At 36.2% G+C, this 69,476-nt stretch overlaps 1 protein-coding gene and 1 long non-coding RNA gene across 3 annotated transcripts; one reads left to right on the top strand and one right to left on the bottom strand.

Moving 5' to 3' along the window:
* Positions 1-27,488: 27,488 nt before the first annotated feature.
* On the top strand, positions 27,489-40,140 carry LOC136225080 (uncharacterized). 2 transcript variants are annotated; one of them, XR_010686827.1, is made up of 8 exons: positions 27,489-27,736; positions 29,227-29,432; positions 30,145-30,252; positions 30,431-30,674; positions 30,767-30,868; positions 32,852-38,742; positions 39,568-39,773; positions 39,879-40,140. It is a non-coding gene; the product is annotated as an uncharacterized lncRNA (long non-coding RNA). The 2 variants fall into 2 exon arrangements; XR_010686821.1 differs by lacking the exon at positions 32,852-38,742 and having other exon boundaries at positions 27,514-27,736.
* Positions 40,141-41,223: 1,083 nt separating this feature from the next.
* LOC136225064 (mitogen-activated protein kinase kinase kinase YODA-like) lies at positions 41,224-47,940 on the bottom strand. The gene is made up of 12 exons (XM_066013404.1): positions 47,646-47,940; positions 46,037-46,609; positions 45,200-45,940; positions 44,830-44,917; positions 44,650-44,712; positions 44,305-44,465; positions 44,143-44,218; positions 43,765-43,824; positions 43,566-43,673; positions 43,155-43,394; positions 42,590-42,681; positions 41,224-42,505 (listed from the first exon to the last, which is right to left on the bottom strand). The coding sequence occupies exons 2-12, from the start codon at positions 46,561-46,563 to the stop codon at positions 42,001-42,003; spliced, it is 2,661 nt and encodes an 886-aa protein (XP_065869476.1). The 5' UTR covers positions 46,564-46,609; positions 47,646-47,940; the 3' UTR covers positions 41,224-42,000.
* Between the last annotated feature and the right edge of the window lie 21,536 nt (positions 47,941-69,476).

Raw genomic sequence — 69,476 nt, 5'->3', positions numbered from 1 at the left:
CCTTATTATCAGAGATAATTTTAACCGCTTCAAGGTTGTCAGATTCCACCAGAAGATTTTTTAAGCCCAGACTTTTGGCGAGTCTAAGCTAGGGATGGCAACGGGTAGGGTACCCGCGGGTAATGTCATTCCCAAACCCTTACCCTTTTATTTTTTAATTACCCATACCCGTCCCATTACCCTAACGGGTATACTTTTTGCATCCCATACCCTTCCCATTTAATTCGCGGGTACCCGCGGGTACCCTTACCCGTTAAGAATCAATAAATAAAAAAAATAGTACAAATTTAATAAACTATAAATTTTTAAATCATCAATCAAAAAATTAAATAAATTGAACCTTAATTAATAAGAATAAAGTAGCTTAGTGGTATCACTCAACTGTTGAAAAATAAATGGTTGAGGTTTAAATTTCACGTCTTACATCTAAAAATAATGATATTTATTAATATAAATTTTTTTTATGACGGGTAACGGGTACCGGGTACCCTAGGGGGTATTCCCATACCCGTCCCATTACCCTAATGGGTAATGGTTTTGATCTCATACCCGTCCCATACCCTTTTATACTGGGTACGGATAGTCCCATTAGGGTCGGGTAGTGCCGGGTACCCGCGGGTACACTACCCGTTGCCATCCCTAGTCTAAGCCCGGAGAAGATTCCCTAGAGCTCCGCAGTGAAGGAAGATCCCACTCCTAGGTTCTGAGCAAAGCCAGACACCCAAGCACCTCCTGTGTCTCTCAAGACTCCCCCTGCTGCAATTCTGCCATCCGAAAAACAAGAGCCATCAGTATTCAATTTTACAGTCCCTTCTCCAGGTCTGCTCCACCCCACCAAATGGGTCACATTCCTCTGGAAAGAATTAGATAAGCAGTCCTCTTTAAAGCTCTTAATAATGGTATCAATTTTCCTAGAGAAAAAAGCAAGTAAATTAGGAAAGATGATTGCTCCTTCTCCAAAAATATCAACATTTCTCCACTGCCAAAGTTGGTGACACACAACAGCAAAGAGGATATTGTCATGCTCCAGCTCAGGTAACAACAAACCCTTAACCCCATCTTTAAACCAATCATTACCCGGATAGGCCAAGAAACTCGGAAGTAAATGGCTCGGGAGAATTTCCTTCCACATATTTTTACTCTTCTCACAATCTCTGAGAGAGTGGCAGGTAGTTTCAGCCTGAACTCTACATCTACTACAAGTATCAACCTCCACTAAATGGCGCCTTTTTCTTTCAACGTTCATGAGCAACCTATCTTTAGTACCCAACCACAGGAAGCTCCTAATGCGATAGGGAACTTTCAGGGCCCAAATGTTCTTCCAAGTGACAGAAGGAGGAGATTCCAAGTTTATAAAGAAAGCCTCAAACGCAGATTTACAAGAATAGGCCCCCATTGTTCGTAAGGGACCAACATCGAAAATCCCCATCATCCTTATCACTACTCACCTTAACTCCCCGAATTTTCAGGAGAGTTTCCAGATTCAGGTAAGCCTCAAAGTTGGACCAAATCCAATCCCCCTCTGAGTTCACCATATCAGCAATCCTCCAATCACGAACCTCCAGGGGCGGGAGAGAAGAACACTCCTCTAATAAAGGCTTCGGCCCCAGCCAGGCATCTTTCCAAAATCTAATGGATCTGCCATTTCCCACCGACCAACCAATCGCAGAGCAAAACTCTGAGAACACAGCATTCACCCTTTTCCATAAGAAGGAACTATTCAGAGCTCTCTCTCATGGGGCCCCAAAGACTTTATCCTTTCTGTATTTACCACATAATAACCGAACCCAAAGAGCCGACGGGGATTGCCATATTCTCCAAAGAAGTTTCATTAACAAAACCTTATTATTGTCCCTGGCCTGTCTAATCCCTAAACCTCCCCTCTCTTTAGGCTGGCAGACTTTCTTCCAAGGAACCAGATCGATTTTATTTCCTTCTTCAGAGGTCCCCCAAAGGAAACGACGATTGATTTTATCCAGGCCATTAAGCACAGGTTTTGACAATTTACAAGCTTGCATAAGTTGATTAGGAGCAGCATAGTTCACAGATTGGATCAAGGTAAGCCGGCCTAGCACACTTCTTATTAATTTTATCAAAGATCTCCTTAAAAGAGGCCTTAGAAACCCTTCCACTATGAAGAGGAACCCCCAGATAGTTTCCCAAAATCTTGGTAAGAGGGATACCTGAAATCTTACGCAGGTTCTTACAGACCCTTTGGTTAATATTCTTGGAGCACAACATCCTAGACTTTTGGATGTTAAGCTTTTGACCAGAAGCAGAACAAAAGTTATTAAGGATATCCATGATCACACCCATTTGATCCTCACTACCTTCCATAAAGATCATCACATCATCCACAAAGAACAAATGAGTGATCGGGGGACAAAATTTATTAATGGAAACCGGGTGAAGCCTTCCAGAACTAACAGCATCTTGGATAAGATGAGCAAGCCTTTCTATAGCGATAACAAACAAGAACGGGCTCATAGGATCCCCTTGACGTATACCCCGGGAAGGAGTAAACTCCTCAGACAAATCCCCATTAATCATCACTTGAAAGACAGGAGAAGAAATACAAGCTTCAATTAAATTCCTCCAATTATCCGGAATCCCAGCTCTCCTCAAGCTATCCAAGAGAAAAATCCAGTTGATCCGATCATAAGCCTTCTCAAGATCCAGCTTCAGATCCACAATACCACGCTTCCCCTTCTTGATCTTCATCGAATGGACCATCTCCTGAGCAATAACAATATTGTCCATCATCTGTCTTCCCGGGACAAAACTGCCTTGATTCTGGCTAATAATCTCAGGGAGAATACACCGAAGCCTATTAGCCACGATTTTGGTGACCACTTTGTAAATCACATTACAAAGACTAATAGGTCTCATCTGCAAGAAAGAGGAAGGTTTCTCTACTTTGGGAACCAGGACCAGAAGAGTTTTATTCATGAGTCTAATATCCTCAGAGCCTTCAAAAATCCCTTTAATAAAACTGTAAATTCCCTCCTTTACAGTTTCCCAATGCTTATGATAAAAGCCAGCCGGGAGCCCATCAACCCCAGGGGCTTTAGTAGCACCAATGCTAAACACAACCTGGCCAATCTCTTTCTGGTCAATAGGACGAAAAGCTTCAGAAACCTTATCCTCACAAACCGTCAGAAAAGTAGACCTAGTCCGGGCATTATCCAAATCCACCGGCTCTTCTCTGAATAACTCTTTGTAGAAATTGTGGGCCAAAAGATGGATCTCCTCATCCTCATAAATCCAATTACCATTCGGATCTTTGATGGCATCAATCTGATTCCTTTGCCTTATAATGACCGTAGAAAGATGAAAAAACCTTGTATTACGATCTCCATTCTTAATCCAGGATTTCCTAGACTTCTGAAACTAGAGTAACTCTTCTTGCTTCAGCACAGCTTCCAACTCATTCTAAAGGGATCTGAGAAGACAACTTAGACTATGATCAAATCTACTCTCCAAGATACGTTGGATACCTTCCATCCTTCTTAGAATTTTTTGCTTCCTTCTAATAATATGGCCAAAAGTGTTCTTATTCCAGCTCACCACATTACTTCTAAAACCCTCAGCAGCCAGTAAGACATTAGAGTGAGGTTTCCAATTATCATTCACAAAGTTCTTAAACTCAGGGTGAGACTCCCAAGCCACAAGATACCTAGAAGGTCTCTCCCCCCTTGGACAAGGAGCTCTCACTAATCTGACAAGGACAGGACAATGATCTGAATGCCGAAAGGGGAGATTTAACACAGCCGCATACGGAAACCTGCTCTGGGCCACAATATTAGCATAGACGTTGTCCAGACGAACAAAGGTACTATTACGTTTCCAAGTAAACTTATGGCCAGCTGCACCAAGATCAGTTAGACAATAAAAATCCATATCCTTCTTATGATTAAGACACCTATTTATATAGTGGTGCCCACCCCCTTTTTTATCACTCATAACTGCAATATCATTAAAATCCCCGGCAACGAACCAGGCCTCCACCATACTCGAACTCAAAGAAAACAAAGCCTCCAAAAAACGTTTACGGTTGGCCATAATAGGATCCGCATACACAATAGTGATAAATAGGGGCTTATTACCAGGGAAAGTAATTTTGCTATGAATAAATTGCTTATCCATACTAACAATATCAATCTGAACCAGATCAGGTTTCCAAAATAACCAAATACCACCAGCTCGGCCACAAGCCTCAGACCTGGCACAATTCCAACTTCTAAATAATTTAACCACCTCATCAGCTTTAGCTCCACTAATCTTAGTTTCCAGTAAAGCAAAACACCACGGGTTGAACTGTTTAATTAGATCTTTGACATGGATACGGGCCGCCTTGCTTGCCGCTCCTCTAACATTCCATACAAACAAATCCATCAACAGAGGATAGCAAACACAGACCCTGCCCACCTAAACCAGATATTTGTTAGGGGCTCCTACGAGCCTAGAAGAGGTGCCCGCGGCCCCCCTTTTTTCCATGAAACTGAAAGCAGTTTGGCTAGCCTTAAGACTACCTTTAAGTTTTTTCATCTTTATCTTGTTAACCCCCATGATATTCCCATTCCTAGTCTCAATACTGGGATTAGAAAGACTAACATCATTATTTGACTCTGAAACATGAGGAACTTGATCTTGAGGGCAATTCTGGGAGGCTCCATTGGATTCAAAAAGAGGGTTAACAGTTTCCACTTTATTCTCAGTTGGATCTGCAGGTTCTAAGTCTGGCATCTCCTGTTGAAACACCTTTCCACATGATTTTGATTTGACAAAATTATTTAAGTAAAAATATTCTAACACATTAAATTTAATAAGCTTTGATTTATTACACTAATGTGTTTGTTCAATGTTGAGTTTAATTGTGTATAAGACATTGAGAATAAAAAGACCAAAGGCCCATTAAGTGGAAGTCAAGCCCAAGTCAACACATCAACACCATTCGGCTTAGAAGTTCAAAACGAAGCCGTATCAACCAAAACGACGACTCAGCAAGAGAAGGATCGAGAAGCCTTCGTGGCAAAAGCTTCAAGATGAAGCTGCTGAGTTGGACAACAAAGCAGTCAGGACAGCGGCAGGAAATGTTCAACTTCTAGACAAAGTATTTCTACTTTGGGTAAAGTTTAGAAGGCGCGGAAAGCTGTCTCGTGGACTTTTCCATAAATGGCGAAACATTCTACCGAAGACTGACGAAGACAGAAGATGCAAGAATTCTATTGGCCAACGACGCTGAGCACGCACATAGTGACAACGACAGGAAGCCGTTTCCCTCCAACGGTTATTTCGAAATTCGAAATGACCAGGTGCCTCAAGTGTCACTATATAAAGGCCATCCATTTGCTTCATTCGATGCAGATCTTCAACTAGCAATCACGCTGACCAAATTCATACTCGAAGAATCTATGAGAAAAGCAAAGCCAATACCTTACACCAATTTCCATACTTTTGTGTAAAAGTATAGAGTGATTTCCAATCATCTAAAGTGTCTTGGCAACTATTGTTTAGGACAATCTCATTATCATTTCTAGAAGTATAGAAAGGAGAGGCTGAGTACTCGGTTATAGTACTCAACGATAGAATAGGAGTGAGTAGAGGTATAGAGGAAGGTACTCTTATTATACTCAGCTTCTAGTTGTAAAAGGTTTGGTGCTCTACCTTTAAAGAGCTCGGTAGAGAATTCGAAAGCTCGGAACGTGTTCCGGGGACAGGACGTAGGCATAGAGGCCGAACCTGGATAAATCTGCTGAGTAACATCTCTTTAACCTTAAACTCCTTTGATATATATTTTGCTTGCTTGAAAACTGACTAAGTAAAGAGGTCACGCTGAGTTGTGTGCATTGAGTATCTGAGTTCAGGAATAGACTCAAGTGCTATCTCCTGACTCAATGAAAGAAGCTGACTTAGTCACCAGTTGACTAAGCTAGTGTCTTAAACTCACTCAGTGCGTTGTGTAATTCTTTTCATAAAGAAAAAGAAGTCAGCCTAAACGAACAAATTTTAAAATAGTTCCTATCCCCCCCCTTGGAACTATACCTGTTTCGTTATAAGGGAACAACATCTCCAACTCTGATTGATCACCAGTAGGATCAGGGTCTTAATCCCAATCAACCGGAAGAACCCCAAATCTGGAACCAGAACAAACCTCCAAAGGGGTGTTTGATTCCACACCTTTTTTTAAACCAGTCCCCACTTTACTACCCTGACTATCCTGGAGCAAGACCTGTTTATTATTAATATCAGGAGGAAGATTATGGGCCACAGGAGCATGAGTCCTTCTTCTCCCAGAACGTTTTGCAACCATCCAGGGCCCGAAACTCCTCCCATCTCCTTAGATGTTCTCTTCCCTGGCAATGACAGTTTCAACAACATTTTCCTTGACCATCCTCTTCTTAGGACAACCTTCATAAGTATGCCTAAATAACCCACATTCATAGCAGATATTATGGATCCCTTCATACTCAATGAAATAAATTGTATTCTGCAAACAGTATTTAGAAAGAAGAGGTTTAGCTAGGTCAATGTTTATACAAACCCTAGCAAACTTTCCTCTTTCAGCTCCAATAGTCGTTTTATCCACATGGTGGACTCTACCCACAAGACCAGTAATTTTCCTTAGAAAATTCTCATTATAATACTCAATTGGGAGCCCCGAAAATCTCACCCAAGTCAGGATCCTATTCACTGAACAATCCTTAGGGTTAAAATTCGGGACCCAAGGCCTTAAGGCCAAAACATGATTTGATATAATATATGGAGCCTCGTTAATCACAGTTTGATAATCTTCAGCCTGTGTAAATTTAATCACATAATAATCGTTCTCTAAATCAGTAATAGTAATTTTTTATTTTTTCGCCCATTGAGCACGGATCCTCTGGGCAAAGTAACTAAACCCAATCTTTTTCCCTAGGACAGTTACAATAAGAGATAACTTCCATTTAGAGCGTAGTGACCGTTTATCAGCCGATGTCAAACGAATCACCGGACACAGTGGATCATCTTGTTCTTCATCCTCCACATCTGAATCAGACAGAAATTCGTCTAGGTCCTCTTCTCCCATCTCTTCGTTAGGGGATAGGTCTTACTCCACAATTCCCATTACAGTATCTTTCCAAGACAGTTTTATAAAACCCGGGCGCAAGGAGGAATTAAATGCCTCCGAAAGAGCCCCCATGGTATCCTCATGGTCGTTCCCCAATAATCCAGCAGCCCTTACACTCATCTCTAGCCCACATGGGACCACCGACACAGACACACCACCGACAAGGCCCTCCTGGCCGACCTTGCACCCTTCCCCTTCCTTTGTTCTAATAGAACATCCCCCTCCTTCAACGCTACCCAAAACGACATCGCCCATCCCTTCACCAACCCTAGCTGACACCGACGCCGACCCAACCACAACCGGTGCCCCGCCCATCCCTCCCTCCTATCCGATAGAAACAGTCAATGCCGCTGCCAGACATGGCCTGACGAACAACCGCGGCGACACGGATCTCCTTAGATCTCCGCCCCTCCCACTTTCTACCACCCCCAAATCAATCTCCTCCTCCCTGGCGCCGCGACCTCCACCCAACGCCAACCCCAACCTAGCCGATGCCGCCTGCGCCGGCCCTCCGCCTGACCGAGACCGGTCCCTGGTTTTCATCGAACGCGCCTCCAGCAAACAATCGCAGCGAAACCGACGAGAGAGAGAGAAGAGAGAAAGTTGGATCGCACAGAGAGAGAAAGTCGGACAAAATGAATAAATTTATTTTAAATATTAGAAATTAGTTTTTTATTTTAATAAATTTGTTGGACAAAATGAATAAAATTATGAATAGTCATGTTCGTTCGTGAATAGTCAGGTTCGTTCGTGAACAGTCGTGTCTGTCCGTGAACAGTCATATGTTGAAACACCTTTCCACATAATTTTGATTTGACAAAATTGTTTAAGTATAAATTAAAATACATATTCTAAACACACTAAGTTTAAATGCTTTATTTATTCTACTAATGTGTTTGTTCAATGTTGAGTATAAATGTTATAAGTCATAAGGATTGGAAGGCCCAAGCCCAATACGGAAGCCAAGGCCCAAGTCAAACAACTCAGTACACTCGGCCCACGTATGTCAAGAGGTTGCCGTTTTGAACAAAACGCAACTCAGCAAACGGAAGGATCTAGAAGACCTTCGGGAACAACTTCAAGATGAAGCTGCTGAGTAGTCTCGACAAACGTACAAGACAGCAGCTGGCAAAGGAAAACTTCCAGACAAAGTGTTTCCTCTTTTGGCAAAGTTCAGACGACACAGTATGCTGTCCAGTTGACTTTACCATAAAAGGAGAGACCATCTGCTGAGCTGACCGAGGACAGAAGATACACGATTGTGATTGGCCGAGAGCTCTGAGCAAGTCAGGATGACAACGACATATAGCCGTTTCCCTCCAACGGTTATTTCGAAATTCGAAATGACCGATGCCCAAACGTCTCTATAAATAGTGCCATCACAAGCTTCATTATACACAGAACTTGATCAAGCCATTACGCTGACCAAATCTCTACAAGTTCTGCAAGCAAGAAGCAAAACAAAAATTCTTACACTACATTTCTCATATCTGTGTAAAAGTCTAGAGTGATTGTAAATCGTCTAAAGTGTCTTAGCACATCTTTGTATTAGGACAAAACACTTATCATTTCTAGAGATAGAAAGGAGAGGCTGAGTACTCGGTTTTAAGTACTCAGTGGAGAGATTAGGATTGAGTAGAAGTATAGAGGAAGGTACTCTTGTCATACTCAATTGCTGATATTGTAAAAGGTTTGAGGCTCTACCTTTAAAGAGCTCAGTAGAGTATTTGAAATCTCGGAACGTGTTCCGGGGACAGGACGTAGGCTTAGAAGAAGCCGAACCTGGATAAATCTGCTGAGTGAAGTGTTTCTTACCTTAACTCCTTATTTATATTGCTTGCTTTAAATAATCAAAACTGACCAAGTAAAGAGGTCAAGTTGAGTTGTGCGCGTTGAACGTCTGAGCTCAGGAATAGACTCTAAGTGCTATTTCCTGACTCAAGCTAAGAAACTGACCTAGTCACCTTTTGACTAAGCCAGTATCTTATTGTTTACTCAGCGCCGTTGTTCAAATCTTTTTCTTTAGAAAAAGAAGTCTGCCTAAATTGCAAAAAGTTTAAATAGTTCCTAACCCCCCCCCCCCCTTGGAACTATACTTGCAACTAAACAAGGGACCAACATCATATTCGATCATGAACATACACATCCTTTCAAGTTTATTTATACAAAATGGAACTGTTAAACTCAGAGACTAGAAAAAATAAAAAAAAATACTCTCTAAAATTCTATGCTCTATGTACGTTTACATTTTTCTTATTTTCCTACTTCGATGGTAACGAATTTATATACAGTAGGAGTTAACTTGTGTAATCTGTTGTATTCTGGGAGACGATCATGTCTTAAGAAAACTATTAATATTGACCTCAGAGTTATCTAACTTTGTTCTTTTGATTCGAGTTTTATCGTTCTTACGCTTCTCCTTATTTTTACTAGCTAAATAAATATACTCTAATATTTTTTTCTTGTAAAACATAGGGTACACGCAGTATTATAGTTGACATTACCGGTTTATTTATTGCATTTTGTACGAGTTGGACAAAAAAAATACTAAACGTGAAATTTTTTAAACTAGTTGGCATTACCGATTTATATTAAACATGAAAATATTTAATTTTTTAAAAATATACAATAGTTTGTACAAGTTGGATAAAAAAAAATTCAAATATTTCACCGAATAAAAAATATTAATTCTCAATTCTATTATTAAATCACAAAAAAATATGATTTTTTTTAAGAATCAACTTCCGTGCAATTGGAGCAAAATAAGAAACAAAATATTTATGTTTTATAATAATGTCTGAAGTTGACCCAATTTGTTAATGTTCGGAGTAAAATTGTTTTTGGTTAACAACGTTAGGTGTAAAATTACACAATTTTAGATGTTAAAGATAAAATTAGTCCTACTTGCAAACGTTATGAGTATTTTTTGCATTTTATCCCTTACTTTTAAAAATAAAAAAATGATTATTGTAATATTAGAAGATCATCATTATTTGAAAAATTAGAAAAAAAATGCAAATTATAAAAGAATATGTGATATTATGTGTTGTGGAATTTATTAAAATGCTGCTAGTAAAATAAAATTCTTTAAAAAAAAAAGAAAAGAAAGTGGCTTAATACATTACGGAAGAACAAAATAAAAAATTGGCTTACCATTACCGCAGCTTAGGCGCCGTAATGGTAAGGAGCTCTGCAAAATGGCAGAGTTCAATAACACCAAATTGGTGTTTAATCCATTTTTGCAAGAGTAAGAAAAAGTTTGACGTTTAAAAGATCCTAATCTCATGCTTCGATTTCTTACAAACAAATTGCTGATGAAAGGAATCAGTGTTCCTCTCTCCACAACAAGCTTTTTTTTTTTTTTCTATTTTTTTTCTTTAAAATGAATCTCACTTCACTTCAGAGTTATATCAATAACCGCGTGTGTTTGCATTTCTTCCTGATGGAACGAGTCAGTAAACATTTCCTTTGAGATGCAATGTTGAATAGCCTTAAGCTCGTGAGAAGTGATGTTGATACTATCATGTAACCATTCGAAAGAAGTTTTGTTCCAAATTTTAAAGACACATTTCAGCGTTCGAAGCTTGAAACTAAGTTTATGCTATGCATAGTGAGACATAAAGCAAATTTGTAGACAAAGAATCATCCACAACTTCCCGTAGACTTGGATGAGTTATTTACGTGGTTTGAAACCGAAACCGAGTGAGGAAATGAACCACAAAAGATAGCGAAAACAATAAATGAGTATGATCAGAAGCATGTTTAGGAGGGGTGGCACAACTGATCAAGCTTTTAGCTTGAAAAAATTTAAGCTATACATTGCTCTATCAAAATTACACTCGACACTATTTCTCCCTCCTTTGTCATTAATCTAAGGAGGCGTTTGTTTGGGTTAAAAAACACTATTTCTCTCTCCTCTGTCATTAGGGTGTTTGTTTGGGTTAAAAAACACTATGGAATGGGAATAGGAATGGGAATAGGATAATCCTATTCCTAATGTTTTAATTATGGAACAGGAATTGATTCCAATAAATCATGGAATCACCCATTCTCCCACTCATTCATAGTAATCAAACTAATTTCTACAGTTATTTTATATTTATTGGTTTCTTTTCTCTCTTTTTTCTTTCCATGTTTTATGAACCATATTTTCTTATTTTATTTTTTTTGGCATTTTATCTTCCTATGTTAATGCTAGTAGATATTAATTATATATTTTTAATTGATTTATATATTAGAATTTTTTAATGGTACAGATGATTAAATTAATTCTTATTTTTGTTTTCTTTATTATAGATGGTATTTCTAAATTTTTATGTGTTAAATATATTATTATTACTCTAATAAATTTTAATTTCGTTCCATTCCGATTCCGATTCCGGATTAAACCAAACAAAAGAATTAAATAGTCATTCCGATTTCGATTCCATAATATTCCGATTCTAATTCCAATTCCCATTCCGAAGTTTAAACCAAACGTCTCCTAAATATAAAAAGCGCTTTGAGTAGCCACATAAGGTAAACACAACAATTCAAAAATCAATTAAACTCATGACAAGCACTACCAAGAGGAAGAATACTCATCTTTTCATGAGCTCCTCTAATAACATTGACCAAGGACTCGTAAAGGAGCTCGAACTATGAGTTAAATTTAACTAAAGGTTCCGACAACCAATATAGGCAAGGCAACACTCCCCATAAATAAAATTGAATCGATGAAGTGCAAATTTAATTAAAATACTGAGCACCATAGGAATAATAGAAGCTAACCCACATTAAAATTAGCTAAAACCCAAATGGAAAGAAGAAAAATGTTATTAGAGGCAATTAAAGTGAGGTTCAATTGTTATGTGTCCGCAAATAGGATCTCGTCATAGGTCTGTTCATCGGAAAATTCTTTTGATTTCCTTTGTTGCTCATGTTCTTCGTAGAACCTATTTTGAAAACTCGGTAGCGATTTGTCAGAGACCGCTTAGCTTCCTGTATTGGTTTTTAATTTAAAATTCTAGATGAAATTAATAGATAGAAAATCCCCTTTTATAAAGAGGTACAATGATTCCTAAACACCTAAGGTATCCTTAGCCAAAAGGATCCTACCACAATTAGGATTCTACCACAACTAGGATTCTGCCAAAATTAAAAAGTCTAACAAATACTACCAGCAGAAAGAAAACGAAAACTAACCTAATTAAATAAGAAATACTGAACATAAATTAATAAATATTAAATAATAAAAGACTCCTAAATATTAAAGACTCTTAAATAATAAGAAACCTAAATAATATAAGCTAAAATAAGATGGCCGTAACATCAATCTACGCCAAAAGGAAGAACTAATGGAAGAGAAAGATACCGTAGGTTCAAGAATACAAATAATGCTCGGTTTATACTGAATACAAAATTTAAACAACCTTCATTGAGCAGAGGCATTTCTAATTCCTCTGCAATTCCAGAATAGAACAATCATCGATAATGTGCTCGAAGATGGGTTCCTCTTTTCGTAGTTAGAGCCTCGACGAGCTTAGCCTTTCTTTTATTTTTCTTCTTTTTGCTGGAGACATTTGTACATTCATCGTCGCCTTTATCACAGTAATCAGCCCACGACTCATTATTTCCATCATGAGAAAATGTTTCTCTGATAATAATACCTTTTGGAATAGTACAGAGAGGAGTAACATTCTCTACTCATCCGAACATAAGGGTGATGAGTGTTATGGCTAACCGAGTCTTTTAGACTTGTTATCTCCAATTAGGACATGAAGGAAAGAGGATGAGGGGTTCAAACCAATAATCAAATTATTCATGGAAAGTTTATTTAAAGTGACCGACGTGATCCAGAATAGTGGCTAGAGAAAGGAACTTGTGGAAGAAGGAAATTTTAGGAGGAAAAAAGGTTCAAACTTTAAGGTTGCAAATGGAATTGCCGATCTATTGAATTTATTAATTATGCATAATTAGCATAAATAATTAACCATCGATCTATCTTGTTATTAGTTAAATTAAATTAAATATGATCGATGAGCTATTTAATATCATTTAATAAATTAAAATTTAAATACGATATATAATATCCATTCAGTCACGTCTTAGTCTAATGATAGAAGAAAAAAAATTAACTCTTCAAAAAAACAAAAAATTTAAGAAATATAGATAGAAAAAAAATAACTACTAAATTTTGACATACATATATTTTAAAATGCTTTATTTATTTTTTATTATTAGCAAATAGTTTGTTTCAATTTTATATTTTATTTATTTTTAATTACTACCAAATAGGATGAAAGAGTAAAGGTGTAAAAAAGCATGTAAGATAAAATCCAATCTTTAAATTTTGGTAATTTATTTTTAATTAAATTTTAATTTTATTATTATATAAACTTTTGGATTTAAGGGAGCTATATTAAAAAAAATAGTTAGAACAAAAGAATAAAATATAAACAAAGTCTTCAAGTTTTAACCATTTTTAAGGAAAAATAAATAATTATTAAATAATTATTAATAATGTTAAAGTAAACAATTATAAAGTCGGTGTGTTTTCACCTAACACACTTATAAGTTCATCATGTTACTATAAGATCATTAAGTTTTATCGTAATTAACATTTTATCCCTTCATTTTTTATATATGAAAATACATAATTACCCCTAATTATATAAACAAATAAAACTTACCTTTTATATTCTAATTTAATAAAAAAAAATCATGAAGTTTGTATTGTATATATACGCTAAAATATCTATATTTCAGTATTAATTATATTAAAAAAATTCTATTATTTACACTCTTTAGCTTCTTATCATCATTTGTGCTTATTCTTTAATATAATATATTTAAACTAACATTATGGATTTTTTAAAATTTAAAAAAAAAAAAATTTATTCATTTTATCGGTAAAGTTTATCAGAGTTAAAAAAATCACATTTTACAATTTTATATAATTCTACTTTTATTTTAGTAATTCTTAAAATATCTTTTATTCATTTTTTAATGAATAAATTTTACACTAGTAAATTAAAGTTATATAATTATATGAAAATTGATAAATAAATTATTTAATATTTGGGACATTATAATTATGTAAGAAAAAAAAGCAAAAAAATATAAAATTGAAAATGTAGATGTTTTATTATTAAAACATAAAGTAAAGGGTAATATTAGATTCTTGTTTGATCATTGACTCAAACATAAGGATTAAAGGATTGACGAAACAAAAATTGAAGGACTCTATAATTATTTCTAAAAATATAGGGATTAAATAGTGTATTAAGTAAAAATATAGATACCTTATAATTATTTACCCATAATTTTATCATCCAATAAAGAAACTCTGTTCAAAACAAACAAAAAATCTCACAATTATAATATATATATATATATATATATATTATAATTGTGAGATTTAAAATGTATTATGGACTAATTGGGTGAATGAAACAAGAAATGAAAGAGTTGATTATGGAGACGTTTAGGTGAATTGTCTAAGCAAAAAATTAAGTTTTTTTTCTTTAAAAGTCATGTGTAATGCACTTACATTAAACAAAGGAAAATTACATTAAAGAGAAAGTAAAACTCTCAACCCACCCCACCCATGTGATTCGAACTCATGACCTTTAGGATTATAGGTAAACTCTCAACTAACAGGCTAAAAGCTTCACCACAAGCAAAAAAAATTAAGTTATGATTATAGAAAAATGAGTGAATATTAAGTGAACTGAATTTCATATTAAAAAAATTTATTAGATTATACAAGTATATTGTGTCTTAAAAATATATGAATGTGTATATTATGAAAATGACATTTATGATCTCTTTGAATTAAGTGCATAAAGAGTTATTAAAGGAAAAGAATGAAAAAGTTTATTGATTAACAAAATTTAAAAACTATAAATTAATAATAACATTATTAAATTACCTTCCAATAAAATTAGTTTTTTCAATTTTTTTAAAAACTTAATGTTTATAAATTTTAAAATATTAAAGTAATGAAATATTAAATGATATATATGGTAGTAAATTTGGTGAAATTTTGATGAATCTGTAAATATGGAAGCCGTATCCGTAATAGATTTAGAGAGGACCGAGACTTTCGTTGTTGATTCTATGTAGGTTTTAATTCGGGTATACTTTTGCCTTTCAATGGAAATGTACTTCTGAATATTTAGTTATGTGTTTCTTGAAGAATGAAAACATGCATTTCAAATATGAAGTGTTTGTCTGATTTCAGTGTTATATTCATACTTTTTCCATTAGTTTAGACAACCCAAAATCAGATATCTTCTCGTTCAACTTGTCGTCTAACAGAATGTTTTGAGGTTTGATATCTAAATGGATGATCTTTTGGGCACAATCTTCATAAAGATAGTTTAGTCCCTTTGCTATATAAAAAATGATCTTCTTTCTTTGCTTCCAATCAAGACTAAACTCAGGGATTTGATGGAATATCCATTTATCCAAAGATCCATTACACATGAATTCATAAACTAGAAGATGAGCCTTGATCTGTAGTTCATGGTCGTTCTTGTTTTCCTTGTTTGTCCCTTTCCACGTGTCTATCGCTCATTTGTCGATATTCTGCATTCTGTTTTCATTTGTCGATACATTAGCTTTCTATTATGAATTTCAGATCTTCAGACATTTAAGTTCCAGGCTAAATGTAGGATGATTTTAGAGATGTTATATTATGATGAAAATAATCTAATCTTGAGTGTTATCGGATGAATGTAAGTAGTCGTTAGAGCTCTATTGTCGTTGAGGATGCCTTCACAAGACAACGTGATTGATAAGCTGAACATAAGATGGGGTAAAAAGGAACCTCGTACGCAGAAACCACAAAAATCAAAGAGTCAATGACGTGTTTCGTTGACTTCTATTTCCAATGTAAGAGAGGGCAACTCATCTAATTTGCCTACTCGAACAATTGGAGAATATGAGGTAAGATTTCTCTTTTTTTATTGTTTTTTAATGTCTAAACTCCACGTCAACATCAGATGACTTTGTTTCTACTGAACTGAGGTTAAACTCTATGCCTTCTTTCCAATAACAGCAGCGGGCAACCCAGCAACTTTTTCTTGGTGGGATGGTTAACATAAGTGAGCTGATTACAAAGTTCTGTAGCAATACTATTTTTTCAGTAATTTAGGTTCATCAGTTCGGTTTTCGTTTCGTATTTAGAATAATCAGTAATGAGACTATGAAATTTATCTTTTTAAACCGTAGATGATGTTGCTATATATTTTAACTTTTTACAATAAGCATTGTCGTTGTTGATCTTATTTATATTCAGATTGTAACTATTTCTAAGCGTAAAAAGGAATCAGTTAAAAGCAACGTATTGTATACGGGGAAACATTGCCCATTGATAATTCTCTAACTTTTGATTTTTAAAATTTATTTAATTAAAAATAAAATATTATCATGTGCATATCCAAGAAATAGTCACTTCAAAGTGAATTCTTTCCTAGGTAACACCTATTCAATTAAAATTTGGATATATTTTGCAAATATATGGATTGTGATAAAGATACAAAATTTTCATTTTTTGTTTCTAAAGATTTTTGTTTTTTTTCCTTAAGAAGATACAAACAAATATAAATCCAACGGATTTAGATTTGATTCTTTAGTCAATGCATCATGAAATGTTTTTCTATTTCCAAAATACCCAATATATAGGGCCAAAAAGAAGGAAAGGACAATGTAGTGAAAAATCTCAATATCGAGCTATGTCCCAATTGGTTTGTGAAATTACATGAATTTTTTCAACTTTTGTTTGAACTTGAATTCAAGATCAACACTCCAGCAAAGCTATGATGTGGCAACCAATCAACATTTCATATTGCTTCTAACTCAATGCTTCATATTAAACCCATTGAAATAGATTATCACTTTATTTGGGCTGATGAGCAACTTGGGAATATTTTCACTAAAGTCTAAAATAAAGTTAATAACTTATATTTGTAACAAGTTGCGCATAATAAATATCTACAATCCAGCTTAAGGAAGTGTTATAGAATTACAAACATGTTATAGTTGTATCAATATGAGTCTCCTTACTTTATCCATATTAACCTATTGTATAAATATGTACTTACTGGATACCATCTAGAGATTAATGAGAGAAAGAGAAACGTTGAATTAGATTAAGAGAAAATAGGAAGAATTGCAGAATAGAAATTGAATTAAAATACAAGTTCAACCTTAGGTTCCTATTTAGGCTATATTCTAACAGCTCATCTAACAACTGATAACAACTAACCATAATATTAACCAACTTCTTAAAAACCTTTTACCTTCTTGATAATTAGATCGTTTTACTATGGTTAAAATCTAATCGCATATTAGAACCATATATCAATAAACTCATCAATTTCCTATCCTCATAGTGAATCTCCTATCATTAGACAATCCTAATTCTGTCTTATTTCTCAAGGGTCTAGTCTTTTAACTCCTTTAAGTTCTTTCCATAGATAGAGAAAGAAAGCCTCATCCAGTAAGGTAAGGCATGCTGATTCTCACATATGTGTCAGTAATATTCTTCGATTCTAGCATCAAGCAACTTATTGTCTCTTTATTATGTTTGTGAATATTGTTAATTGTTTTCTCATGACGAATTGGTTTTCTTATGTTTGCTTCATAATCCTCTTGTTGATGCACTTCCTTCATTAGCTGATGCTGGAGCTCTCATGGGGGACTTTTTAATGGGGCATTTGGGCACGGGGCCAAGCAACACCTAAGTGAGGCTCATTTTGTGGGCCAGCTTGCACAAAGCCCATCTCCAACCCCACATATGTTAAGCCAATCTTACAGCCACGGAATCGGACAAACCTAGCGGCATCGAATCACACAACCGGCTAAAGCTCAAGGGCAATATGGAATTATTAACCTAATCAAAGTCTATAAAAGGGGCCATATGACACCCTTCTAGAGGTATAAAAGGAAGTGAATGAAACATGTATAAAAGGTGTAAAATGAAACAGATATAAAAGGAAGTGAATGAACATATATAAAAGGAAGTGAATGAAACATTACATGTGCAACATATATAAAAGGAAGTGAATAAAACAAATATAAAAGGAAATGAATGAAACATTACATGGGCAATAGATATAAAAGCTGTCAAAGACCAATTTGAGAACTAAAAAACACAATGGGCAACATATAGGACTGAAAAGGTTCAAAGCTAAACCCCACTAAAAAGAAGTGAATGAAATATTACATGAGGACCAATTAAAAGTTACATATGGAACAAGACAACAAAAAGCATAAAAATGATAACTCATGGGACTCCAGTGTCAAGTCCAATTGCCATTTTTGTTGTCCAGTTGACATAAGTTTGGCCAGTTGTAACATGAATTTAAAATGCGAAACCATTGCATACTTAATGAGTCAATGAACATCTAAATTATAAGAGCATGACCAATCAGTTCATACCTATTCAACCATAAACAGAACATCAACCAACAGAACATGAAACAACTTCACAACCTTTTACTACATGCTTCATACACATAATCAATGAACATTTAAAGCATAAGAACACAGTTATAACTTTACTAACCCTTTACTACATGCTTCATAAACATACTCAATGAACATCTAAAGTATAAAAGCATGCATATAACTTCATTAACCCTTTACTACATACTTCATACACATACTCAATGAACATCTATAGTATAAAAGCATAGCTAATCAGTTCATACCTATTCAACCATAAATAGAACATCAACCAAGGAACGTGAAGCAACTTCACAACCCTTTACTACATGCTTCATATATATACTCAATGAAAATTTAAAGTATAAAAGCATGCATATAACTTCTCAATCCTTTACTACATGCTTCATACACATTTATATTCATACATATACTCATAACCCCTTACTGCACTTTTTCTCGAATAAGATAACAATCTAAATCACATATACCCAATAAGTTAAAGAAATCTTCCCATGTTATACTCTCTAATCAAGCTTCCAATGTACATAAGCATTGTTAATATCCTTACAAAAAATATTCACAAATAAAAAAGAGACTCGGATCAGTTCACAATCCCTAATGTTAATAGTATTTGCAAATAAAAAGAGCAAGATCTACTTATCTCAACATCACTCACAATAGTTTCACGAAGTATATTGTCCACCTGTAATATGAATTTAAATTGCGAAATCAATGTATGTAAGATAAAGACCCACCCTTTTCATTATTAAATCTGACAATTAATATAGTGAAATCAGTTATCTAAGAGAAAGACCCAACCTTTTCATTGGTAAGTCTGACAATTAATACATCCTTATTCCAGCAGCTAAACAACTATCGCAAGAGTAAATCTAGTGATTATTACAGGTTTGATCAGAAAAATATAGATTAACAAACAATAAAACCCTAATACATCGAGGAAGAGAACAAATATAGCTTACGATTTCTATGTTTCGATTTCAGAAACAGAGCTTTGCATGTAGAAAGCTTCCATAGAGTTAGCCAAAGAAAGGGATGGGAGAGCTAAAGCCTGAATCATCGAGCTCAAGGAAGAAACCTAATTTACTCTATAGGTTTTGATTTATATATGAGCTGAAATATAAGTAAAACGTTTTAGCGCCTTAAATTTGGGATACGTTTTGGTCTGGCCGTGTAACATAATTCATTTGGCGCTTTTTTTATTTTCAGACAACAACAATAGTTATATATACTTCGTGCCATCTAATGATTACATATATTTTCCATTAAAATCGCGTTTTCTTGGGATGATAGACGTGTATCATCGTAACGCCACATGTGATTTGAGGTTGTTTGCGCTTAAGCTTTCAGATGACATAAATTTATTATAGTGTCATGAAAATCATTCGGACGACACGAAAATAAATGTCTATCATATATCTTGTGTCATATGAAAAGGAAAATGACGTAGTGATTGTAGGATACACCAAGTCTTAATGTAGGTTTATTGAGTAATAAATTGAGAAATGAGAGAGTAAGTTATGGGTGAAAGAATAGAAATATTGTGAAAGTGAGTAAGAAGGAGAAAAAGATGAGTTGTAGGGAATCTAGAAAATTTTGAATAGAAGTGAAATATAGAGAATGAGAGGGCAGTGTATTAAATATAAATGGGTAAGTATGAATTGAGTCATTTTTTCTAGTTCGAACTGAACCCTATCTCCCTCATTCACGAGATTTTAATGTATAGTCATTGATCCTTTGATGGGGAGCAATGAGATCTTTAATGACACCAGTATCACTCATGCCGATCTCATTAAAGGAATCATCGAGACCAGTAGGAGTGCTATCAGTCTCGATGAAAAAGAATCTATGACATAGATTTGAAACTAGTAGCATGGCTACTGATTTTTAAATATTTTCTTAAAAAAATCTATTTCAGTTAATTAAAAACTGGTAGCTTTTCTACCGATTTTTTTTACAAAATAAATCCGGTAGAAAGGATACCGGTTTCGCCCAAGGTTAGCAGAAGCCCTAGATAGGGCAATATGCTAAACCAGGACCCTTATGGGGAATCCTCCTAAGGGACTCAAATGGGAGCAGAATCCTCACTCTCCTTTAAAGAAGGAGGTTTCCATTTCCAAATATGTCGTTAAGGAGCATTCTTTATCAAAGGAATTTTCCTTCTCGACACGCTTGTGTCAAACGGAGCAGCAACAAAAGGGGCATTCCGCCTTCACTTAATCGTGACATGACCAACAGATTTGCAAGAAGAGATGAAACCCGACATGTTTTCAGAAACTAACTTAGCCCATATCATTAATTCGTATGTATCAACACGGATACCGTGCTGAATTGGTCTAGCTAAATTAATGTCCACCAATATCTTTGCAAAATGCCCAAAATTCACCATCAATAGTGTTTCTATCAAAACGAAACGGAAGTCCAATTACCCTAACAACATCAGCAGTAATATGCTTATCCCAAATTTCCTACATCAAATTATCCATACATACCCATGATTGAGCTGTAGTGGAGCAGTCGAACCTAGGAGTCTATGAAAATAGGCATAAATACCTAATTTCAGTGAAGCTCTTCGGCTCTAAACAACTTTTAAAGCTTTCTCATTTGGCAAAATAATGTGAAAAGGTCCTTTGCCTAGGGATATCAAATTCTGATTCAATCTGGTTTTAAAATCAACGTATTTCCAAGTAGTTTCTTCTTTATATAAAGTTATTCTTCCTAGAAAAAACTGCTTACAAGCTTCCACCCAGCTATTGCACACGTTCTGTGAGATTTTTATTACCTTTAATCCTCCAATATCCTTGATATGAGGGTGATGAGTGTTATGGCTAACCGAGTCTTTAGACTTGTTATCTCTAATTAGGGCATGAAGAAATGAGGATGAGGGGGTGCGAACCGATAATCCAATTATTCGTGAAAGTTTATTTAAAGTGACCGACGAGATCCATTATAGTGGCTAGAGAAAGAAACTTAAGGAAGAATGAAACTTTAGGAGGAGAAGGGTTCAAACCTTAGGAGAGTCAAAAGAATCACCCATCTATTGAATTTATTAATTATGCATAATTAGTACAAATAATTAATTATCTATCTTATTATTAATTAAATTAAATTAAATTAAATATAATCGATGAATTATTTAATAACATTTAATATGCGGCGAGCAAGGCAACCCGCATTCATGTTAATGATCTTATTAAACAGTTTAACCCCTCCTGTTTTGTTCTTCTAGAGACCAAGGTCAGTGGAGCCAAAGCAGACGAGGTGGTTAGAAAGTTTAAGAATTGGAATTGTGTCAGATCGGAGGCTACTGGCCGGGCTGGGGGGATTTGGCTCTTTTGGAAGCCAGGTCTTGTTAATATTGATATTGTTAGTATGGACTGTCAGTTCATTCATAGTAAGGTGTGCTACCCTGGTAATAAACATTTTTTTGTTACCTTTGTTTATGCCGATCCTGTTCTTTCTAATCGTACAAGGTTGTGGGAGATCCTTCATTCTATTAGCTCTAACATGGTGGAGGCTTGGTTGGTGGCCGGGGATTTTAATGATATTGCCCTTTTAAGTGATCAGAGAGGAGGGGGTAATCATTATGTGAACCGGTGCCTTAACCACAAGCGTAGTATGGATCTGTGTGGGCTTTCAGACCTGGGTGCTGCTGGCCACAAATTTACCTGGAAAAGAAATAGCTTGTTTGTGAGGTTGGATAAGGTGTATGCTAATGTTGCGGCTATCTGTAGGTTTCCTGAGGTCAAGGTGCTGAATCTCCCCTTCCGTCACTCTGACCATTGCCCTATCCTCATTAATTTGGTCAAAGGTAACCGGCTGAAAGGTAACAGACCCTTTAGATATCTTGTGGCTTGGGATTCTCATCCCGACTTTAGGAATTTCTTGAAAACCAATTGGCATCCCCACTCTGATGTTCTCCTCGCTGCTGAGGAATTCAGAAGGAAGGTGGTTGTTTGGAATAAAGACATCTTTGGCCATATTATCAGGAGGAAGAATAAACTCTTGAGGAGGATGGAAGGCGTTCAGCGTTGCTTGGAGGCTCGTTTCGACCATAGCTTAAATGGTCACTTTAGAGCTCTCCAGAACGAGTTGGAAGCTGTGCTTAGACAGGAAGAGCTTCTTTGGTTCCAGAAGTCTAGGAAGGCCTGGATTCAAGATGGGGATCGGAATACCAGGTTTTTTCATCTCTCTACGATCATTAGGAGACAGAGGAATAGGATTGATGCTATCAAGGACGCTAGTGGCGAGTGGATTTTTGAGGAGGAAGACATTCGTCGCTCAGCCCTTGATTTCTACAAGGACCTGTTTAGAGAGGAAGCTGTGGACTTGGAGAGTGCCCACTCTGGTATTTCCTTTCCTCATTTGGGGGAGGAGGCTATTAAATATGCTTTCCATCCTATTGACCTTAAAGAGATTGATCTGGCCTTCTCTAGCATAGGGTCCACTAAGGCTCCTGGGATTGATGGTATCCCCGCTAGTTTCTATCATAAACACTGGGATACTGTTAAGGAGGGCATATACAGTTTTGTGTTAGGTGTTTTTGGTGGCTCTAACGATATTAGGTCGGTTAATAAAACCCTCATTGTCTTGATTCCTAAGGTTGTTAAGCCTTCCTCCTTCCTCCAGATGAGACCCATCAGTCTTTGTAATGTTTTGTATAAAGCTATTACTAAGATTGTGGCTAATAGAATCCGGAAGATCCTTCCGGATATAATTAGCCAGAACCAAGGGAGCTTTGTTCCTGGTAGACAATTGATGGATAACGTTGTTATTGCCCAGGAGGTTGTCCATTCTATGAAGATTAAGAAAGGTAAGAAAGGGATTGTGGCCCTCAAACTGGATCTGGAGAAAGCCTATGATAGATTGAACTGGAGCTTTCTTCTGGATAGTTTAGCCAAAGCTGGCATCCCGGAGAACTGGAGGATTTTGATTGAGAAGTGTATCTCCTCTCCTGTTTTCCAGGTCATGATCAATGGGGACATGTCGGATGAGTTTTCTCCCTCCAGAGGAATTCGTCAAGGAGATCCTATGAGTCCCTTCCTCTTTGTTATTGCCATGGAAAGACTGTCTCACCTGATCCAAGAGGCGGTGTGCAAAGGGACTCTCCACCCTGTTTCTATCAACAGACATTGCCCCCTTATTACCCATTTACTCTTTGCTGATGACGTCATGCTTTTCGTTGAGGGTAATGAGGGGCAAATTAAAACAGTTATGGATATCCTTGATTGTTTTTGCGAGGCTTCTGGCCAGAAGGTTAACATCCAAAAGTCCCGTATGCTTTGTTCCAAAAATATGGACAATAGCTTGTGCAGAAGACTGAGTGAGCTCTCTGGCATACCTCTGACGAACTCTTTGGGGAAGTATCTTGGGGTTCCTCTTCACAGTGACAGGGTTTCCAAAGCCTCTTTCAAGGATATTTTGGACAAAACTAATGGTTTGTGTGCTAGCTGGAAAGCTAATTCTCTTTCCCTTGCAGGTCGCCTTACCTTGATCCAGTCAGTTAACTGCGCTGCTCCGAACCACATCATGCAGGCCTGTAAGCTTCCTGAGCCTGTCCTTAGTGACCTGGATAAGATAAATCGGCGTTTCCTGTGGGGTGAGTCTGGAGATGGGAGAAAGGTTCACCTGGTCCCGTGGAAGGAAGCTTGCCAGCCTAAAAACAGGGGGGGTCTTGGTATTAGGCAGGCAAAGGACAATAATAAAGTCCTGTTAATGAAACTTCTTTGGAGAATGTGGCAATGCCCCTCCTCTCTTTGGGTCCGTCTCTTGTGCGGGAAGTATCGGAAAGATAGAATCTTTGGTGGCCCGAAGGAGAGGGTTGTTAGCTGTTCCTTCCTCTGGAAAGGGCTCAGTGCCGTGTTTGCTGAATTCTGTACGGGGATTGGCCTGGAGGTGGGTAATGGTAGATCTATTAGCTTCTGGTATGACACCTGGATTGGTGATAAACCGCTGATTGATGTGTGTAATGCCCCTCCGTCGGCTGATCTCCTTTCCTGGAAAATTGCTGATGTGGTGGACTCGGAGGGAGACTGGATCTGGTCAAAGTTCGACTCTTTCTTTAGTCTGGAGACCCTTCTTAACATTAGAGGAGTGAAGATTAGCAATCAAGAGGAGGATAAGGATAGACATTGTTGGGCCTTGACGAATAATGGTACTTATTCTTGTAAATCGGCCTATGAAGCTTTTACCCCTAATAGGGTTGATCCTCCCTTGGAGATTTGGAAGTCCATATGGTCCCTCAAGATCCCTTACCGTATCAGGAGCTTCCTTTGGCTGGGTATCAAAGACAGGCTCCTTACGAATGCAGATAGGCACAGAAGGCACTTGACTGAGTCTAGTGCCTGTAGTAGATGCAGAGGCAATGTGGAAACCTTGTGCCATGCCTTGAGGGATTGCCCAAATAGTAAGAAGATCTGGGAAGGGATCCTCCCTCATCACATCCTCCCTTCCTTCATGGCCTTTTCTGAAGGGGACTGGTTCTCTCAAGGAGCCAAGGGGAACTTGCTGGCCAACATGGAGCACGGTGCCATCCTCTTTGCTATTACTTGTCACCAAATCTGGAAGTGGAGGAATGAAGAATTATTTGCGGGTAAGGCTGTCCTTATTCCTGATTTACTGTTTTTCTTCTCGAAGAAGCTCTTTGTTATTACTAAAAGCTTTGAAAGAGATTCCCTTGTTCGCCCCTCCCCGGATAAAGAGATCCTGCTAGTTGGCTGGAGTAAGCCTAGAGAAGGGTTTGCTAAGTTGAATACTGATGGCTCCTGCCTTAGCAATGGCAGAATTGCTGCTGGAGGAGTTCTTCGGGATGCTGGTGGCAATTGGATTGCGGGGTTTACCCATAACTTGGGGACGGGCTCCTCCTTTTCTGCGGAGCTCTGGGGTATCTTGTCAGGTATTAAACTCGCCATTCGCATGGGTGTTAAAAAGCTCTCGGTGGAATCTGATAATCTGGAGGCTATTAACAGGATTTCAGATAGCCAGGCTGTTTGTCTGAAGAGCCAGAATCTCATCAAAGCTATTTTGAGGCTTCGTCCTGCCTTTGAGTATCTTAATTTCTCCCATATTTTTAGGGAGCAAAACCGCGTGGCGGATCGCTTAGCAGCTGCTGGGCATGGGAGAATGTTAGGTGTTTCTACCATATCTGTTCCTCCTTCTTTTCTTTTGCCTTCTCTCCTAGAGGATAGGATTGGAGTCAGCCTTCCTAGACTGATCCCGGTGTAGGTTTTTTGTTGGTTTTGTTTTTTTCCTTTCCTTTCTTACCAAAAAAAATAATAACATTTAATAAAATTAAAAATGAAATACAGTATATAATATCCATTTAATCATGTTTTAGTCTAATGATAAAAACAACAAAAATTAACTCTTCGAAGAAACAAAAATTTAATAAATATAGACGAAAAAAGTAACTACTAAATTGAGATACCTATATTCTAAAATGCTTTATTTATTTTTAGGGTAAAAAATTATAAAGTCCTTGAGTTTCTACTTAATACACTAGTCAGTCTCTCTATTTTTAGAAATAATTATATAGTCCTTCAATTTTTAGTTTCATCAACTCCTTAATCTTTATGTTTGAGTCAATGGTCAAACTATACCAAATAAATTTCGAAATACTAAAATTACCCTTTACTTTATGTTTTAATAATAAAACATCTATTTTTTCTATTTTATGTATTTTTTCTCCTTTTTTCCTACATAATCTGTACAATATTTTTTTCCCTACATAATCTCTACAATATTGAGTAATTAATTTATTAAATTTTATATAATTATAGAAATTTAATTTAGTAGCCTAAATTTTATTGACTAAAAAAATGAATGAAAAATATTTCAAAAATTATCAAAATAAGAGCAAAACTATATAAATTGTAAAAAGTAATCTTTATTTATCTCTAATAAATTTTATAAATAAAGAAAAAAATATGATTTTTAATTTTTTTATTAATATTTAATGCTAGTTTAACGACATTATATTAAAAAAATAAAAATTTAAGAGAATAAAAATAAATTTTTAATGATTTGTATATACAATTATAAGTTTCGGTATATATATACTTCATAAACTTTATTAAAACTATTTAGATTATTCTTACCAAAAAAAAAAAAAAAAAAAAAACTATTTAGATTAAATTTGAAACTAAAAAATAAGTTTTTTATATAAATAACTAGGGGCAATTTGGACTTTCATCTACAAAAATACATGGAAGGACTAAAGAGTTGATTAAAATAAAACTTAAGGATCTTATAATAACATAATGGACCTACTAGTATGTTAAGCAAAAACATAAGAACTTTATAATTATTTACCCTTATTTTTAATTAGTACCAAATAGTTTGTTTTAATTTTATGTGAATCTAGGTATTAGAGGTGCAAACCTAGCTGAGATATTTGGTGTCTTGATTTGGTCCCAATTTTTATTAAATTTTTATTTTATTTATTTTTAATTATTACTAAATAGAATGAAAGAGTAAAGGTGTAAAAAAGTAAATTTTTGTAAGATAAACAGTCTTTAAATTTGGGTTAAATGCATTGTTGATCACTGAATTTTTATGATTGTGCTTGTCTCAATAAAATTATTCTAACTTTTGAATTTGATCTCAATTAAGTCTCTCCAACAACTTTAAAAGCAAAATGACATCGAAAAAATAACATAACTGTCACATCAATAGTAATCAACATTCACTACTGATTGAAAAGATACATGTCTATCATTAAAATTGAAAATTTTTATTAATACATAGTGAGGTTGAGTAATTATTTTGAAATAACCATCAAAGTTTAGTGATACATATTATATTTAAGAGATAACCTATTAAAATAGGTTTGTGGCTTTTGAAGAATTATGAATTTAGACACCACGTCATACATATTATTCATTAAATTCTGTGGATTGATTTTTTTTTTTTTTGAGAAATAATTCTGTGGATTGATACTTCCAAAAAAAAGTATAGCCTTATGATATCTTATTCCTGTATTTAACCCTTTGTAAGAAAAAAAAATCCGAACTTTGAACCCAAAATGGTGTATTTTCTCTCGCTATTGGCTGTCGAAAGGGAAGAAAGAAGAGAGAACGGAGAGAGCAAAGAAACAAGGGAAGAACCGAAATTGGAATGGAAATGCCGACTGCTCTCTCCTTCTCTTTTCTCTACAACTCATCACTCCTTTTCGTAATTTTCATCTTTGCACTGTTATATACTTGTCTATGGTTTTTCTTTTGATTTCGGCTACTTTTTTGTGGGTGCATCAATCTGCAAATCTGCATCTTACAGATTATATGATGGCTAGATCGTTCTGTTTTTGCTTGAATTTCCTTGTCAAATTTCTAGTATTTTACATGGTCCTTTTCCTAATGAACTGAATTTTTTAGGTTTACAATGATCAATGTCTGATTTTTAGGTTTGATTTGTTGAATTGTATTTGTATATCTGAAGCGAATGTGAAAAAGACGAATCTTATATCTTCTCAAGTAAAAGAGAAGTTCAGTTGGTACTTTTTTGAGGTTCTAGTTGAAGATAAGATGAATCTGGTAGGTTACATTCTGAAATCGACAGGATCGTGATGATTGGTTCGTTCTTGAATTGACCTGCAAATGCACCTTCACTTTGAATGTATCAGGAGTCATATTGTTAACATAGGTTACTATGATATGGTGTTGCTAGTCTATTCAAAAAGTATGTCTTGAATCCTGTTCACTGGCTAATTGCAAGTTAGCCGATTTAAGTGACCATGTAAACTGGAGCTTAAAAACTCACATGCATGGTTATCTATGGTACTTTCATTGTTGATTCTACATAGGTTTTAATTCGCGTATACTTTGACATCACTGTGCTATTAAAATCTTCCTTTTCGAACAAGGATTAGATTGTGGTGAAGCTCTTAGCCTGTTGGTTGAGAGCTTATCTATGACTGTAGAGATCATGGGTTCGAATCACATTGGGGTGGGGTGGGTTGTGGTGTGGGTTTTCCTTTGTCTTTAATGTAATTTTCCTTTGTTTGTTTAATGTAAGTGCATTGCGCACAACTTTAAAAAAAAAAAAAACTATCAAAGCATTGATATTGTTTTAATACATTATTAATGACAAAGAGAACTCCTGTTTAGGGAAAATCTGTTAATTTACCATGTGGCGTATAAGTATACAATCTATGAGCAACAGTAGATACCGATACTTCCTTTTCGAACTATGTAATTTGATATTATCTGTGCTTGGGGAAGGAGAATTGTCTTTTTGGGTTTTCATTATATCTTGCGTTTAAATAGAAATGTAGTTTCAAATCTTCTTTTTCTCTTGAAATGGAAATGTGCGGAATAAATATGAAGTGTTGGTCTGATTCGGTTTTGTTCTATTCTTACTTCTCCCATTAGTGCAATATACTTTGTTGCTAGATTTCAGTGTTTGATTGTTCTCCTTTTTGTCCCTTTCCACGCTTCTCTCGCTCATTTATCACTATAACGTTTGACGTTTATAGTTATTGTTTTATTCAGAATTTAGTCTTAGCTGCAAAAATTTCGCTCAGAAACTATTAATGCATTAGTGCTTTCTATTATGAAATTTCAGATGTTCAAACATTTAAGTTTCAGGCTAAATGTAGGATGGTCTTAGAGATGTTATGTTACGATGAAAATAATCTAATCTTGAGTGTTATCGGATGAATGTAGGTTTTCGTTGGAGCTCCTTGTCGTTTAGTTGGTCTCCTTAGATCGGACTCTTGGGGACCTATTTTCAAGGATGCCTTCACCAGATAAGCTGAACGACAGTTATCAACTGACCAGCCATAAAAGGAAAATCATTTGCAGAAACAATTAAAATCAAAGAGTCATGGACGTGTCCCATGCAGGAAATGAGGGTAACTCATCTAATGAGGGTAAGATTTCTCTTTCTTTGTAATATCTTTGTTCTTTATATTTCTTGCTATGTTAGCCTATGTTATTGTATTTCAGAATATATGCTTCTAAAACTGTCAAACAAGCCGATATCGAGAGTACTTATTCATCATTCTTTTAAGTTTCCCATATAGAGCTTAAAATTCTAGGTGGGTGCAAAAATCATATATGATTTCGTTTAAGAGCCGTAATATGAATGCTAGTAATTTAAGGCATCCGCTCTTCTCCTTTTTTTACGAGAGAAATTGTGGCTCCATGCTGTATGTCAGATGGATCTAGCTAGTTCTTCTTTGGTATCAAGAGAATAAGAATAAATGCTGAAAACTAGCAGTCTTAGCACAACACATCTGTGCGAAGAGATTAGTTTTCTTCAAATAGAAATTGGTTTTTACGTATTAATTTGCTTAAGGATTTCCAATTACATGATTTTTTTTCTCGAACTCGAATATTCAGCTTCCATTCTAGTGACTTGTTATCTATGCTTTTGCTCTGTTACACAGCGTTACTACGTGTGTGTAGTATCTAATATCGGTGGAGATTTGCTTTGCTGTGACACCTATCCTAGCACCTATCATCTTCACTGTCTTAGCCCACCCCTTGACATATGTGAATTTTATGTTCTCTCTCACATGTCCAATTTTCTATTATTTACGTCAAGATCCTGATATTCTGTCTTGTTTTTTCTTCGTGAAGTCTGTTCCTGCTGGAAATTGGCAATTCCAAAAAATTTCTCAAGGGTCTGATCTTTTAACTCCTTTGAGTTCTTTCCATAGATAGAAAAAGAAAGCCTCATTGGGCAAGGTAAGGCATGCTGATTCTCACATATGTTTCAGTAATATTCTCCGATTCTAGCATCGAGCATCTTATTGTCTCTTTATTATGTTTGTGAATATTGTTAATTGTTTTCTCATGATGAATTGGTCTTCTTTCAATTAATGTTTGCTGCATAATCCTCCTGTTGATGCACTTCCTTCATTAGCTGATGCTGGAGCTCTCATGGGGGACTTTTTAATGAGGCATTTGGGCACGGGGCCAAGCAACACCTAAGTGAGGCCCATTTTGTGGGCCAGCTTGCACAAAGCCCATCTCCAACCCCACATTTGTTAAGCCAATCTTACAGCCACGGAATCGGACAAACCCAGCGGTATCGAATCACACAACCAGCTAAAGCTCAAGGGCAATGTGGACTTATTAACCTAATCAAAGTCTATAAATGGGGCCAGGTGACACCCTTCTAGAGGGACTTCTCTCTCTCTCTCTCCAACGTTTACTATTCCATCATTACTCTCTAACTTGATCGTTGGAATGTGCCCAGGGACCGTACCCGTCTCAGGTCAACCGAATCCATAAGGCTTGCAACTATTCAGTCTCAACACCTTATCAGAAGATAAATTGTGTTTTTCTTCTGCAAATTAAGGTATTAATATCATACTAATTATTACTAAACCTGAATATAATTACAATTACTTTAAAAAAAATGTAATTACAGTTGAGAATCTCAAAATCATATGAAATTGAAATTAAATATCTAACCAATGTTAAAACCAATTCAAATTAAATCATGATGTGTTAATTACATCATTTTATATCTACAGTCTAAATTATCATTCCTTAAATGCATCTATTGTTTGCATTAATTAAATGTTGGGATTAGGTGCAAAAATACCCGTGAGGAGCAATTTTACCCCTAACATCTAAAATGGTGCAATTTTACCCCTAACGTTGTCGAGTTGGGTCAATTTAGAAATAATTCATCAAACCGTCTTCTCGGTCATGAATGTTGTCATCTACATTTCACATTTGAATCATTTTATCACTCATTAGTGACAGATAAACATATGATTAGACGTGGAAAAAAAATTAATTGTCTATTTTACGAGTTGGACAAAAAAAATTCAAAATATTTGGCTGAATTAATAAATATTAACATCAAATTCTATTATTAAATCACATAAAATATGAATTTTTTTTTTAAACCAAACTGATATGTAATAAGGAACAAACTATATGTGTTTTACAATAATGTCTGAAATTGTCCCAACATGTCAATGCTAGGTGTAAAATTGCTCTTCGCTGCCAACGTTAGGGGTACTAAGACTTGATTTTGGATTAAATTTAGGAGTTCACTTGACAAGTCTTCTGGCACAATATCTACTCTCTTTCTTCTTTTTAGAACTTGCTTTTTTTTTTTTTTGCTTCTCATTCTCTCTTCAAGTTTTTCACTCTCGCTGCTCTTTGTTCTCATACTTTTCATAAACAAATTGTCTTATCGGTAATGAATCTTGTCATCTACAAATCATAAACATCTGATTAGACTCGGAAAAAAATTAATAAATATTTTGTTTATTTTACGAGTTAGACAAAAAAAAAATTCACATATTTCGCTGAATTAATAAATATTAACATCAAATTCTATTATTAAATCAGAGAAAATATGAATTTTTTTTAAAAACGAGCTGATATGCAATTGGTGCAGAATAAGGAACAAACTATTTGCGTTTTACAATAATGTCTGGAACTGACCCAACTTGTCAATGTTAGGAATAAAATTGCTCTTCCCTGCCAAGGTTAAGGGTAAAATTGCACCATTTTAGATGTTAGAAGTACTAAGACTTGATTTTGGATTAAATTTAATAGTTCACTTAACAAGTGTTCTGGCACAATATCTACTCTCTTTATTCTTTTTAGAAATTGCTATTTTTTTGCTTCTCATTCTCTCCTTTTCAAGTCTTTCACTCTCTCTGTTCTTTGTTTTCATACTTTTCATCCATTTAGAAAGTATTCATTAAACTGTCTTCTCGGTTATGAAGCTGTCACTAATGAGTGATAAAATGACAGAAATGTCATTAGTGACAAAATGACAGAAATGTGAAATGTAGATGACAAGATTCATAACCGAGAAGACAGTTTGATGAATACTTTCTAAATTGATGAAAAGTATGAAAACAAAGAACAGAGAGAGCGAAAGACTTGAAAAGGAGAGAATGAGAAGCAAAAAAATAGCAATTTCTAAAAAGAATAAAGAGAGTAGATATTGTGCCAGAACACTTGTTAAGTGAACTATTAAATTTAATCCAAAATCAAGTCTTAGTACTCCTAACGTCTAAAATGGTGCAATTTTACCCTTAACCTTGGCAAGGAAGAGCAATTTTATTCCTAACGTTGACAAGTTTGGTCAATTCCAGACATTATTGTAAAACGCAAATAGTTTGTTCCTTATTCTGCATCAATTGCATATCAGCTCGTTTTTTAAAAAAATTCACATCTTCTGTGATTTAATAATAGAATTTGACGTTTATATTTATTAATTTAGCGAAATATGTTGATTTTTTTTTGTCCAACTTGTAAAATAGACCGTATATTTTTTTTCCGAGTCTAATCATATGTTTATGATCTGTAGATGAAAAGATTCATGACCGAAAAGACAATTTGTTGATGAAAAGTATGAGAGTGAAAAAGAATGAGAAGCAAAAAGTAGCAATTTCTAAAAAGAAGAAAGAGAGTAGATATTGTGCCAGAAGACTTGTCAAGTGAACTCTTATATTTAATCCAAAATCAAGTCTTAGTAGGTCTAAAATGGTGCAAATTTACCCCTGACGTTGGCAAGTTGAATCAATTTCAGACATTATTGTAAAACACAGATAGTTTGTTCCTTATTTTCTAGCAATTGTATATCAGTTCATTTTAAAAAAATTCATCTTTTCTGTGATTTAATAATAGAATTTGAGGTTAATATTTATTAATTCAGCGAAATATGATAAAAAAAATTTGTCCAACTCGTAAAATAGACAATATATTTTTTAATTTTTTTCCGAATTTAATCAGATGTTTGAGACCTGTCACTGATGAGTGATAAAATGACTCAAACGTGAAATGTAATGAAAAGATTCATGACTGAGAAGACAGTTTATGAATTATTTTAAAATTGATGAAAAGTATGAGAGCAGAGAGAGTGAAAAAATTGAAAAGGAGAGAATGAGAAGCAAAAAATAACCATTTCTAAAAAGAGAGTAGATATTGTGCCAGAAAACTTGTAAGTGAACTCTTAAATTTAGTCCAAAATCAAGTCTTAGTACCCCTAACGTCTAAAATGGTGTAAATTTACCCCTAACTTTGGCAAGTTGAGTCAATTCCAGACATTATTGTAAAACACGGATAGTTTGTTTCTTATTCTGCACCAATTGTATATCAGCCCGTTTTAAAAAAATTCATATTTTCTGAAATGTAATAACAGAATTTGAGGTTAATATTTATTAATTCAGCGAAATATGATAAAAAAAATTTGTCCAACTCGTAAAATAGACAATATATTTTTTAATTTTTTTCCGAATTTAATCAGATGTTTGAGACCTGTCACTAATGAGTGATAAAATGACTCAAACGTGAAATGTAGATGAAAAGATTCATGACCGAGAAGATAGTTTATGAATTATTTCTAAATTGATGAAAAGTATGAGAACAAAGAGCAGAGAGTGAAAAAATTGAAAAGGAGAGAATGAGAAGCAAAAAATAACAATTTCTAAAAAGAGAGTAGATATTGTGCCAGAAAACTTGTAAGTGAACTCTTAAATTTAGTCCAAAATTAAGTCTTAGTACCCCTAACGTTTAAAATGGTGCAAATTTACCCCTAACGTTGGCAAGTTGAGTCAATTCCAGACATTATTGTAAAACACGGATAGTTTGTTCCTTATTCTGCACCAATTGTATATCAGTCCGTTTTAAAAAAATTCATATTTTCTGAAAAGTAATAACAGAATTTGAGGTTAATATTTATTAATTCAGCGAAATATGATAAAAAAATTGTCCAACTCGTAAAATAGACAATATATTTTTTAATTTTTTTCCGAGTTTAATCAGATTTTTGTAATCTGTCACTAATGAGTGATAAAATGACACAAATGTAAACGACAAGATTTATGACCGAGAAGTTAGTTTGATGAATAATTTCTAAATTGATGAAAAGTATGAGAACAAAGAATAGAGAGAGTGAAACGCTTGAAAAGGAGAGAACGAGAACTAAAAAGTAGCAATTTCTAAAAAGAATAAAGAGAGTAGATATTGTGCCAGAACACTTGTCAAGTGAACTGTCAAATTTAATCCAAAATCAAGTCTTAGTACTCCTAACGTCTAAAATGGTGCAATTTTACTCCTAACGTTGGCTGCGAAGAGCAATTTTTTCCTTAATGTTGATAAGTTGTGTCAATTTCAAGCATTATTGTAAAATACAGATAGTTTGTTCCTTATTATGCACCAATTGCATATCAGCTCGTTTTAAAAAAAAATCATATCTTCTGTGATATAATAATAGAATTTGAAATTAATATTTATTAAATCGCCGAAATATATTAAATTTTTTTTGTCTAACTCGTAAAATAGACAGTATATTTTTTAATTTTTAACCGAGTCTAGTCAGATGTTTTAGATTTGTAGATAACAAGATTCATGACCGAGAAGGCAATTTGTTGATGGAAAGTATGAGAACAAAGAGCATAGAGTGAACAACTTGAAAAGGAGAGAATGAGAAGCAACAAAAAAAAAAAATAGCAATTTCTAAAAAGAAGAAATAGAGTAGATATTGTGCTAGAAGACTTGTCAACGTTAGGGATAAAACTTCGCAGCCAACGTTAGGGGTAAAATTGTACCATTTTAGGCGGTAGGAGTACTAAGACTTGGTTTTGGATTAAATTTAACAGTTCATTTGACAAGTGTTCTGACACAATATCTACTTTCTTTATTCTTTTTAGAAAATTGCTATACTTTGTTTCTCATTCTCTCATTTTCAAGTATTTCACTCTCTTTGTTCTTATACTTTTCATCAATTTAGAAATTATTCATCAAACTGTCTTCTCGGTCATGAATCTTGTCATCTACATTTCACATTTGTGTCATTTTATGACTAATTAGTGACAGATCATAAACATCTAATTAGACTCAGAAAAAAATATACGGTCTATTTTATGAGTTGGACAAAAAAATTCTCATATTTCGCTGAATTAATAAATATTAACCTCAAATTCTATTATTAAATCACATAAAATATGATTTTTTTTAAAACGAACTGACATACAATTGGTGCAGAATAAAGAACAAACTATCTCTGTTTTACAAAAATGTCTGAAATTGACTAAATAATTAGACTTGATTTTGGATTAAATTTAAGAGTTCAATTGACAAGTGTTCTGGCACAATATCCACTCTGTTTCTTCTTTTTCAGAAATTGCTATTTTTTGCTTCTCATTCTCTCCTTTTCAAGTTTTTCACTCTCTCTACTCTTTGTTCTCATACTTTTCATCAACAAACTGTCTCTCGGTCATGAATCTTGTCATCCACAGATTTAAAACATCTGATTAGACTCGGAAAAAAATTAAAAAATATACTGTCTATTTTACAAGTTGGACAAAAAAAAATCAACATATTTCGCTGAATTAATAAATATTAACGTCAAATTCTATTATTAAATCACAGAAAATATGAATTTTTTTAAAAAACAAGGTCATATGCAATTGGTGCAGAATAAAGAACAAATTATTTGTGTTTTACAATAATGTCTGAAATTGACCCAACTTGACAACATTACGAGTATAATTGCACCATTTTAGACCTCAAATTCTATTATTAAATTACAAAAAATATGAATTTTTTTTAAAACGAACTGATATACAATTCATGCAGAATAAGGAACAAACTATCTGTGTTTTACAATAATGTCTGAAATTGACTCAACTTGCCAATATTGGGGTAAAATTGTACCATTTTAAACGTTAGGAGTACTAAGACTTGATTTTGGATTAAATTTAACAGTTCACTTGACAAGTGTTCTCGCACAATATCGACTCTCTTTTTAGAAATTGCTATTTTTTGCTTCTCATTCTCTCCTTTTCAATTTTTTCATTCTCTCTTCTCTTTGTTCGCATACTTTTCATCAATTTAGAAATAATTCATGAAACTGTCTTCTCGGTTATGAATCTTGTCATCTACATTTCACATTTGAGTCATTTTTATCACTCATTAGTGACAATCATAAACATCTGTTTACTCAGAAAAAAAAATTAAAAAATATACTGTCTATTTTACGAGTTGGCAAAAAAAATTCAACATATTTCTCTGAATTAATAAATATGAACCTCAAATTCTATTATTAAATCATAGAAAATATGAATTTTTTAAAAAACGAACTGATGTGCAATTGGTGCAGAAGAAGGAACAAACTATCTCTGTTTTACAATAATGTGTGAAATTGATCCAACTTGTCAACGTTAGGGTAAAATTACACCATTTTAAATTAAATTTATGAGTTCACTTAACAAGTCTTCTGGTACAATATTTGCTCTCTTTCTTCTTTTTAGAAATTGTTATTTTTTGCTTCTCATGCTCTCCTTTTCTAGTCTTTCACTCTCTCTACTCTTTGTTCTCCTATTTACCCCCTTAACTCCATTAAAGTGGTATTTCTCACCCTCTCATCTTGTCCATTTACCCCCTTAACTCCATAAAAGTTGTATTTCTCACCCCTTACAATCCGTTATCGAGGTCTAAATTGGTACCATTTTTTAAACGTTAAACCTATATTGGTGTTATTTTATACGTGGAACCTAAATTGATACTTCCCTAAAAACCATAGGCGTATTTTGGTACCTTATCCCTACATATAATGTCTTTAACTTGTTTATATTAATGTTTTTGTTATTTGTATCTTTTATTCATTCCTTATCTTTTCAACTTTTTTGGCTAGTTAAATTTTGATTATCTAATTATTGTAATACAATATTATTGTAATAAACACATTAATCAATATAATTATCAAATTAAAAGAAAATAAAAAATTTGATTTTAAAAAAATATATTTTCAAACTCATTTGAATAAGTCCTATTAATGGGTAAGAAATACCACTTTTATGGAGTTAAGGGAGTAAATAGGATCATAAGGGGTGAGAAATGTAAATAGGACATTCGATGAGTTGGGGAGGGGTAAAATGACCAATCTGAACAAGTTAAGGGGGTGAAAAATACTATTTTTATGGAGTAAAATGACCAATCTGAACAAGTTAAGGGGGTGAAAAATACTATTTTTATGGAGTTAAGGGGATAAATAGGACATTCCGATGAGTTGGAGAGGTAAAATGACCAATTTGGACAAGTTAAATGGGCTGGAAGAGCATTAGGCCATTTAGAAATAATTCATCAAACCGTCATTTTATCACTTATTAGTGACATCTGATTAGACTCGGAAAAAAATAAAAAAATATACGGTCTATTTTACGAGTTGGGCAAAAAAAATTTACATATTTCGCTGAATTAATAAATATTAACCTCAAATTCTATTATTAAATCACAGAAAATATGAATTTTTTTTAAAACGAACTGATATGCAATTGGTGCAGAAGAAGGAACAAACTATATGTGTTTTACAATAATGTCTGAAATTGATCCAACTTATCAACGTTGGGGTAAAATTGCACCATTTTAGACGTTAGGGTACTAAGACTTGATTTTGGATTAAATTTAAGATTTCACTTAACAAGTCTTCTGGCACAATACCTACTCTCTCTTCTTTTTAGAAATTGCTATTTTTTGCTTCTCATTCTCTCATTTTTCAAGTTTTTTACTCTCTCTGCTCTTCGTTCTCGTACTTTTCATCAACAAACTGTCTTCTCGATCATGAATCTTGTCATCTATAGATTATAAATATCTGATTAGACTCAGAAAAAAATTAAGAAATATACTATCTATTTTACGAGTTGGACAAAAAAAATTCAACATATTTCGCTGAATTAATAAATATTAACATCAAATTCTATTAGTAAATCGCAGAAAATATGATTTTTTTTTTAAAACGAAATGATATGCAATTGGTGCAGAATAAGGAACAAACTATCTGTGTTTTACAATAATTTCTGAAATTGGTGCAGAATAAGGAACAAACTTGTCAACGTTAGGGACAAAATTGCTCTTCGCTGCCAACGTTAGGGATAAAATTGCTCGGGGGAAAATTACACCATTTTAGACATTAGAACTATCTGTGTTTTACAATAATGTCTGAAATTGACCCAACTTGTCAACGTTAGGGGTTAAATTGCTCTTCGCTGCCAACGTTAGGGGGGAAATTGCACCATTTTAAACATTAAGGGTGCTAAGAGTTGATTTTGGATTATATTTAACAGTTGAATTGACAAGTGTTATGCCACAATATCTAGTCTCTTTATTCTTCTTAGAAATTTCTATTTTTTTGCTCTCATTCTCTTCTTTCACTCTCTCTGCTCTGGCACAAACATCATAATCGTCTTTGTTCTCCAGGTAAACGCTACTTTTTCATCTTTGTTATCATTGTGTATGGTTTTTTTTTTTTTTTTTTTTTTTTCTGTGGAGTAGATTCTTTAGATGTTGGATGTTTTTTTGCCTAAAAAATTCTTTAGATGTTGGATGTTTTTTTGCCTAAAAAATATTGAACGGAAGAACAGCAGTGGCAGACTGTGCAGCCGCAACAGCAGCAGCAGCCACTGCCATTGCATCTTTCTTGTGCTGCTCATTTTCTGAACCTGTTTGTTCAGCTTGAGAATTTGTTTCTCTGCAATGAGCTGCTGCTGGTGCTGTTGCTTAAGATCTGCGAAAATAAGTAGTAATTATTTAAAATAAATACATAAAAGTCATCTCTGGCACCAAACTTGTCCTATAAATAAGTTGTAGAGTTCTCACAGAAATATACATTATTCATTGAAAGAATAATAAATTAGAGTAAAAATGATGATTTCATGCTTCAAGTTTTTTATAATTTTGTTAGCTTTTCATGAGATTGAAGCTTCTCATCATGTTCATAAGAAGCTTAGAATCTCCATGGAAGAATCTGCAAATAATGTTGTTTCATCTTCTTCCTCAAATCAACCTTACAGAACAGCTTTTCATTTTCAACCACCCAACATCAAAAACATTAGTTGAATTCTGATTGGTTTTTTCACATTGTGATTGTTCTTTGTCTTTGTCCTTAATCTTTCACATTTTGATTTGTCGATACATTAGCTTTCTATTATGACATTTAAGTTTCAGACTAAATGTAGGATGATCTTAGAGATGCTATATTATGATGAAAATAATCTAATCTTGAGTGTTATCGGATGAATGTAGGTAGTCGTTGGAGCTCTTTGTCATTGAGGATGCCTTCACAAGACAACGTGATTGATAAGCTGAACGTAAGATGGGGTAAAAAGAAACCTCGTACGCAGAAACCACAAAAATCAAAGAGTCAACGACGTGTTTCGTGGACTTTTATTTCCAATGCAAGAGAGCACAACTCATCTAATTTGCCTATTCGAACAATTGGAGAAGATGAGGTAAGATTTCTCTTTTTTTATTGTTTTTTAATGTCTAAACTCCACGTCAACATCAGATGACTTTGTTTCTACTGAACTGAGTTAAACTCTATGCCTTCTTCTCAGGAACAGCAGCCAGCAACCCAGCAGCTTCTTCTTGGTGGGATGGTTGACATAAGCGAGCTGATTACAAAGTTCTGTAACAATGATACATAGTCATGAAAATAGACTCTTTTTTTCAGTAATTTAGGAAGTTTCGTTTTCGTTTTATTTTGAATAATCAGTAATGAGACTATGAAATTTATCTTTGTATTTAGAATAATCAGTAATGAGACTATGAAATTTATCTTTTTAAACCGTAGATGATGATAAAGATGCAAAATTTTCATTTTTTGTTTCTAAAGATTTTTTTTTTCCTTAAAAAGATGCAAACAAATATAAATCCAATGGATTTAGATTTGATTCTTCAATCAATTCATTGTGAAATGTTTTTCTACTTCCAAATACCCAAAAAAAAAGGCCAAAAAAAAAAAGGGAAGTACGACGTAGTGAGAAATCTCAATATTGAGCTACATCCCGATTGGTTTGTTATATTACATGGATTTTTTCAACTTTTGTCTGAAATGGTGCTTCAAGATCAACACTCCAGCAAAGCTATGCTGTGATAACCAAACAACATTTCATATTGCATATTGCTTCTAACCCAATGCATCGTGAACATATTAAACCCATTGAAATAGATTGTCACTAAATCTAAAATAAAGTTAACTTATTTTTGTAACAAGTTGCGCATAGTAAATATCTACAGTCCAGTTTAAGGGAGTGTTATAGAATTTACAGTCCAGTTTAAGGGAGTGTTATAGAATTAAAGACATGTTACAGTCATATCAATATGAGTCTCCTTACTTTATCCATACTAACCTATTGTATAAATATGTACTTACTGGATACCATCTAGAGATTAATGAGAAAGAGAAACGCTGAATTATATTAAGAGAAAATAGGAAGAATTGCAGAATAGAAATTGAATTAAAATACAAGTTCAGCTTTAGGTTCCTATTCAGGCTATATTCTAACAGCTCATCTAACAACTGATAACAACTAAACCTTTTACCTTCTTGATAATTAGAGAGTTTTACTGTGGTTAAAATCTAATCGCATATTAGAACCATATATCAGTAAACTCATCAATTTCCTATCCTCATGGTGAATCTCCTATCATTAGACAATCCTAATTCTGTCTTATTTGTTTCATTTTTGTAGGGAGCAGTAACTACTTGCTACACGGTATTGCATCCACAGGTTAAAGGATGAGCTGTCAGTATTTTGCAGATAATAACATAGCAGAAGCAAGCTCACAAGCAACAGGCCGCAATTTGGCAAAGAAACTGTTTGATTTCAGCTTAGAATTAGTAAACAATTGCTCAACACCAGGCTCAAAATAAAATGTGTAAGCAAGCATTTCAATGAATACAAAAACACTAGATTGTATTTATCAACCTGATGTAAGAACATGGTACTCATTCGTTCCTTTGTACAATGTGAAACTCTTTTTCTAAGGTGTAATTTCACTTTCTAACAACACTCTGCAGAATCATGGAACTAGACTTGTTTTCTTCTCAAAGTGCTAAAATAAAAATCTACACATAAATTAGTGATGATGAGTAAATAAGAATATTTAACCTATGTTGGCATAGCGGATACTGTTCTTCATATTCTGTACAGCAGTCTCAGATCCCCCAAAAAACTAGTTGGAAAGCGAATCATTGCACCGTCGAAATCCTTGTTTTTCTTCTATACCAAGACCTAAAAGAATCTACACTACGTTGGAGGAATTGCGCCTCTTTTGAAAAGAATGGACTTGAATAAGTTAGCAAGCTCATCATTTACTGATCTGACTGCATTTCTAGCTAGTCTTTTTGGTATATATTCTACATTTAATGGCCCCACAAAACTAAAATTCGAAATAAGGAATGAAGGAGAAACTGTGGATTGAGTTCAAGGCATGAAGAAAAAGAAGGCTCCTGGAGAGAAATGCAGTCAGATCAGTAAACGATGAGCATTTCTCTCCAGGAAGCTTCTTTTTCTTCATGCCTTGAACTCAATCTACAGTTTCTCCTTCAATCCTTATTTCGAATTTTAGTTTTGCCGGGCCATTAAATGTAGAATATATACCAAAAAGACAGTCTACCTACCCCAGAAAGCTTGCTCTGGATTATAATTACCAGAGGCCAAAAAATGCACTAAGTTAGATACCATTGGCCCAATTAGGCAATGGAGACTTGGGACTTAGATTTAGGTACCCATTCATCTTCGTATCATCCCTTAAGAGCTGTCGAGACACACGATCAGCCAAAACTGACTGTATGTCATAGAGTTCCCCTATAGCGGGCCTTCCGAGTTGCTTTCCTAGGACATCATTTTCACCAGGAGCCAACTCTGAGAAAATGTGACGGCCTGGTTGTTGCAATCCTCGAAAAAGGCCGGGACTGCAATCATGATATGAAAAGCCATTTGTGTTGATACCACTTGAAGGTTTTGGCATGCTTAATCCCTCCAGCAAGTTAACTGACTGTTTCCAGTGATTGAACGGAATAGCACCGCCACCGCCACCAGTGAGAGGAGTAGAGGAGCCTGAAGTTGTGCGTGGACTAGATATTGGTGAAGACGACATTCTTGGTGACCTTGAATGTAAAAGAGGACTACCGATTGGAGAAACAGGACATGATATGTTCCTTGGCATGTGGATATCACTACAGATTATAGAATTTTGACATCAGGCCACAAGCTAATGATAATAATAACAGTAGCAAAATATTGAGGAGGGAGAGAAAAACCTTGCATGGGAATTAGTTTTTAAGGCTCTAGATGAATGAATGATAAGTCTCTCTGAATCCAAAGGACTGAAATTCCTTGCCTGACCAATTGCCTAAAACATGAAGCGAGCCTTATTAACAGACAAAAATCAACAGAATTCTGACAACAGAAAATGTATAAAACTAGTAAACAAACTATAGATTAATTTGGATTCTACATGGAAGTGCCTCAATGCCCTGCTTCAACAAATATTTCCCCAACTAACAGATACCAGGTCAACTAATTGATTATTACGCAAGCCTGTCCAATTCTACTATGTTTTATGAAAGAAAATTAAAATCCATCAATCATATCAAATATGATATAATAAGCTGAAATTATGAGGACAGTACAACAGATTTTAGCCAGTATCTCTGCAATATCCAGATGTACTGCCTCCAAAACATCAGACAAAAATTATATGAAGAAAAACAAAATCGATATATTGCTTGCTTGTTCATGTAAATTGTTTCCAACTTTTAGAATTGTGCCGCAAACATGATATATCATGCAGGAAGTGCTATAAGGACTAAAGAAGAAAAATACCAGAGCTTTCACCCCATTCATAACTGCAGGAGTTTGATCCATAGGCTCCAGGCCTGGAAATGGTCTTTCCAAAGCTACAGCTGATTTCACAAAAGGATGTTCCAAAAGCTGGGCAGCCGTAGGACGATCTTGTGGGTTTCGTTGGAGGCATCGCTTCACAAAATCTTTTCCTTCTTCTGAGAGGTGATCTGGAATTGCTGGAAGCTCCTTACTATTTCCAATCTTAAACATTGCAGCCACCTAAAGATCATAAAAGAACTGCAAATTTCAGGCAACTAGAAGGAAAGCAAAGAAATTTATACGTAAAGAACCATACAAAAGTAAAAGAAACAAGGTTATGCAGGAAAATTGGAGCAGTTCTTGTAATGATAATAACAATATGATGCATAAGATGGAAGCAATTAGACTCACTCCTTCAAACTGGCTCCAAGGAGGTTTAGTAGTAGCCATTTCCAGAACAGTGCATCCAAGGCTCCATATATCCACAGCAAGATTGCAACCACTAGAGTTCTTTATAACCTGTTCAAACAATTTAAAGGAAAATTGATCTATTAATTGAAGCATGATTTGACAAAGGAAAAAAAAGGGTCAAACCAGAAAATAATCTTACCTCAGGAGCCATCCAGTAAGGACTACCCTTGAATGATAGTGGACAGGATTGCCCAGTGATCTGCAAAGCAGAAATCTGGTAAGCTGGGAAAGAAAAACTTGACCATTTGACCCCATAGTTATACTCAGGATGAATACGGCATTACAAAGGTTAGGGAATCAAGAAGGGGAATTTTTTCTGCACAAAAAATATCATTTGCTCATGCATACATCCAATGCATAACTTAACTACTTAGTCTCCACATGGTTTATTTACTAAGAGTTAAGAGAACTGTTGAATAAAAATTTAACATGTTTTAGTTAGTTTACATTAAACCTAATTATCCTTTGAAGCAAAAAAAAAAAAAAACAAATAAATAAATAAATAATATCAGCTTACATGCTTCGCCATCCCAAAGTCAGCCAATTTAACACGACCATTTGGATCCACAAGTATGTTTGCTCCTTTGATATCTCTGTTCAAGACACGCGCTGTAAGAATAGGAAGGTGCTAAACCTAAGCAATAAATCTTAGCATGTCAATAAGATTAACTCAATTCACCTATGGACGGTGCTTTTAGAATGTAAAAATGACAGTCCTGACAAGATTTGCTGAGTGTAACTGCGAATTGCTAGCTCACCCAATTGTCCGTAATCTTGGAGAAGTTTGTATATAGACCCACCAGATACATATTCTAGGTATATATAGAGTCTATCACCAACCTGTACAGATATGTCAGAGTTTTATTAGTCAAAATATTGTCCTAATGCGTGAACCACAAATCAAATTACTAATTCACTGGTTTTCACAGTTAGATATCTAAAAAAAAAAAAACACTTCCAGAAGACACTGTTCAATTGATTCCTACAAGTTAGTATCTCGAGTAAATTTATAGCTTCCACATACCGTTTCAGACCCATGGTATTGTACAATGTTTGGATGCCGCAAACGGCTCAATAGAGAGATTTCCTATACGAAAAAATAGGCAAGTATGAACTCTCAAAGATGCTTAACACGTGAGTACAGCAAAATGTATAAACAAGCGATAAATTCTAAGGTGCTTTTTTTTTTAACTAAAATTACTACCTGCGTCAACTGCTTAGCACTTTCCTTTGACTTTGCATCATCTGAAAATAATGTCACTTCCTTCATTGCACACATTTCGCCACTTTCACTAACCAATTGAAATAAAATGAGACAACAGGAGTTCAATTATCACCAACATTTGAAAACTTATAAGCAGTATTATCTCCAACATATTGAAAACATTGTACAGGCAAGAATTCAGTCTATCATGCAAAATTGGATACGGAAGCACCTAACAGAATATCCTCTGAAACTACTCTCTCTCAATTTGTCAACCTAGTCCTAGGCTAGAACATCTGATGGACAGCGGTGTATTAGACAACAATGTGCACGCACGTATGTAAAATAAGCTAAAAAAATGCAGATATACCTGTTAAAACCAACATAAACATGTCCAAACGTGCCTCTACCCAGCAGCTTTCCTTTTTTCCAGCGTGATCCAGGGCTTATTGGATTTTCTGCCCTTCCGGGACTTCTAGGCACAGAAGGAGATGTCACTGCTGAATTTGAATGAGAAAAAGGAGGAGGACTTGAAATTGAAACAGGAGGAAGAGGCAACCGGTGGCTTTGTTGTTTCCCATCATCAGGCCAGCAAGTCTGTGAATCAGTGGTTGTCCCTCCTGCTCGAGGATGAATTGGTGTGACAGCACCACTCTGAACCCTTGAGCTAGGACCAGCGCTAGTCATTCTAGGACTAGGTATTGGAGAATATTCAGGGCTACCCCTGCTTTGTTGCCAGAATAATTGCCCTGATATATCTCCTCCCATTGAATTATGGCCAGAATTGTAACCAGATCCAGGACTGGAGCATTGGCCTGATCCAAGCAGACAGACTTCTGGATAAGGCTTCCCTGCCCAGAAAGCAGAATTTATGGCTTGTTCAGTCCCAAATGCTCTCATTGGACTTCTGGAAGGACTCGACATAGAGCTGTCTGGTGCACAGCAGACTGGACTATGATGTAGAATCTGTAGATTTGCCACGTGACTGCCCAGAGGTCTCCGTTTGGGTGATGTAGGGGAAACAATATTACCAAAAGAGATGTTAGCCAGTTTTTTTGCCTCTCTTGAATTTCCTTGGGTGACAGTAGGGGAGTGACCCTTGGGCATCGCACTTCAAAAAAAAGATTACATGCATCAGGGATGAGAGAAAAGTAAGAAAAAAGATAACAACAAATAGCATATAGTAACAAATTAAACACATGCTCACGTGAAAGTACTGCTTGGAGAAGTTTTATTCACATGATCAGAATCAGTTGCCCGAGGACTAGGCAGCCTCGAGTCAGCTGGATCATCACTACTAATGGAGCTCTCACTAGAAATTGAAGCTGTGGCGAAATCACCATCTAGATCTCTTCTCCGGATACATGCAGGCTTTGGGAGTGGTAGAAACAAGGATGACTTTAAGCTTTTTTTCAATTTTGATTTTGGAGATATGCCAATTTCAGAATCTACACATCCCACAGTTGCCAGATGCACACCAGGAAGGGGAAGGGGTTGGGCAAGAGGCCTCTCAGCAAAACTTTGGCATCTGGAAACATGTTTGGAAGGAGATGGAGATTGAGATCCTTTCTCTGAAATTGTGTCACTACAATGTTTTCTGGAACCTCCTCCTCTTCCATTTAGTTTACTCTCAGTTGTATTCTTAAATTTTCGGTGTAATGTGTCAATGAAACTTTCCTTGCTTGCTTTCTTCTTCACTTCTTTGGATGATGATTTACCCCACCATGAAGGCATGTTTTCTGATTTTTTTGGAGTCCACAGAAACCGTAGCCAAGTGCTTCTAAAGTAATCACATTTCCAAAAATCAAAAACTATCACATAACATCACTATATAGCATGTTTTCAACCAAATGTACAACTCATATAGCTTGAGGGCCTCAGGAAGTCAAGTGTACTACTTCAGCAATGAAGTCCACTGCTGAAAGAGTTCCCTATAATTGACAACCAACATTCAAGATTTCAAGGAAGAATTCACGAGATTCATTGTATTAAACCTGCAGTCTGATGAATTAACCATGGTGCTGTTATTCATCTCTGCAGGTTTAATACAATGAATCTCGTGAATTCTTCCTTGAAATCTTGAATGTTGGTTGTCAATTATAGGGAACTCTTTCAGAGCCTCACTAGGCAAAGACAAAATAAAATACACCACTTTAGCAGAAATATTTCATGCAATTACTTTTCCTCAAACATCAGTTTAGCAGATGATATATACATATGCATGAGAAAATATGCTCATTTACCTTCTTAATTAATAGCAACACTCGCACAAATTAGTCCCCAACGAGGGCAAAACATGATTGATGAACCTCACCAAAAGTTTTAGAAAAATGAAACATCGAAGTTGATGAATTGACAGGTTTCTAGTTTCGGGGATTATCAAATAACCCCTTCATGCCCAAAATTGTTATCTGGGTTTTGAACTTGAACGACTGAATTGCTGATTGCACGAAAATCCATTTTACTTAAAATGACTAAACTAAGATTAAGTTCATTACGCAACCTCATTCTTTCACGAGATAACTCCAAAAACTTTTTCACACCGCAGATTATCCTACAGGTGGATAAAATACTAAAAGACTAACAGAAATTGACTTTCAGTTGCTTTACATTTACATTTTCTCTCCCTTCTCTCCCATTCTCGAATCATTTCCACACAAAAAATAACGGCTACGATCGCAAATTGCCATAAGAAATTGTGAAACGCCAAACAGATCTAGGTAGAAAACACGAAAATAAGAAAAATAAAATGAAAACAACCATAAAAAATTAACTCATTACGATGAGCTAAGTCAGTGAAATGAAAACACACTTACTTGGAATACTTGAAGGTGCGAAGCTCAACTCTCTAGAACAGTGATTGAACAGCACAGAATCATAAATTACACAAATCGCTTGAATCCAGTGGCAACTGGTTATTGCAGGTGCAAATCAAAAACCCTAGGCATCTACTGGTGACAAACGAGAGAGACAGAGATTACTAAATAAAAGTAAAATCTTCCTTCAAGTATTTTTCTTTGGCTTTTCTAATTCAGAGTTGGAGTAGAGATCGCGTAGAGAGAGATTGATAGAAATGTTGAGAGAGAAAGTAGGGATAGGACAAGCGGATGTCTGAAGTCCGAACTAAATACAGTAAAACCTTCATCTTCGAATATTTATACACAATCTTTTTTATTTCACAAAATTAAAATTAATATTACAAATAACGCTTATTTTTTTTATATATTTATAAGAAAAAGGAATATAATTTTATTAATAATAAATCTTTATTTTTTCTATTCATAAAAGAAGATTTTCTTTTTGCTAAATATAGAAGAAGAAAAAAAAATTAGTCCCTCTTATGGATATTAATAGCTAAAAAAACAAAATTTTGGCTGACTTATTATTTTATTAAAGTGCAAAACATTCTATTTTATAATTATTGTTTTAAGAAAACACTAAGAAATTGTCCTCCATTGAATGAATTTAATTTTGACTAGCAATTTATGCAAAGAATTGTTCTAGTCAATATTTATTTGATGAGCAATTTTGGCTTGGTAACGTTAAACGTTTAGTCATTAAGTCATTTGAATTTAACGTTAGTTTTTTTTTTATAGAAATTGGGACGAGACAGAATTTGGGCGGGGTGAACACCCATGACCCAAGAACTGATAAACCCACAATATATAAATAAAAGAAAAGTGAGTGTTTGAACAAGAGAAGATGAAGGAGAACAAACAAAAGAAGGGGGAGGAGAAAAGATAGGAAAAGTCAAGAAAAACGCAATTGTGAAATATTACAAATGTCATCATTGATAAACCTGTGGCAAAAAGCAGGAGCTGAAGGCCACCAATTGATCACGGAGGAAGAGACTCCAAACTTTGCCAGTGCATCAGCAACTTTATTTCAACGTTAGTTATTTATTCATTTAACTCTAAAATTAACTTTAAGAAAAAACTCTAGTTATTGATAAAATTATATTTTAGGCAGTTTTTGATAAAATAACCATTAGTTTCAGAAAATAAATCTTTGTTTAATATTTATTTGAATGATTTAATTATTTAAGGTCTATTATTTTGTATATTTATAATTTATAAATTATATAAATTTATGATTGGTTATATATATATCATAAATAGTTATTTTTATTCTTTTCTCTCTCTCTTTTGCCTAGGGTTTCATGGTGAAGCGGGTTCGGGATCGTTCGAGGGGGAGGGGGGCAGCTGGTGGCGGATCTGGGGGGGAGCAAAGCGTGGATGGGCGGGGCGGCCAGGGTGAGGGTTGCGAAATGGGTATGGGAGGGATGGAGGAGGGTGGGCGCGCGAGAGATCCGGAGTTGGGAGGGGATTTGGGAGGCGCGGCTGGGGGATCGGGGGTGGTGAGGGCCGAGGGTGTGGCGAGGGGGCCGGCAGGGGGCCAGGTGGTGGGTGGCTGGAGTTTTGCGGGCCAAGGGGCGGCTAGGGGCGAGGCGCCTGCGGATCTCGGGCGGGAGATCTAGGCAGGGGGTAAGGCGCCGCCGCTCGGCTGGAGTGCCGAGGGGGCTGGGCGGGGGGTGCCAGGCGCCGAGTGGAGTGTGCTCGGCGGGCTTGGAGCAGGTTTTGCCGAGTAGGGGGTTGGGGCCGGCGCAGGCTGTGCCGAGCAGGGGGCTGGGGGCTGCACAGGCAGTGCCGAGCAGGGGGCTGGAGGTGCCAGGAGCTGTGCTGGGTAGGGTGCCGGCGCTGGGGCAGGCACTATGGGCAGTTCCCCGGGCAGTGTCGGGCAGGCTAGGGCGACGACTGGGGGCCAGGAGGCAGTAGGTCAGGGGAACGCAGTTTCTCCTAGATCTAGGGTTATTGCTAATGGGATTGGGAAAAGTTCTTGGAAAGACACTGTTATGGGAGTAGTAAAGGAGGAGCCTTGTATGGAGGAGGTGATGATGGTGGGGGAGTCCGAGGATCTGTACTCGGATTCTGATGATGAGGAGGGTATCCAAGACGATCCTCTTTGTCCTGTGATCAGACTCTCTTCAGCCGAGAAGAGGGAGCTTAGAGAGAAATGGAAGGTTTCCCTAATTGTTAAGGTGCTTGGGAAGCGTATTAGCTTTAACTATTTTGCCCAAAGGATCCAAGCTCAGTGGGCAAGGAAAGGGAAAGTCAGTATTACTGACCTGGAGAATGACTGTTATGTCATTAAATTCACCAGGGTTGAGGATTATAATGCTGTGATTAAGGGAGGCCCATATATTATTTCCAACCATGTTTTGGCCTTAAGGCATTGGGTTCCTAATTTTAATCCTCACGATTGTTCTGTTAACAGGATTTTGACTTGGGTTAGGTTCCCGGGCCTTCCCATTGAGTATTATAGCGAAAAGTTCCTCAGCAAGATTGGAGGGCTGGTTGGAAAGGTCCACCACGTAGATAAAACTACGGTGGGAGCTATTAGGGGCAAGTTTGCTAGGGTTTGTGTTGATGTTGATCTTGCTAAACCTTTGTTATCAAAATTCTGTGTTCGAAACAAGGTGTTCTTTATCGAGTATGAAGGGTTACATAACATTTGTTATGATTGTGGCATGTATGGTCATTCTCATGAGGGTTGCCCGAAAAGGGAAAAGGCTATAAAGGAGATTGTGGTGGATGGTGTGGATAGATCTGAAGTGAGCCAGGAGAATGGTGGGAATTTTGGGCCATGGATGGTGGCAAAGAGGACTAATAGACGAAGAACACAACCTTCAGTTGGGCAGAATCGTCCTCCTGATGTTAGCATTAACTTGAAGGCCTCCTCTGCTAAACCTCTTGTTCTTCCCAGTATCAAAGAGAAACCTATCTCTAATGCTAGGGAGGAGCCTGGAGCCGGTTCAGCTTTCACATCAGGATCTAGGTTTGGGGCCCTATTGATGGAGGAAGTTCAGGATCCTGACCAGGGGGATGTTCAAAGCATGCCGGGTTTGGAGTCGATTGAACCATCTGAGAGGGTGGTTGAAGCTGTTAATCCCCTCTTTGTGTCTAAAGACGAAGCCCAGGGGGGTCACTGGCCCTGCAGGGCCAGAGTATGAAGAGGATTAATGAGGTTAGTATTCCTATTCTGTGTGGTGATCCTGGGATTGGGAAATCAATGGGAGTTACTAAAACTAGCTTGAAAAAGCAGATTAAGGGTAAACAGAAAAGTATCCAAAATACTTTGGGCTTACCAGAGAAGAGAGGGCCGGCAGGTACCTCGGTGAGGCTCTCAGGAGCCCCTAGCAAATACCTGGCTTAGGGGTGTGGGTGCGGTCAGTTTTCCTTCTTTCTATGGATTTATTGTGTTGGAATGTTAGGGGTGCGGCTAGCAAGGCTACCCGTGTCCATATTAATGATCTTATTAAACAGTTTAATCCTTCTTGTTTCGCTTTATTGGAAACTAAGATTAGTGGAGATAAGGCAGATGAGGTGGTTAAAAAGTTTAAAAACTGGAACTGTGTTAGATCGGAGGCAACTGGCCGGGCTGGTGGGATCTGGCTTTTCTGGAGGCCAGATCAGGTTCATTTCAATATTATTTGCATGGATAAGCAGTTTATTCACTGTAAAGTGAGTGTCCCCGGTAATGTTTCTTTTTTGATTACCCTTGTGTATGCTGACCCTATCCTAGCTAATCGAAAATGGCTTTGGGAGGTTCTCTACTCTATGAGTGTCAACATTTCTGATCCCTGGTTCGTGGCGGGTGACTTTAATGATATCGCCTTTATGAGTGATCAAAGAGGGGGTTCTAATCATTATGTTAATCGCTGCCTTCATCACAAGAATAGTATGGATTTATGTGGGCTGTCCGATCTGGGGGCTTCTGTTCATAGATTCACTTGGAAACGTAACAGTACCTTTGTTCGTTTGGATAAGGTCTACACTAATGTTTTAGCTCAGACTTCTTACCCTGAGAGTTCTGTGTTAAATCTCCTGTTCCGACATTCGGATCATTGTCCTATTTTATTTAGGCTTTTGAGAGGTAACCGCCCTAGGGGAGAGAGACCGTTCCGGTATCAGTTGGCTTGGGAGTCCCATCCTAAGTTCAAAGATTTCGTTCAAGAGAATTGGAAACCTCATTCGAATGTCCTTCAAGCGGCGGAAGGGTTTAGGAATAATGTGCTGGGGTGGAATAGAAATGTCTTTGGGCATATTATTAGAAGGAAGAACAAGTTATTAAATAGGATGGAGGGCATTCAGCGTAGGTTGGAGGCGAGGTTTGATCACAATTTGGATGGCCTCCTCAGAACCCTTCAGAATGAGCTAGAAGCTGTGCTCAGGCAGGAGGAGCTTCTCTGGTTTCAGAAATCTAGGAAGTCCTGGATCAAAGATGAGGATCAGAATACCAGATACTTCCATCTTTCTACCATGATCAGGAGGCAGAGGAATAGAATTGATGCCATTAAGGATTCTAATGGGGATTGGGTGTATGAAGATGAGGAGATTCGGAAATTGGCCCTGGAGTTCTATAATGATCTGTTTAAAGAGGAACCGGTCCAGCTGGAGAGGGCTCACTCTGTTGCTTCATTTCCTCTGATTAGTGTGGAAAGCAGTCAGGATGCCTTTAAACCTATATCCCATAAAGAGATAAACCAAGCCATTTTCAGTATTGGGGCTTCTAAAGCTCCTAGGATTGATGGCCTGCTTGCGGGCTTTTACCATAAACATTGGGAAGTTGTGAAGGATGGTATCTATAATTTTGTCATAGGTGTGTTTAATGGTTCTCAGGATATTGAGATGGTGAATAGAACCCTTCTAGTTCTGATTCTTAAAATTGATAAGCCTACTTCCTTTTTACATATGAGACCTATCAGTCTTTGTAATGTTCTTTATAAGACGGTTACAAAGATTGTGGCTAATAGAATCCATGGCATTCTTCCTGCGATCATTTGTCAGAATCAGGGTAGTTTTGTGCCCGGTAGACAAATGATGGACAATGTGGTGATTGCCCAAGAGATGGTCCACACTATGAAGAGTATGAAGGGGAAGAAAGGCATTATGGCTCTGAAGCTGGATCTGGAGAAGGCCTATGATCGTATCAACTGGAATTTCCCGATGGAGAGTCTGGAGAGAGCTAGAATCCCGGACAGCTGGAGAAGGTTAATTAAGGTATGTATCTCTTCTCCTGTGTTTCAAGTGATGGTTAATGGGGATATGTCGGAGGAGTTCTCCCCGGGCCGGGGTATCCGTCAGGGTGATCCTATGAGTCCCTTCCTTTTCGTTATTGCTATGGAAAGGTTATCGCACCTGATTCAAGATGCAATTGATAATGGGAGTTTCCACCCGATAGCTATCAATAGCTTCTGTCCCCAGGTGACTCACTTATTCTTTGCAGACGATGTCCTTATCTTCCTGGAAGGTAATGAGGAGCAGTTGAGTATTATAATGAATATTCTTGATTGCTTTTGTTCGGCCTCTGGGCAGAAACTTAACATCCAGAAATCCAAAATGATGTGCTTTAAGAATATGAATCTGAGAGTCTGTAAAAGGTTAAGTGATCTCTCTGGTATTCCTCTTACTGATTCTCTTGGGAAGTATCTGGGCATTCCCCTCCATAGTGAGAGAGTTTCTAAAGTTTCCTTTAAAGATACTTTGGACAAGGCTAATATGAAGTGTGCCACTTGGAAAGCCAAGACTCTTTCTCTCGCTGGCCGCCTCACGTTGATTCAATCAGTTAATTGTGCTGCTCCCAATCACATTATGCAGGCTTGTCATCTTCCGGGTCCTGTTCTTAATGATCTTGATAAGATCAACCGCAGGTTCCTGTGGGGGGAAGCTGTGGAGGGAAGAAAGATCCATCTTGTGCCTTGGAGTGAGGTTTGTCAGCCGAAAGTTTCTGGTGGTCTGGGCATTAGGAAAGCAAAGGATAATAATAAAGTTTTATTAATGAAACTCCTTTGGCGTATGTGGCAGTGCCCCTCCTCTCTTTGGATTCGCCTTCTCTGTGGTAAGTATAGGAAGGACAAAATCTTTGGGGGCCCTAAGGAGAGAGTTGTCAATTGTTCTTTCCTCTGGAAAGGGCTTAGCGCCGTGTTTGCAGAGTTCTGCTTGGGGGTTGGTCTGGAGGTGGGTAATGGTAAGACCATCAGCTTCTGGTTTGACACCTGGATTGGGGATCAACCGTTGATTGATGTTTGTAGCTCCTCCCCTCCTAGGGACACCCATAACTGGAGGATTGCAGATGTAGTAGACTCAGAGGGGGACTGGATCTGGTCTAAGTTTGATACCTTCTTTAGCCTAGAGACTCTCCTTAGAATTCGGGGTGTGAAGGTTAGTAATCAAGAGGAGGACATGGATAGGCACTGTTGGGCGCTGACTAATAATGGAGTTTATTCTTGCAAGTCTGCCTTTGAAGCTTCTACCCTCAACAGACCCGATTCCCCCTCGGATATTTGGAAATCCATTTGGGCCCTCAAAGTCCCTTACCGTATTAGAAGTTTTCTGTGGCTGGGAGTTAAGGACATGTTGCTTACTAATTCGGATAGGCACAGACGGCATTTGGCGGACTCTGGAGCTTGCAGTAGATGTAGTGGCCATGTTGAATCTTTGTGCCATGCTCTTAGGGATTGCTCTAAGAGTAATGAGGTTTGGAAGAAAATTCTCCCACACCATATTCTCTCTTCCTTCCTGGCCCACTCTGAGTTTGAATGGTTCTCTGATGGTATTAGTGGGAAGTTACTGACTCACTTGGAGCATGGGGACATTCTCTTTGCTATAATCTGTCACCAAATCTGGAAGTGGAGAAATTAGGAGATTTTTGGTAATAAAACTGTTGTTATTCCAAACTTAGCTGAGTTCTTCTCCAAAAAACTCTCTACTATTATTGAGAGTCTTAAAGGGGATTCCCTTGCAAGGTCTACCCAGGAAAGTGATGTCCATCTCGTGGGGTGGAGCAGGCCGAGCGAGGGGGTTGTCAAATTAAATACGGATGGCTCCTGCCTTATCAATGGTAAAATTGCGGCCGGAGGTGTTCTTAGAGATACGGGGGGCGTCTGGCTCTCTGGGTTCACACAGAATCTTGGGTTGGACTCTTCCTTCTCTGCGGAGCTCTGGGGTATTCTCTCTGGCATCAAGCTTGCTAAAAGCCTGGGCGTTATGAAACTGTCTGTGGAGTCTGACAATTTGGAGGCCATCAAAATGATCACTGAGAATCATGCTATTGGTCTTAATAGCCGCAACCTTATCAAAGCTATTAAAAGGCTTTGCTCTTCCTTTGAGATCTTAAAGTTCAGTCACATTTTCATAGAGCAGAACCGTGTTGCGGATCGCTTGGCTGCGGCTGGCCATGAGGGGATGTTAGGTGTTACTACCCTTTCTGATCCCCCTACCTTTCTCTCTTCTCTTCTTTTAGAAGACAGGGTTGGGGTTAGCTTCCCTAGGCTAATCCCAGGTTAATTGTTCTTTGCTTTGTTTTTTCCTTTCCTATTCCTACCAAAAAAAAAATTATTTTTTATTTGATAAGCAATTTTGGCTTGGCAACGTTAAACGTTTAGTCATTAAGTCATTTGAATTTACCGTTAGTCATTTATTCGTTTAACTCTAAAATTAACTTTAAGAAAAAAACTCTAGTTATTGATAAAATTATATTTTAGGCAGTTTTTGATAAAATAACCATTAGTTTCAGAAAAAAAAATCTTTGTTTAATATTTATTTGAATTATTTAATTATTTAAGGTTTATTATTTTGTATATTTATAATTTATTAATTATATAAATTTATGATTGGTTATATATATATTTCAAAAATTATTTTATATTTCATTTCCAAATGGATTAAGTATAAAAATTAAATAATTATTTTGATGTTATTATGTATTTTTTTATTTCAGTTATATTTTTTATATTTAAAATAATTAAAATGTTGGATTACAGTTTTAATTTACACTTGATTTTCCATGTTATAAATAAATATAGCAGCAAAAATATAGGAAATAAGATTTTTTTTTTTTAAATAAAAAAAGAAGGAAAGAAGATAGTCCAATTTGACTTCTAGGTCTTGTCAACGTTACAATTCCATCCTAATTGAAGAATTTTGCTATCCCTTTCATAGACAAATGAATTCAGTCAAATAGTCAATGTATGCATATTTAACATTTAATTGTTTTGGTCACCCCCTGCAGTTAATTTCTATAAACTTAATTGTGATAGCGGTTTTTGGTTAAAATATTTATTGGTTCATTTAGCATATAGCGGTTAGGTTTTTCGGTTAAAACATTTATTGGTTCATTTAGTATATGGTGGTTAGGGATTGTAACGGTTTAGTCTTTATGTCTGGTGGAGGACTAATTGATACCACATTAGGCGTGTTAGTTATCATATTCCCGTTGCCGTTACGTATGGTGCGGGATTGTGGTTACCATCTGATAACTTGTGGAAAAATCCTTGATCGGAGCACTTCCCTGTGAGGCGCCGTTGGGATCGGCCGGGGACACTCCGATGCCAAAGTCAGTAATTTTCTGAGAATAAACTGTAAGCACAAAAGTAGAGAATCAGTAAGTGTACCTTTGATCCTAGGAAGCTGGGGTATTTATATAGGTTTCTGTAACCTTCAGCATTAATGTGAAGAGTCATGTCATTACTCATCTTTAATTGCTATCAATTCTCCATTAATCCCAACATTTAGCATCGAAACCCTCAGAGTTGAGATATTCGAACAGTCAAGTCTTTATTCCCCTTTAATGGCTATTAATTACTATTTAATTGTATTTATTCCCATTCATGGATGGTAATAAAGGCGTCTTTTCGTATTCTTTGATCCGTCAAGGCGTATGTACGCTCTCCTTGAGAGCTATGGCGGGTCTCCACTACTCACTCTCATCGGGCGTATCTCGCCATGGTCCACGTGATGTGGCATAATGCTAGAAACTCCTTCCTTTTTCTTCATTATTTATATATTCACCCATGCATTAATCTTGCAATAATTGTCATTAATTCCATATTAATCATGCATAAATATCTCTTTTAGAAGAAATAATGGTTTGCCATTATTTCTATTAATTTTCCCTTATTCCTTATTCAAGAATAACTTGGGTTGTTATCAGAAGCCCCTCCGTAAAGGTATAAAAAGCTCTTCATGGCTGTCTAAAGGGTGTTTTATTTTTCTATCTTGGAGGAAAGTGGACCCGCCCTAGATGGGATCATATATGGATATGATGCGCTTTTAGGGGTTTTTTCTTCTTCGTGGATAAGTGGTCAACTATATCCATTGTTAGCCTCTAGGGGCTTCTTGAGAGTTATATTTCCTTTAGAAAGGAATAACCCGCCCTTTATGGGACCATTTGTTCCTACCGCATAGGATTATGATTCTCCTTAGGGACTGCTTTTCTTCAGTTCTGCCATATTGAGGAGAATAACCCGCCCTTAGGGATCAGTAAGAATGATCAACCATTTAGGGACTTTTGTGCATTTTGTGGGGGTTTTGACACTATAGGCATTTGCTTTTTTAGCCTTTACTCATTTTCCAAAGTGTTTTTACTTTGCATTTGTGAAAGCGAGACTTCGTTATTTCTATGATGAAGATGAGGATTCATTACTTTGATGAAGGCGAGGCTTCATTGTTTGGATGAAGACGAGGCTTCATTATTTGGAGATGAAGACGAGGCTTCATTATTTGGATGAAGACGGGGCTTCATTACTTGGATGAAGACGAGGCTTCATTATTTGGATGAAGACGAGGCTTCATTATTTGGAGATGAAGACGAGGCTTCATTATTTGGATGAAGACGAGGCTTCATTATTTGGATGAAGACGAGGCTTCATTATTTGGAGATGAAGATGAGGCTTCATTATTTGGAGATGAAGACGAGGCTTCATTATTTGGATGAAGATGAGGCTTCATTACTTGGATGAAGACGAGGCTTCATTATTTGGAGATGAAGACGAGGCTTCATTGTTTGGATGAAGACGAGGCTTCATTGTTTGGATGAAGACGAGGCTTCATTGTTTGGATGAAGTTGAGGCTTCATTGTTTGGAGATGAAGATGAGGCTTCATTATTTGGATGAAGACGAGGCTTCATTGTTTGGAGATGAAGACGAGGCTTCATTGTTTGGATGAAGACGAGGCTTCATTGTTGGATGAAGATGAGGCTTCATTATTTGGATGAAGATGAGGCTTCATTGTTTGGAGATGAAGACGAGGCTTCATTATTTGGATGAACCCTTTTCTTTCCAGAACTATTTTTACTAATGCATTATATCTTTTAGCAAGTAACTTTTTAGAATCTGGTTTAGGATTTCTCCAATTGTTTAGGGTAGGTGGCCAGCCGTACCCTAATGTGTGAACCTTTGTGAAGGTTAGAAGCTTTTATTCTTGGTGAGGAAGTTAAGCTGCCCCAGGTGATCGATTGTTTCCTATCTTTGAGGTAAATCGATCCGCCAGCGGGTCTTAATACTCTCCTTTTGAGAAGAATACTTGAGGGTGTAAAGATCTCACGTCTGAGAAATTTTTAACCCGTCCCTGACGGCGATCAATCGTTTCCTATCTTTGAGGTAGATCGATCCGCCGCTGAGATTATTGTTCTCCTATCTTTGAGGAGAAAGTTTAGGGTGTAATTTTCTCATGTTTGAGATAATTTTAACCCGCTTTTGATGGTGACCAATATTTTTCCTGTCTTTGGGGAGAGAGTTGAGCTCATTTGAAAGCTCTTGAGGGTCTGTGTTTCTTATCTTTATGGAAAGGGGACCCGCCCTTGGTGGGGATCAATTTTCCTATCTTTGAGGTAATTGATCCGCCTGTGGAACTTTTCATTCGCCAGCCATTGGGCGTATATCACCTCTTTGATTACATCCGCCTGTTCAGCTTTGCTATTTCTTCTTCTATAGAATTTGGAAAGATATAGAACAAAACTAGGCAAATGAATATAAGAAATATGGCGAGAAAGAATAAATTATAAAATATAGGATACTATAACAGTTTAATGCACATATAAGAATACGTAAAAATACTGATTTTTAGGCCCATGGTTCCGTCTTTTCTGAGCAACTAGAACCGCATCCTCAATGATGTTTAACTTATGAGTAATCACATCTGGGCTTACTCCTATGGGGATCTCATTCTCCCATGCAAACACGCTTTCAGACTCAATGAGAACTTTCATAACATCCTCCTTGATCTTAGGTTTTAATCCTTTGGCGATCCGCACCCGCTTTCCATCAGCAATAAGGAACATTTCCGTGTCGCCCAAAGATGTAGTGAAAAGTTCATCTTCCTCACCTTCGTCATCTTTGGCTTGTGGGCGGATCGATAGTGACGCCGAGTAGGTCTCTTGAGCCACCTTTTAGTTTTCGCTAATCATTACTCCTCCTTTGCTGGTGGGAATGTACATTGCCAGACGACGGATGGAAATTAGGGTTGCAACCTCTGAGATGAACGGTCGCCCAAGAATGATGTTATAAGGTAATTTTCCATCCATAATAGAGAACTCCAGATCACCAATCCACGCTTGATCATCATCCGCCAGCTTGCATTCCAAAGTTACCTGGCCCTTGGTCTGGATAGTGTGACCTGTCACTCCCATGATGTCAACAATAGTTGTTTCTATTTGGATCGGATCAACCTTTAGTTTGGCGAATTCACCTCTGGTGATGACATTGCAAGAACTACCCGTGTCTACCATTACTCGCTTCATTTCATCTCCCATCCTTCAATCTTCATTGTTACTACCAACACATCTGTATGTGGAGAGATTACTAGACCTGTTTCTGCAAAAGGGGCAATTGAGGGATGTTTTATCCAGGGCGGATATTTTTTTTTTTACGAGTGGCTGATACACTGGTCCATCTGCTATAACATTAATGACACTTTTGAATTTCTTTCTGGGATCGGTCTTCTGCTTGTCGTCTTGTTATTTGTTATTCTGGACAAATCTATCTAGTTTTCCAGCTCCCAGCAAGCTTCAAAATGTGGTGGCCATTTCTTCTATGGAACCTGTAGTACACTTTGGCGTTTCTTCCAACGGTTACATGCTCCCCTCCTTTGGGTTCGGGATATGTAATGTCCCGTTTATATTGAGTCTTCTCTTTTATATTGTAGCAAGTTGGTAGCTTTAAACCTTCTGTCCGCCTCGTTCCATATGATCCGTATTATGAATGGCGAATTCCTGTTAACTGGACGGGCGTACCTTTCTGCATTGTTCTCTCATCTATCTAGATCGGCATGCACTCGCCTTTCAATCTCATCATCTATGTGTTCAGTGGTGGCGAAGTTGGCTCTTGATTTTGATCTCGATCATGTTGAGGTTATGCTTGGAACTACGGTTTGACACGGATGGATGTTGTCACAACCGCTGGAGCCATTTTATCTAGCTTCGAATATCTTGTCTTCGCATCCTTCAATATTTTGCTAACATAATAGATGGGGAACTGTTGACTTTCTTCTTCTTGAATAACCACGGTGCACATAGCTTTATCCATGACAGATAGGTACAAATGCAGGTCTCCCCTTCAAATTGGTCTGCTCATCAAGGGTGGTTCTGCTAGGAATTGTTTTGTACTTTGAAATGCTTGTTGACAATCTTCCTAGTACGATGATCCGCCCGTTCAACCTCTGGATCTTTCTCACCCTTTGTGGGGCTTTCATTTAGGCGCTCTTTTCACCTTTCTCCTCGTAGGGCTTTTATTTATCTGGATTTGCTCTAACTCCTTTTTGGCTAATTATGTAGTCAAGGAATTTTTCTGAAGTGACTTCGAATGTACACCTCTTTGGATTGAGCCTTATTTTTCATGTCAGTGTTAGGCGCTGGTTGCAGTATTAGCAATTCCATTATACTTGTGGGTTAGTACTAAAAGAACTCCAGAAGTAGGGCATACCCTGTCCATTATTAAGAGATTGTGGTAAGGCATAAGAGTTATATTCACTTACCTTGGGGATCAATGGCTTGATCCAAGGAACAGACTTCATAGCGAAAGATTGTTTGCATTGGCCTTTGTTGGCAAATATCATGTACGATGCAATGTCTCTTTATGGAATTTTTAGTTCATCTCGGAATCAACTTAATAATTCCTTCACGTTGGTCCCTGACTCTAGAATGAACTTAGTCAAAGGATAAAACCGAGTAAATATTATATGTCAAACAAATTCATAATAGAATTTTATTCATGCTTGTGTTAATAATACCACATATAACGGTCATAACCATAAAGATTACTACTGCACATAAATATCATAATGAATTCTTAATAAATAACCATAATGAGAATGGTTTAAGAATAATGTCTTTTTGTATTTCAATGCACATTAATATCCAAGATAGCATATTTATTTTAAACATCATAAAAGTTATGACATTCTATATTGGGTAAGATATCTTACATAGCTGGTATTTACTTGCAATCAATATTGTGCATCCATGCATTAATGGCATTCAGAGATCATTAATGCCTTGTTAGGATGAAGTGTAATTAAACTAATATAGTTATATGTGAAATTATTCTTATATCATTTCATTTGTATAAATAAAATAAATACAAAGGGTAATTTTGGAAGAAAAATACATGTACCATGATTCTCCTCCAATTTTGGGTGTAAGGAAAATTGCTCAAAATTCATCATCACCTACCTTCATATACTATCATCCAAACAATCTCTAAGGAACTGTCATGTATATCCTAAGAATTTTGCATAAATTAGTGTTCTGATCCGAAACTGACACTTGCACTATTTTGTAGTTAGCTCAGGGTATGAAAGTTTCGTTTATCCAATTTGGTAATTCATCAGTCCATAATGGCCTTAATAATTAGAGACAATTACATGATAATCACAAATAGATTCAATATGTTCAAGTCTCTTACGTTGGTAAAAGAAATTCTAACAATGTCAGATAAACAGTTTTTATTATGAATAAACACATCCTTGTAAAAAAGGGAATGAAATAACTGTTTGACAAAACAATATTCAAAAATATGAATTTCTGATATTAAAAGTACTATATATGAGAAAAGTCATACATAGATGGTGAATTGTACAAGAAAAACCAAATATGATTTTTTGTAATTTCTTCTAATAGTTATATGCATGTTCATCCAAAAGACTGGTCAGACCTAAATTATCTATAATTACACGAGCCTTTTATGATATCTTAATATTAAGTGATAAAATCACCTTGAATGGATGAATTTTTTATAAAATTCCAAGATTACGGATCTTATACATGCATCTTGTACTAATTCAATGATAATGACATATTATACTCGTCATGCATAAAAATATAAGGCATATTGAGCATGCAAGATTTAATGAAAGATTTTGTCTATTACTTTATCTTTCACAATTTATTAGATTTATCATAATAACATGTAATGATATTCATAGCACTTTATAAGAGTGAGGGATCTCAATTTTCTTTAATTAAAAATGGAATAAGAAAGGGGATGAAACTTATCTTTTTCATCATAAAGTTCCAGATTTAATGTAGAAAACTCTTTCCCACCAATATATGGAGAACTTATCTTTGGATAGATTTGTTGTACTGATTGAGCCAAGGTTTGAGATTGTGATTTCTATTCCGTTGACTCAATTGTTTTGTTCTTTGTGAAACTCTATACAATCAAGATTTTGTGATCTTCTATTTGTTAGAGATCCACGATCACCGCACCAATTGATAACTTATGGAAAAATCCTTGATCGGAGCACTTCCCTGTGAGGCGCCATTGGGATCGGCCGGGGACACTCTGATGCCAAAGTCAGTAATATTTCTGAGAATAAACTGTAAGCACAAAAGTAAAGAATCAGTAAGTGTACCTTTGATCCTAGGAAGCTGGGGTATTTATATAGGTTTCTGTAACCTTCAGCATTAATGGGGAAGCATGTGAAGAGTCATGTCATTACTCATCTTTAATTGCTATCAATTCTCCGTTAATCCCAACATTTAGCATCGAAACCCTCAGAGTTGAGGTATTCGAACAGTCAAGTCTTTATTCCCCTTTAATGGCTATTAATTGCAATTTAATTATATTTATTCCCATTCATGGATGATAATAAAGGCGCCTTTTCGTATTCATTGAACCGTCAAGGCGTATGTACGCTCTCCTTAAGAGCTATGGCGGGTCTCCACTACTCGCTCTCATCGGGCGTATCTCGTTATGGCGTATCTCGCCATGGTCCACGTGATGTGGCATAATGCTAGAAACTCCTTCCTTTTCTTCATTATTTATATATTCACCCCTGCATTAATCCTGCAATAATTGTCATTAATTTCATATTAATCATGCATAAATATCTCTTTTAGAAGGAATAATGGTTTGCCATTATTTCTATTAATTTTCCCTTATTCCTTATTCAAGAATAACTTGGGTTGTTATCACCATCCTAATTTGGTTGCTTCTCATTCAGCATCTATGATACAGTTGATTAAGGATAATTCAAGATTGTCAAATTGGTTAGGGATCATTTTAGACGATATTTTTAAAGTGGCCCGTTTCTTTGCAACTATTGAGTTTGTGCATGAGACGCGTCAAGCGAATACTGTTACACACATTTTAGCTATTTGGGCACGATCTTTTTCATATATGAATTTTTTTTTATTATTTCTTTTTGTATTCAAAAGGATAGTAACTCATTTAATTCGTAAGATATATGGTTTGGTTTATAAAAAAAACATTTCATTTCAATGTAACTGAAAACCCTCACAAAAAAACATCTTCATTTAAAATTTTATTTAAATTTTTAAAAGAGAAAATTTATATGGCTAAGATTAACAAAATTTAGGTATTTCATATTTAAACTACTACTTTACTTTTTGTTCAAAGAAAAATAATTGTTAATTGAATATAAAATAATTAATTTTTTTTAAGAAAAGACCATGCATTAAATAAAATTAGAAATATAAGACTTGACCAATGAAATCTGAATGAGTAGTATGCCACTCCATCAGTTCTGCCATAAAATAGGATACCCTTGCAAGTTTATGGCAACATTATTCCCGGAACGACTAGCAAAAATGATACTAACATCATTAAATGAATGGATCAACCTATTACAATCATCAAGAACAATGTCGTAATAAGACTTGAAGGTAAGTTGATTAAGATCGAAAATCACCACCTTTGTATCGGTTTCAACAAGACAGCCGTCCATACCCTTTCTGTTGAGCCAACTTAGAGCTTCCCGAATGCCCATAGCTTCCCCTACACAAGGCAAGAAATCACCCCGCACAAGTTTGAAAAAAGCTCCACAAAACTTGTTGTTGCAGTCCCGTAGCACCGCCCCTAAACCCAGTAGATCTGACCCTGAGATAATAGAGGCATCCACATTCAGTTTAAAGCGAGCTGGAGGAGGCTGTAACCAGCGAATCACACCCCGAGCAGACCCTGCCCCACCTAGAACAACTTAGGCACAAACATTCATCCCCTTTGATTGAGCATCCTACCACTCCTTCAACCCAATGCATGCTAGACGAAAATAAACATCTGCAGAATTCCTTGACTTGTTCCAAATAGAATTGCTTCTATTCAGCCACAAATTCGAAAACAATGATAACCCACAAACAACTAGTTATCTTTTTATTTACAGAACTATTATTCAATATGTTATCATATGTGGATATTTTCTTCAAACTTTGTATATTATGAGTGTGAGGTGCGTGCGTGAGATATCTCATATTGCTTAGTTGATGAGTTATATAACCTTTTTGTATATGTGATGCATTCTTTCTCCTTTGAGGTATATATGATCGTTAAGCCGTGTTTATGAGTTTATCATCTAGGGGCAGAGTGTAACAACCCGGTCCGGAGTGGGTGGCGCCGGGGTAGAAGGCCTGAGCAAGGAGCGACCCTAAGGGATGGCGATGGGGGCAGGAATGAACTGAATCCCACATCGGAAATGGAAAGAGAGTGATTGGGGCTTATTAGTAAGATATGAATCCAATACATGCAGATGCGTTTTAAAAGCCGTGAGGCCCAATGTGTTGGATTTAGGCCAGAGCGGACAATATCTACGTGGTATTGGACCAGGATGTTACAATTGGTATCAGAGCCGACTTTCCACGTACGATGTGTGGTTTGGGGATGAACCAGACGGAAGCTGGTGGGCCTATAACGACCCGGTCCGAAGTGGGTGGCGTCGGGGTAGAAGGCCTGAGCAAGGAGCGGTCCTAAAGGATGGCGATGAGGGCAGGAATGAACTGAATCCCACATAGAAAATGGAGAGAGAGTGATTGAGGCTTATTAGTAAGATACGAATCCAATACATGCAGACGCGTTTTAAAGCCATGAGGCCCAATGTGTTGGATTTGGGCCAGAGCGGACAATATCTATATGGTATTGGACCGGGAAGTTACACAGAGACATAACGGGTCACGAAGGGTCAGTTGACTTTCATCTTTCAAAACAACCCTACAAATGAGTAGTTTTGACGGATAACCACTGTCACACCCGACCCTAGACGACCTCAATCGGCATCGGACGTGAAATAGAAAGATCATAATCAATACTTAGAAGTCTCCAATTTATCCAAATATCATTATATTACAATTGCAATACCAAAATTCTAACCATAATTCTCACAATAAGCAGCCAACTTCCAAACCCCGCCTAAACGGTCGGTAACCTTCTCTATATCCTGTACTTTCTCACCTAAAAACATTAAAACATTTAAAAAGGTGAGACAAAAATCTCAGTAAGAAACTATCAGCTATAAAAACCAATTTTACTTAACATAGCTGTATATATACATTTATAAAGGGATTTAATCAAAACCTTATAAAAGATACTCAAAACTTAAGTTCATAATATAGTCAAAGTAGTAAACCAAAACCATAAAAATATATAATCTTGTATCCATTATTGAGTTCAAAACCTTATAAAATATTATAATCAAATAAGTGTTTTATCAAACCAACTCGTATTTAATCAAACGTAAAACCTTATATCAAAATCAATCATAACCGAAAACACAATCCAAATGAACTTAAAACATTGTATCCATCCTCGAGTTTCTCCCCTTAAGTATCAATCAATAACCACATATATAGTCGAGACGTCTCTTAACATTGCCTATCCCATATGGTCTTACCCAACACTTCGCTGCCATACCCAATAGGTCTTTCACACTGTGTACACATGCCATGTCCCACACTGAACATGGTCTTCAAATATAAAACCACCAATCCGGATAACTCTCGATGGATATAAAATCATAAAATCATAACGTGCTCAAATTTCCTTTCACAATCAAATTGCAAACTATTTCATAATCATAAATCATTTGGCTTCAATTAGCCCTTTTGTATAACAACAATAACCGCAACAGATTTCTCAATCCAAAAACAATTCGTAAGAAATCATCAAATTCATTTTGTTCAATATAGATATATATTGAAACCAAAAACATATATATATATATATGTAAATCAACCAAATTAAGCCTTAAATCAACATAATCAAGTAAAATCTGAAATTCACATAGAAGCATAATCAATAGCTTCATTTGAACCATAATTTCACAATAAAAAGCAAGATCGTGAAAAACCCCAATTTTACAAACCCTAAGATGTCAATTTCTGAAAATTCTTTGATTATATATATATCTATATCCATAAAACACAAAATATAGTTGATAGTTACTTACCTTGGTCACTAATTGAAGAAAACAGACCCGTTCAATTCTTCTATAAATTCTGTCTAAGACATTTCCCTCAAAACACTACCGAAACTCAAAAACTCTTCGGCTAGGACTTAGATCTATACATAAGGATGCTATGTTTCCAATTTCGAGTGATTCGGACGGTCGAATCTCCGTAAATCAAAGAAACGGTGGAGAAACGGTCGAAGAACGATTTGATAAAAATGACAGATGAAAAGCAGAAAAGAAAAAGAAAAAGAAAAAGAAACAGAAAACATAATCCATTATCTCCCACCTCTTCACCTCTTCGCATTTATATATTCCAAATCTAGCAAATATCCAGTTTGATCCTCCATCTTTATATAATCTTTTAAAAATTACTCTAAACTTTTAATTTACACATGAAACCATCAAATTAACTCCAAACTTTTCCCATAGCACCAAATAAAAATCACACACCTAATAATTATCATATATACTAATATCAAAATATAAATTCTAGAAATTTAGTCACGGACGTGACAACCACCCCTCTCATGCATAAGGAAGACAACAAGGGTTGCTAAAAAACAAGGTGGATCGCTTAAACCAGTCTTGGCAACTGGTCCATGGGTCGGCGGAGATCCGATGTTAGGTGCCCCTATCCCCCTATAGTGTTTTTTACGCCGACTTGAAACCACGACGCATGGACATTGATATGTCTCATTCACCACTCGCGCCCATTCTTCCCCAATCCTCATTGAAGTCTTGCCACAACTCTCGCCAATGCTTGGCCCGACGCTTGGAATGACATTTCCTATGCCTGGGGTCGAGTTTGGCTATTAAAATCTTCTATAATGTAGTAGACTTTGAGAAGAGTGAAGATGAACATGTCCTTATAGATTGGGAGAAAGCTCTAGAGTCGGGAGAGAGAGCAATGAATGCATGATGTAAGTGTTGAACAAGCTCAAATGGTGAGGAAGATCTAGTCAGGACTATTAAAAACTCCATGGAACCATTCGAGAAGGATGACAAGGCAGTAGAGCCATGGTTGAAGATCCACATGGTTAAGAAAGTTGTGGAGAATGTCACAATAATGTAAGTAGAGCCCACTAAGATATACAAGGGTGAAATCGAACCAGTGATTACTAACGGGGAGGCAATCATATGCTTAGAAATATTCCCATCATTGATCAGTGCTAATGTTGATCTACTAGTAAAGGCGGCTGTTGAAAACCTCTCCCCACTGGATATAAGTTGAGTAGTTCAAGAAATGGAAGATCTAGTGTAAGTCGACCCAATGATAACAAACATAGCCAAGATTGTGATAGACAATGAAGAAAAAGCCAAGTCAACCAAGAGAGCCATAATTTAGGAAAATGAATTGAATGTTGAGCATGTCAAAGCATTATCAGATGACCTAGGGCACATCTTTATCGAGCTAGAGGAAACACTCCTGAAGACCTCTCGCCTATAAAAGTTGATTTTAGGGTTAATGTATCTAGTGTTTTTAAATTTGATGATGTAACTTTTTTCTAAATTTAATACAATGAAATAATCTTTGATGGTAACTCTGATGGTTATGTGCTTACATCTAATCCTCCAAGTAGAATATTCAGCATTCATAATGTTGCATTGCATGAAATTAACTTGGATACAAATTGATGTCCATTATACGAAATTCTGTCTCCAACTACCTTCGGTGACGCGAGATGGAAACAAATAGTTAGAAAGGGGCTAGAGTCCGGCGAACCTTCTTTGATGCTTAAGTCGGAATGGTACTGAGGAGTACAAAAGCAATTATTAGAAGACAATGTGTAATGAGAATAATGTGTACCTGGGGCCCTTACTCCAAGGCTATTTATAGGCAATCAATGACTTACATAAAGGGTTGTGTACTTTATACTTGGCAACCTTCCACTGGATTCAGACTCCAAGCTTCATAAAGCTCCATATTTGGTGGGGAGCTAGGAGCGTGACTTCGGGATTCAATCTGCTATTGATTCATGTGTCCGTTTAGGCAGCTCCTAAAGTATATTCCTGAATGACTAAACCTTTATATTTCCATCCATTATAGGCTTCTTGAATTAGGCCCAGGTGTTAGCTTCGGGCTGCAGGTACTTTGAGTAGTGGACCCATAATACTGTATTAGATGTCCCTCCCCCCCCCCCCCCCCCCCCCCCCAAATGCTAGAAAGTCCTTCAGGGCTTCCTTCTTCAAATGAGGACATTGTTTTAATGTATCTGACATTAATGACGTCACATTAATGCCACACGCAAGCCGCCTAATAGAAATCCATCATTAACAAATGCGTTGATTATCCCAAAGTAATAATGACTCGAAAAAAATTTCAACATCTTTCATTTGCTATAAATTCCAGGTGACAACATTTATGTCCCTTTGATGAAATCTTTGGATCATCACCCGTTGTAAGTTATTTTTCGTTATTTTTGTAGCTTTTCTCTTAGTAGTTTCTTTGCATTTCAGTTGTTATTGCTACCTTTAGTTTTTTTTAAGTGATCGATACAAAAAATAAAAGGAAAAATAGGAGATATGTTTTTAATGATCTATTTTCATTCTTCTGAAACAACACCTAAATGAACTCCAATAAAAAAAAACTTTAAAAATGAAAGTTTCTTAGAATATCAGTCTCATCAACTCTATAATGGAAGGGTGGTCTGCTATTATAGTGGTCAAAATTGTGACTTTTATGTTAAGTTTCAAAGTTTAATAGTCATAATGTTAATAACTTAGTAAGAGCAAAATTGAATGGTTAAGAGGACAATGAAAGAGTATCAGGTTTAGGTGGAGTACATCGAAGACATGGTTGATTATTGTTAGCACCATTTTATATAGTCTTAGGGATAGTTTAGGTCCCATTTATGTGTTTTTATCAATTTTATGCCCTGGTTTATGACGTCTTCTCTCTATTATCTGTCTAATATATGTTTTGAGTTGTTTCAGGAATAGTCAAGCAAGAAACGGAGTAAAATGAAGCAAAAAAAGACCAAAGCTACATGATGCTCGATGAGTAGTCCATAGATGCTCGGCGAGTAACCTCATTGCTCGTCGACACCTCTCACCGAACAAGTAGTCAACCAGTGCAAGAACCAAGGCACAGAGTCAACTCTCAAAGTCACGAACTAAACTTGTTGCTCGGC

The sequence above is a fragment of the Euphorbia lathyris genome, chromosome 1 (genome assembly GCF_963576675.1).
Source record: "Euphorbia lathyris chromosome 1, ddEupLath1.1, whole genome shotgun sequence".
Lineage (NCBI taxonomy): Eukaryota > Viridiplantae > Streptophyta > Magnoliopsida > Malpighiales > Euphorbiaceae > Euphorbia > Euphorbia lathyris.
The sequence above is the reverse complement of the archived record's forward strand: the minus strand, read 5'-3'. Positions and strand labels throughout refer to the sequence as shown.

What these genes read in the sequence shown, in the direction of transcription:
- LOC136225064 (XM_066013404.1), bottom strand. Translation starts at nt 46,563, where the DNA reads ATGCCTTCATGGTGGGGTAAATCATCATCCAAAGAAGTGAAGAAGAAA. An exon ending in TGAATGGGGTGAAAGCTCTG is followed by an intron (nt 42,682 to 43,154) that starts GTATTTTTCTTC and finishes TTCATGTTTTAG; the next exon opens with GCAATTGGTCAGGCAAGGAA. An exon ending in AAAACTAATTCCCATGCAAG is followed by an intron (nt 42,506 to 42,589) that starts GTTTTTCTCTCC and finishes TATAATCTGTAG; the next exon opens with TGATATCCACATGCCAAGGA.